The 65,628-nt window shown below is 34.8% G+C and overlaps 14 protein-coding genes and 1 long non-coding RNA gene across 19 annotated transcripts in view; 5 read left to right on the top strand and 10 right to left on the bottom strand.

Moving 5' to 3' along the window:
* Positions 1-266, bottom strand: part of LOC8286458 (protein O-glucosyltransferase 1) — a 3,351-nt gene extending 3,085 nt beyond the window's left edge. The window contains exon 1 of the mRNA XM_002525603.4: positions 1-266. This exon is cut by the window's left edge and continues 156 nt beyond it. The gene's annotated coding sequence lies outside the window, so the exon portion shown is untranslated.
* Positions 267-408: 142 nt separating this feature from the next.
* Positions 409-3,291, bottom strand: LOC8286457 (E3 ubiquitin-protein ligase APD2). Its single transcript, XM_015723282.3, has 10 exons — positions 2,883-3,291; positions 2,681-2,787; positions 2,473-2,598; positions 2,195-2,291; positions 1,992-2,066; positions 1,825-1,907; positions 1,494-1,640; positions 1,271-1,334; positions 799-1,141; positions 409-677 (listed from the first exon to the last, which is right to left on the bottom strand). Exons 1-10 carry the CDS (start codon positions 3,274-3,276, stop codon positions 602-604), a joined length of 1,512 nt encoding a protein of 503 aa, XP_015578768.1. The 5' UTR covers positions 3,277-3,291; the 3' UTR covers positions 409-601.
* A 260-nt stretch (positions 3,292-3,551) lies between these two features.
* LOC8286456 (peptidyl-prolyl cis-trans isomerase CYP19-4) lies at positions 3,552-5,615 on the top strand. Of its 2 annotated transcripts, XM_002525601.4 has the most exons (7): positions 3,553-3,712; positions 3,891-3,969; positions 4,319-4,366; positions 4,466-4,489; positions 4,822-5,004; positions 5,121-5,196; positions 5,302-5,615. In XM_002525601.4, the coding sequence occupies exons 1-7, from the start codon at positions 3,647-3,649 to the stop codon at positions 5,438-5,440; spliced, it is 615 nt and encodes a 204-aa protein (XP_002525647.1). In that variant the 5' UTR covers positions 3,553-3,646; the 3' UTR covers positions 5,441-5,615. The 2 variants fall into 2 exon arrangements, with proteins under 2 accessions (XP_048234559.1, XP_002525647.1); XM_048378602.1 differs by lacking the exons at positions 4,319-4,366; positions 4,466-4,489 and having other exon boundaries at positions 3,552-3,712.
* Positions 5,616-5,900: 285 nt separating this feature from the next.
* On the bottom strand, positions 5,901-7,446 carry LOC8286455 (epidermis-specific secreted glycoprotein EP1). Its single transcript, XM_002525600.4, has one exon. The coding sequence runs from the start codon at positions 7,386-7,388 to the stop codon at positions 6,105-6,107; it is 1,284 nt and encodes a 427-aa protein (XP_002525646.1). The 5' UTR covers positions 7,389-7,446; the 3' UTR covers positions 5,901-6,104.
* A 3,285-nt stretch (positions 7,447-10,731) lies between these two features.
* LOC8286454 (epidermis-specific secreted glycoprotein EP1) lies at positions 10,732-12,247 on the bottom strand. The gene has a single exon (XM_002525599.4). It carries the CDS (start codon positions 12,187-12,189, stop codon positions 10,909-10,911), a length of 1,281 nt encoding a protein of 426 aa, XP_002525645.3. The 5' UTR covers positions 12,190-12,247; the 3' UTR covers positions 10,732-10,908.
* A 1,412-nt stretch (positions 12,248-13,659) lies between these two features.
* Positions 13,660-16,734, bottom strand: LOC8286453 (protein ELF4-LIKE 1). 2 transcript variants are annotated; one of them, XM_048377331.1, is made up of 3 exons: positions 16,157-16,734; positions 15,774-15,812; positions 13,660-14,658 (listed from the first exon to the last, which is right to left on the bottom strand). In XM_048377331.1, the coding sequence occupies exons 1-3, from the start codon at positions 16,442-16,444 to the stop codon at positions 14,620-14,622; spliced, it is 366 nt and encodes a 121-aa protein (XP_048233288.1). In that variant the 5' UTR covers positions 16,445-16,734; the 3' UTR covers positions 13,660-14,619. The 2 variants fall into 2 exon arrangements, with proteins under 2 accessions (XP_048233288.1, XP_002525644.1); XM_002525598.4 differs by having other exon boundaries at positions 16,081-16,728.
* Positions 16,735-19,009: 2,275 nt separating this feature from the next.
* Positions 19,010-24,777, bottom strand: LOC8286452 (SMR domain-containing protein At5g58720). Its single transcript, XM_002525597.4, has 11 exons — positions 23,889-24,777; positions 23,760-23,785; positions 23,392-23,514; positions 22,656-22,735; positions 22,059-22,288; positions 21,770-21,846; positions 21,594-21,650; positions 20,570-20,637; positions 20,360-20,466; positions 20,171-20,241; positions 19,010-19,476 (listed from the first exon to the last, which is right to left on the bottom strand). Exons 1-11 carry the CDS (start codon positions 24,415-24,417, stop codon positions 19,354-19,356), a joined length of 1,491 nt encoding a protein of 496 aa, XP_002525643.2. The 5' UTR covers positions 24,418-24,777; the 3' UTR covers positions 19,010-19,353.
* Positions 24,778-26,439: 1,662 nt separating this feature from the next.
* On the bottom strand, positions 26,440-29,563 carry LOC8286451 (inositol 3-kinase). The gene is made up of 2 exons (XM_002525596.4): positions 27,934-29,563; positions 26,440-26,834 (listed from the first exon to the last, which is right to left on the bottom strand). Exons 1-2 carry the CDS (start codon positions 28,801-28,803, stop codon positions 26,628-26,630), a joined length of 1,077 nt encoding a protein of 358 aa, XP_002525642.2. The 5' UTR covers positions 28,804-29,563; the 3' UTR covers positions 26,440-26,627.
* Positions 29,564-31,614: 2,051 nt separating this feature from the next.
* On the top strand, positions 31,615-33,421 carry LOC107261764. Of its 2 annotated transcripts, none has more exons than XR_007216640.1 (2): positions 31,615-32,693; positions 32,897-33,421. It is a non-coding gene; the product is annotated as an uncharacterized LOC107261764 (long non-coding RNA). The 2 variants fall into 2 exon arrangements; XR_001535679.3 differs by having other exon boundaries at positions 32,847-33,421.
* A 660-nt stretch (positions 33,422-34,081) lies between these two features.
* LOC8286449 (nudC domain-containing protein 2) lies at positions 34,082-36,558 on the bottom strand. Of its 2 annotated transcripts, XM_048376731.1 has the most exons (6): positions 36,371-36,558; positions 36,123-36,271; positions 35,952-36,000; positions 35,649-35,791; positions 34,920-34,960; positions 34,082-34,424 (listed from the first exon to the last, which is right to left on the bottom strand). In XM_048376731.1, the coding sequence occupies exons 1-5, from the start codon at positions 36,417-36,419 to the stop codon at positions 34,946-34,948; spliced, it is 405 nt and encodes a 134-aa protein (XP_048232688.1). In that variant the 5' UTR covers positions 36,420-36,558; the 3' UTR covers positions 34,082-34,424; positions 34,920-34,945. The 2 variants fall into 2 exon arrangements, with proteins under 2 accessions (XP_048232688.1, XP_002525640.1); XM_002525594.4 differs by lacking the exon at positions 34,920-34,960 and having other exon boundaries at positions 36,371-36,551.
* Positions 36,559-38,405: 1,847 nt separating this feature from the next.
* Positions 38,406-41,332, top strand: LOC8286448 (vacuolar cation/proton exchanger 3). Its single transcript, XM_002525593.3, has 11 exons — positions 38,406-38,914; positions 39,010-39,077; positions 39,201-39,229; positions 39,343-39,539; positions 39,647-39,859; positions 39,944-40,063; positions 40,172-40,288; positions 40,375-40,428; positions 40,532-40,648; positions 40,744-40,834; positions 40,934-41,332. The coding sequence occupies exons 1-11, from the start codon at positions 38,648-38,650 to the stop codon at positions 40,978-40,980; spliced, it is 1,320 nt and encodes a 439-aa protein (XP_002525639.1). The 5' UTR covers positions 38,406-38,647; the 3' UTR covers positions 40,981-41,332.
* Positions 41,333-42,924: 1,592 nt separating this feature from the next.
* LOC8286447 ((S)-8-oxocitronellyl enol synthase CYC2) lies at positions 42,925-44,216 on the top strand. The gene has a single exon (XM_002525592.4). The coding sequence runs from the start codon at positions 42,962-42,964 to the stop codon at positions 44,099-44,101; it is 1,140 nt and encodes a 379-aa protein (XP_002525638.1). The 5' UTR covers positions 42,925-42,961; the 3' UTR covers positions 44,102-44,216.
* A 1,205-nt stretch (positions 44,217-45,421) lies between these two features.
* Positions 45,422-55,942, bottom strand: LOC8286446 (ABC transporter G family member 31). The gene is made up of 24 exons (XM_002525591.3): positions 55,542-55,942; positions 55,185-55,305; positions 55,003-55,091; positions 54,195-54,279; positions 53,763-53,925; positions 53,489-53,565; positions 53,251-53,395; positions 52,513-52,814; positions 52,165-52,446; positions 51,299-51,615; positions 51,058-51,218; positions 50,873-50,976; positions 50,610-50,766; positions 50,329-50,522; positions 49,907-50,239; positions 49,518-49,808; positions 49,330-49,413; positions 48,223-48,356; positions 47,890-48,117; positions 47,190-47,361; positions 47,017-47,104; positions 46,761-46,927; positions 45,938-46,242; positions 45,422-45,726 (listed from the first exon to the last, which is right to left on the bottom strand). The coding sequence occupies exons 1-23, from the start codon at positions 55,880-55,882 to the stop codon at positions 45,976-45,978; spliced, it is 4,302 nt and encodes a 1,433-aa protein (XP_002525637.1). The 5' UTR covers positions 55,883-55,942; the 3' UTR covers positions 45,422-45,726; positions 45,938-45,975.
* Positions 55,943-57,475: 1,533 nt separating this feature from the next.
* Positions 57,476-63,275, bottom strand: LOC8286445 (protein DAMAGED DNA-BINDING 2). The gene is made up of 12 exons (XM_002525590.4): positions 63,132-63,275; positions 62,310-62,944; positions 62,141-62,231; positions 61,864-61,991; positions 60,884-61,006; positions 60,679-60,767; positions 60,431-60,551; positions 59,947-60,038; positions 59,172-59,301; positions 58,673-58,921; positions 58,391-58,587; positions 57,476-57,957 (listed from the first exon to the last, which is right to left on the bottom strand). The coding sequence occupies exons 2-12, from the start codon at positions 62,529-62,531 to the stop codon at positions 57,723-57,725; spliced, it is 1,677 nt and encodes a 558-aa protein (XP_002525636.2). The 5' UTR covers positions 62,532-62,944; positions 63,132-63,275; the 3' UTR covers positions 57,476-57,722.
* LOC8286444 (dehydrodolichyl diphosphate synthase 2) lies at positions 63,227-64,622 on the top strand. Its single transcript, XM_002525589.4, has 3 exons — positions 63,227-63,646; positions 63,765-63,832; positions 63,943-64,622. Exons 1-3 carry the CDS (start codon positions 63,227-63,229, stop codon positions 64,385-64,387), a joined length of 933 nt encoding a protein of 310 aa, XP_002525635.1. The 3' UTR covers positions 64,388-64,622.
* Positions 64,623-65,628: the final 1,006 nt, after the last annotated feature.

Here is a 65,628-nt window from a genome sequence, read left to right as displayed (position 1 = left end):
GCTTTCGGCGGCATTATTGGGTTTCCATTTGCCTGCTTTTTGGCTATCCCTATTTGTTGGTGCTGGTGCTGGTGTTCCCCTTCTTTTTCTGTTGTTCAATGATTACCCTTTGTTGCGAATGCTTTGACTTCTCTTTCAAATTAACTTCCTCCCACTCCCACCAATGATATCAACCAAGCAAACTTTATAAGCTTCTTTTTTTTTTTTTTTTTTTTAATAATTCCCTTTTTATAAAAGTATTACCTAGAATTGCAGTAGACTTTTCCATTTTCTTGGTGAATTATGCAAAGATCCTCGACAATATCTCTGAAGACTATATATATACTCAAACATTTACTATTTCTCATGCCTATTATTGCCCATCAAAATTAAAGAAATTATGTTAGCAATAATAACAGGCAATGCATAGAAGTCCAATCTTTGGTAACATGATTGAAAATTCCTTTTTTTTTTTTCTCAAACCTTATAATTTTCCTAACAAATACTCTCTGTACAATCCTGCATCAAACCTTAGCTTGCTACAAAAACAGGTACGCTAAAGTGTAAAGAGGGGTAAAAAAAAAAAAAAAAAAAGTTCTGAAGACAATCTACAAAATAATGCTCAAACTGTAAATATCTTCCTCACTTTCTTCATACTCCTACGACATATTGGACAAGTACCAGGCTCTTCTGCAATCCTGCAGCAGTAAAACAGAATCGGATTGATGTCTCATCATGCTTTAAAGCTAGTTAAGGAGGAAGAAATATACAGGATTATGTCTACTTCTCAATTCCTTACACCAAGAGACTGTAAAATACCTTGTTCCACAGGTAAAACAGGCTGCACAATGCCCACATGGAAGAAAGAAGCAATCCCTTGGGGCATCAAAGCAAATGACACAAAGACGATTGAGATTTTCCCCTTCTGATAATTGTTTTCCCGCTCCTGAATTCATTGCAAGCAGTTCATCCAAATCCTCATGCTCTTCCTGTGAGGTAGAACCATAAGATGAACCCCAGCTTGAGACATCATCATCTTTCGGTAACAGCAATGGGGCTCGTTCGGATCTCAAATTATCACCCTCTTGGATTCCATCTCCACTGGAAGCTTGGAACATTTTACAGTATCTCAAGGTAAACAAGATTAAAAGAGTCATGAAGCCTACATGCAAAAAAAAGAAAACAGTAGCAGATCGATATAAAGATGAGCAGCATTTTGTTTCTTTTAAATAAGTGTAATAACAATATATATATATATATATATATATATATGAATGAAAAATAAAATAACCTGAACCAATGAAGTATGTCATCCATCTTGGTCCATAAGACACTTTGACATACCAGTCATCGCCCTGAAACAGCAGCAACTTATTGGCCTTCACCAATGTAAACTAACAACTTCATAATCCATATAGAGTAATGCAACAGGGGTTTTCCCATGCTTGTTGGACATATACAAGGATTAAAAGTAATTAGTTTCTAAACAATTTATATATTCTTAGCCGTTTTACCTCTTGAGGAACCGGAGATGTTAAGACAGCAACATTTGTTCCTAAAAGAAACAGCTTTAGACTGCAAAGACGGTGACCAAGGGAGCACATATAGAATGCGTTTGTTGTGTTGTAGATGAAAGCATTCATTCTGAACTTCAATTCCACCTGTACAATCCACAACAGTTGTACATGAATCATCTCATGTTCTGTAGGTGTTAGCTTGCCTGTTTAAAATATAATGTCATACAATCTTTCTAGCTTCAAAATAACCCAATTCATCATCAAAGATCTAATAATTAAAATGTTCCTATAGCAGCAGAAAATAGAGTCAGAAGTTAAGAAGTAATACCTCCACATCCTCAGAGTTCAAATTCCCCACTGCTATATAATAATTAGAGGACTCTGAAATTTCCTGTTCGATTTTGCCACTTCCTAATAATTAAAAAAGATATTTAAACCATTACCACTAAAGAACAAAGAAGGAAACAAACAATCCCTTTTATATATAGTATTTACCAAAGATAATATTCCAAGACAGAGTTGAATTGGGATATGAGGGCTCATCTATCCACTCAACAAGGCTGTCTCTACCTGCAGGATTAACCAAAAATGTTTTGTAGTGTTAAGAGTAGAAGAGTATTATCTAAAAAAGAATAGAATGGAATAGGAAGATATAATGCTCCATGGCTAGAGAGGGTAGCAGGAGAAGAAAGAATCACCTTGAGCAATTACAAGAGACAAAGGTGACGAACTTGGGGATTTTATTGTGTAAAAGATAGCCACTTTCGACCCTTTATTTAGGAAGTATGCCCACTCCTGCAGGTGGGGTAAAATCTAATTGAAACATCAAATTATAACACAGGATCTACAACTCTACCACAAGTTAGATATATCTTTGAGTTAGCAAGTGCCAAGTAGAAATACAAGAATTGATTCTACTTAAATTGCACTGGAAAAGAAATTATAAAAACAAAGATATCGAGTGGGAAAGTATTGCCTTGTGAAAATCGATGGGGACAAGTGCCTTGTGTGTTTCAGTCCAGGTAGTTTCAACATCCATAGGTGGAGGCTTGTGAAATCCATAAAGCATAGGCCCATGTTTTGGCTCATCTACCTCCTCCACCTGTTTGATTAACCTAATGAGATTTTGCAGCACGAGCAATTAACCCAAGAAACAAAATGAAAGAGAAAAGAAGAAAGTGGACCTTGATAGATTGCACAAATAAAGGGTTGGTTTTGATAAGATAGGAGCAATTTGGACCCAATTCCAAGTTGACAGAGCCGTAGAATCCAAGAATTAGAGTCATGGAGGCTGCAAAAATGAGGAAGACCATAATCTACTGTATGAATATGTAAGAAAAGATAACTTAAAATAAAAAACACAGAGAAGAGTAGTGTGTGTAATACCAAAGAACCAAAAAGTGACAAGAACAACAAGGCATGACCAGACATCATCTGTCATCTCAGTGGGCGCCATATTGGATATGGATATGTTAACTCTGTAAGGTAGAGCGGAAGAGTAAGAATAAGAAGGATGGTTGCGTTGGTGGTGAGAATTATTCCCATTTTCAATTTGCTCATTCCTCACTTCTTCTTCTTGTACTTGAGAAGCAGAAGGTTCAGCAACAGGGACTGAAGAGGAAGAAGAAGGATGGTCAGCTTCTTCCATTAACTGTCTAAAGAAGGTGAAGGAATTGCAGAATTGAACAGCAGCATTTTGAGAAAGAAGAAACAGTGAGATAGCAATTAACTGTCTCTCACCAAGCGGTCTTTCTGTTTCTCCTCCGGAATGGTAGTTCATTCACTGCCTTCATGACAGTTAGTTTGTTAACTTGTCAGCTTCTACACCAATCAATTAGTGACATGTAATATTTAGTCTTTATTTTTTTTGGGGGAAAAACAAAGAGAATATTTATGAAGTTTTAAACAAAGAAACTGATTGTGTTATTATACTTTAACCAAATGAGGAAGCCCAAAGAATGGCCCAGTTAGTCACTCTGAGCAATTGCAGGCTTCAGTCAGGCACCTCCATTCCACGTTTATCAGACCAATGAGGTTGAGCTAAAATATCACAATTATCAACGTGTCACATTCTCATTGGATACTAATCCCGCTATATAGTCTCATCACTCTCACTCGATACCCAAAGCCCAACAGAAGTGACTGCGAAAATGGCGAGCTCCAGGTTGCTTACTCTTTCTTTGCTTGTCCTCTTTGGAACCCTAACTCTGATCCAGGTATTTCAGTTGAATTCTTCTTCTTACTATTTGATCCATTCGCAGATCTAACTTCTTAGTTACATATTGAATACTGAGCCTGATCTATCAGCTTCAGTCTTTTATTTTTGAGATTGAATAATTGATTTCAGCTTGTTTATACTTCTGCAATCTCTTTTTCTTGTTTTTTCACTCATAGGCCAAGAACCCAAAGGAAGATTTAAAAGAGATAACCCATAAAGTTTACTTTGATGTTGAGATTGCTGGAAAACCTGCTGGTATGTGCGTTTCTTAATTCTTATGTTATTTGCCCCATCAGCTTTTTTCAATTTTACTCTCATTATGTTCTGATTTTATTATCGGTGAGAAATTACCTTTGCTGTTTTTTGTTAAAAACATTTGCTTTCTTGGACGTGGATGTTCCTTTTCCACTCCCCACTGGTTATGCTTTTAAGAAATAAGTTGATCTCTCTGTTATTTCAGAGTAATCCAGTTATCACATAGGGTTTTTCAAATCTGCTTCAATTTTTTCCTCTTAATCTAAATTCTGTGTTCATTTATAGAGACTTGAGGCCATCTCAGATTTTTTCATTTTACTGATTTGTTGTCGAAGCTATTGTTATTCAGGTCGTGTTGTCATGGGTCTTTTTGGGAAGGCTGTTCCTAAAACAGCAGGTATGAATAATATATGTGGTGGATAAGACATGTTGTTTTGCTACTTGATTTATTATGTTTGTAATGAGAATAATATGTCATTTCTTTTTCTGTTTGCAGAGAATTTCCGTGCACTCTGCACCGGTAAGCTGCGAGACCCAGTACCTTTTACTTACGATTACACATGAGTATTTAGTTCACGTCTATATCAGATTGCCTTTGTGCTCTAAGTAATTGCATTTTCAGGAATATGTGATTAGAAAATGCATCCAGTAAGCTGTAATGTTCTTATAATGAAATTGAGAGAGCAACTAGAGTGAGGCTTTATGTGGTTATATTGTTTGAAGAAATCAAAGGCAATATGCATAAAATGTGTTCAACTTCTCATAGAATGACTCCTTTATACTCTCTCCAGGTCCCATTGCCAATAATTTTCTAAAGCTTGTTTAATATCACGACACTATTCTCTATTTCAGGGGAAAAAGGAGTTGGAAAGAGTGGAAAACCACTTCATTATAAGGGGAGCGCATTCCACAGGATTATACCCAGCTTTATGATCCAAGGTGGTGACTTTACACTTGGTGACGGAAGAGGTGGAGAATCAATTTATGGAGAGAAGTTTGCTGATGAGAATTTCAAGCTGAAGCATACTGGACCAGGTAAAATTGGCATCTTCTTACTTTATGAGACCAGGGGGTCTCCTGAAAACATTAAATATTGAGATAGTGAGGTTCCAAACTGTCGGCTGAATAAAGTTCTAATTGTCTGTTGACAGGGTTTTTATCAATGGCAAATGCCGGTCCAGACACAAATGGTTCACAATTTTTCATCACAACAGTGACAACTAGCTGGTAATTACAAATTCATGTTCATGATAATTGATGCAAGATGGTGCTTCATTCAATACCCTTTTCATTTTTAAGTTGTTGCCTAACTAAATGTCCAATTATATACAGGTTGGATGGCAGGCATGTCGTATTCGGAAAGGTACTTTCTGGAATGGATGTAGTTTATAAGATTGAAGCTGAAGGCAGGCAGAGTGGCACACCGAAGAGCAAGGTTACAATTGCAGACAGTGGTGAACTCCCTCTGTAATCTGCTCTTTTTTGCTTTTCTTGTAATGTAATTGTTTAAATTTCCATTTTCCCTTCCTCTGCGAACACATATTAACCTGAGGTGATGTACTGAGGTCTTTTCACTAAAATGGCTCTTTAGCTAATGCTATTGTGCGCACATCACATTTAGCAAAACAGATCCTACTTGTTAGAAACTTCAGCTTTTCTTATATTTTTCCTTAAGTGAAGCCCCAAACTGCATCCATGGACCACTACTGTATTATTGATTTCTAATAAACAATATTAAGTAGGGCATATATGAACATGTAAAATTGCACTTGCATATAGATGATTAAGCGCAACTATACAAGATTACAGGTGCAAATTCTATTTTAACTAATTTTATTTATTTCTTCCATTTACAAATTTATTATTTTAATATCGATATTATGTTGTATAGCTTTTTATTTTTTCTCTAGTTGACTAGGGAATGCATACACTTCCAAATAAATATGATTACATTTCAAATTGAGGGACTAATGAAAACAGCAAAGGAGTGCACTTACATTTCAAATTGAGAGGATTGAACTGATGCAAACACATTGAGATGGCATAAGAAGGAAACTCTGAGCAGTTCTGAACACAGAAAAGGAGGGGAAAAAAAGAAAAAGAAAAAGAAAAAAACCTTGACAGTGACTTAAGATTTACTTATTTGCTGCCTTTATATAGGCCAAATGGGTGGAGTTGGCAACTTTTGTTAGGGTCTTGAGATCATAAGCAATCCAGCACCTAAGCGACTCCATGTTGTAAAAATAGCCTAAACACTTGCAGTCATAGGTGCATTTGTTCCTGCATGTGTCGTGCTTCATGGGTCCATTTCCTTTGTTGTATTTGCTCATGAAATGATCAACTCCTTCATGTTTATAGTAGATAAAATCTTTCACTCCACATGAAGATACCTTGGGTAGCTTGCAATCCTTACTCCAGCCCAACAATCCTTTTGGTGATGGACAAGCTACACACTGGTTGTCTTCGCAAAGACCGAAGTTCCCACACCTTTCAGGCAATTGACACTCAGTTTCCCATGAATCTCTGTCAAAGAGAGTGTAGGTGTTTTCCCAGGCACTATAATCTGCATTATCTTCATAAGTGTAGATTCTAAGGTTACCATCTATTTCCAACCGAAGATAAGATAATGTGGTATTATACTTTGGCCTTTTAAGAGTAAGACTGCCAGCGGAGGCAGACTTTACGCCTTGAAATGTCAGTGTGAAGTCTGACTCAAATTTTACACTCTCCAAAGGACCATCCGTTACACTAAATAATTCAGAAAATGAGAAGTAGAGAAATGGGTTTGGGGAATATGGACTTTTATAGTACATAGCAAGAGTGTGCTCCTCCAGCACCAAACTATATGGACCATTCACGTTTTGCTTTTCACTAGCCCGGCTCACCAGCTTGGTTGCAGCCCCAAGCTTTAGAGACTGACCTACTAAAAGGGTATCAGTTGGATGATCAAAACTTTGCCAAATAAACTTGCCCTTTGAGTCATGAAGAACCATGTTACCATTTGAGAGTAACTTGAAACCAACTACACCTTTATTGGCAGTGTTAGTCTGCCAAGCAATCCGGCCGTCCGCATCGGCCAAGACAAGATTCCCATCAGTACCAAATGTAAGGGTGGCATTTTCGCGGACTGGGTTGCCACGATTGGCTTCCCAAACCCAACGCATCAGCGATTCAGACCTCACGGTGCCCATACGAAGAGCAAGAGTGAAGGCATTAGGAGTGGTGTTGTAAAAGCAGAGTTGGAAGGGCTGAGCAAAAGGGTCCAGGACACGGTAATTCGCATCATACTCTACAATGTACTCACCGAATTCTCCTTCGTTGACGTATTTGAAAGTTGCAGAGGGAGGAACAGAAGCATGAGCAATGAAGGAGAAGATTGAAAAGATTAAGGAGAGAGAGAGCAATGGAAGGGAAGACATTTTTGGTTGATTTTGCCGAGTGTTGAGTTACTTGAGTTTAGGCAACGTTCCCTTTTATAGCAGACGCAGATGTGTATTGGGGTTTTATAACCAAGTCATCAGATTCACTTTAATTGCATCATTCTGCATGAGTCATCGAAACGTGGGTTGCTTAAAAAATGTGTAAATAAAATTAAAAGAATGAGCATTTTATTATAAACAAAGACCAAGAATACAGGTGATAATAATAAAGAAAGAAACTAAGGATGGAAGAACGGACACACGCTTAATGCAAATTCTCATGTTACAGGCAGATTTATAATTTAAATTATCAAATTTTAGATGCCGATTTAAGCTTCTAATTTACATCATTAAGAATTTTAACTCGTGTGACCAACAGGTTTGTGGAAATCCTAAACTGATACATCAATTAATTAGACAGAAAAAGAAAAAAAAGGAAGAGATCAAATGACAAGTTTTGCAAATCTGCAATGTTAATCAATTGGGTATAATCCTCCAAGACTCTGTAATTTGGCAGAAAACAGAGTAATATGTTTTCTTGCCTTTTGGTTGGCTCCAAGAGTTAATCAATGAAGGGACCCAGTTTTTTCTTTTGATGCAATTAAATTATATCTTAGGCAAATGAAATATTTTCTTTAATAAAAAAAGGAATACATAAAGTATATTCCTCCACGCACAGCAGAAAACCTGGAAGGATTGTAATAATTACGTATAAAGCATCTTTAAGTGGTATAAGGAAAAAAGAAAACAGGTTTATAATTAAAGAGTGCTTAAAGTATATAAAAGATGAAGTTAATTAAGCCAATTTATTAGGCAATTATAGAAAAAGAAGTCCACCACAAGATGAGAACTATCGATAATGTTTATTATATTTAAAGAACATCTTCAATCTAACTCACATTATAGCTCATATTTGATTACGTCTCAGTTGGCTTGCATTCAGAAAGAAAGAAGTAAATTACATCAAATATTGCCGATTTAATAGAAAAGGCAGATATAGATTTTGAATTCAAATGGTTGGTCTGTGTTAGTAACATGTAATTAACATAACCACCAAATTTATATTATAATTAAGGTGTATTAGTGTAACTTAAACTGTAATTTCTTCAAATGGATAAGATGGTACAAATTGAGAGAATTAAGTAATAAGAATAAGTCTTTTAAAAACGAGTATGGGACTCTATTCCATGAGCAGCTGGCTGCATACATAGAACCCATTATTGGTGCCACAGAATTGTGGGTGGCTTCTACTTATGTCCAATACTACAATAATATAGTCTCTTTTGACGACTTTGAACTTTGAACAATAATATAAATGGGTTCTGACCCAAGAGAAATAAAAAAAAAAAAAAAAATTAGTGCATGCAGACATGGTATTTGTTATTCATAATTTCTATTTTTGTGCAGATGGCTTTGTGGGGAAGGCAACTCATATGGAGAAATTAAAGTGTGTGCCCCTGAAGATATATGAGGTGTTTTTAGAAAATAATAATTACTGCTATTTTTCTAGTTAAACAAGCTTAATATTAATTTAACAATAATAATATTAAGAGGATATTCGTCATAAAATTGGTTATTCTTCATGCATCGGAGTGGAAGAGGTATTGAATTTAAGGATATTTTAGAGTTTTAATGATATATTTTTATATATAAAATTATAAAAATGTATGATTTTATCTCACTTAAGTTTAATTGTCTATTTTCAAAAATATTAGTAAAAAGAAGAAAATATGGAGCTAAAACGGAACATGTTCGTGTCAAGACCTAAGATTAAGATGTATGAACTGCTAATTACAAGATCCAAATGATATTTTAGTCATTTTGTATAATTATTAGGATTTGTATTAAGAGTTATTTATGAGATAGTATTTAGTGAAGATTAAGATACTTAAAGTATTATCTATTAGATAGAATTATATTAGGTACACATCTCTAGTGAGATTTATTTAGAGAATGACACTTCTATATATATATATATATATATATATATATCTATAAAAACCTAATTAAGGGAGGGAGAGTTTTCTCCTATCTGCTCTCTATACTTGTCCGTCATTATTATCTTCATAATTCTCTACAGTTCTTCATAAACATTTAGTTTTAGTTTTTATGGTTCTTTTAAGATCTAAAAAGTTTTTCAAGAAGTGGAGAGTGATGACCAATCTTCTTCCTACTTGAAGAAATTCTTGATATAGAGGAAGTTTTTAATTTCTTATTCTTTTTGTCTTTCTATTTAATACCATGATCATTGGATTAAATATGTTAAACTAGTATTTATAAGTGTTTAGTTTATCATTTTTATTTTTATATGAATCTTGTTATTTATTTATTTAATGAATGATTTCTTAATCTTTATATCTTTATTAATTTCAATTATTATTGTTAGTTAACCATCATATTATTTAGCAATAGTAATTATTATGAAAATTTTTAGATTAAAAGTATTAAAAATATTATTTTTATTTTAATTTATGTTGGTATAAGAAATTTAGGTTGCATTATTAGCTTGAGTGATTTAGGGAAAAAGACACATCACATCTCATTCATTAGATCTAGGCTTAAAGTAAAATAAGGAGATTACTAAATAAATGGCTAGACTAAATACTCTTTTTAGCATATAGTTTTAGATTATAAGCATTTACATTTGCATTGCATATTTATTTATTGTTTAATTACTTTATTTTATAAATATTATTCTCTCAAAATACTTATTTAGAGTGTTTAGATTTACTTTTATTGTTTTGTGTTGATAATTAGTCTTTATAATAAGTAGTCTCTCATAGTTCTTTGAGAGATCGATCTCGTGGTGAACTTACTTTTACTATAAGAACGGTTCGTGCACTTGTGAGTCCTAAAAAAGACACGTCATATAATTTTAGAAATCAAATCAATTTGATTTCTTTAGACTTTTTAGTAGAAAATCTAATGAATTGGACAATTCTCTTGAGAGCGATTTCTGCATGTACTTATTTGTTGTCTTGAGTAATGTAATGAAGAACTAAAGACAAGAGTAAACAATTTGATTACTTTTATTGTTTTGTGTTGATAATTAGTCTTTATAATAAGTGGTCTCTCATAGTTCTTTGAGAGATCGATCTCGTGGTGAACTTACTTTTACTATAAGAACGGTTCGTGCACTTGTGAGTCCTAAAAAAGACACGTCATATAATTTTAGAAATCAAATCAATTTGATTTCTTTAGACTTTTTAGTAGAAAATCTAATGAAGTGGACAACTCTCTTGAGAGCGATTTCTGCATGTACTTATTTGTTGTCTTGAGTAATGTAATGAAGAACTAAAGACAAGAGATCATATTTCTCCAATAGTAAATCCATCAAAAACCATTGAAAACGAAGTCTAATTTATTGCTTAAGAATAACATACTTGGTGAAACCAGAAAGAAGCAGAGAGTAATTACTAAATTACCCCTCTTTCTGTAATACATACACTCTCTTTATTATTGCTGATATATGAAGAGTTTAATAAGAAAAAAAAAACCCAAACTCTAGTTATCTAATTTCTTATTTTGGTAATTTTATATAGGCCAAATGAGTGGAGTTGGCAACTTTTGTGAGTGTCATGAGATCATAGGCAACCCAACACCTGGATGACTGCGTGTGGTAGAAATATCCCAAACACTTGCAATCCTTGGTACATTTGTCGCTACAAGCACCCTGCTTCATGGGTCCTTCTCCGACAGTGTACTTGGAACTGAAATGGTCAGCACCTTCGAGTTTATAGTAGACAAAATCTTTCACCCCGCATGAAGATACTTTTGCTGGTTGGCAATTGTTACTCCAACCCAACAATCCTTTTGGCGATGGACAAGCTACACATTGATCGCTCTCGCAGAGACCAAAGTTTCCACACCTTTCAGGCAATTGGCATTCGGTTTCCCATGAGTCTCTTGAGAAAAGAGTGTAGGTCACTTCCCAAGCACTAATATCTGCATTATCTTCGTAGGTGTGGATTCTGAAGTTCCCATCTATCTCCAATCGAAGGTAGGATAATGTGGTGTTATATTTCGGCCTTCTCAAAGTAAGACTGCCCCCTTCAAATGCTAGCGTTAAGCCTGACTCAAATGTTATATGGTCCAAACGACCATTCGCTACAGAAAACAAATCGGAAAATGAAAAGTAAAGCAATGGTTTTGGGGTATTCGGGCTCTTATAATACATAGCAAGAGTGTTCTCCTCCATCACCAAACTATATGGACCATTCACGTTTTGCTTTGCACTAGCTCGGCTCACAAGCTTGGTTGCAGCCCCAAGCTTAAGAGACTGACCTACTAGAAGGGTATCAGTTGGATAATCAAAACTTTGCCAAATGAACTTGCCCTTTGAATCATGAAGGACCATGTTGCCATTTGAGAGTAACTTGAAACCAACTACACCTTTATTGGCGGTGTTGGTTTGCCAAGCAATCCGGCCATCGGCATCGGCCAAGACAAGATTTCCATCAGTTCCAAAAGTGAGGGTGGCATTTTCGCGAACTGGGTTGCCACGGTTGGCTTCCCAAACCCAGCGCATGCGTGATGTAGACCTCACAGTACCCATACGGAGAGCAAGAGTAAAGGCATTAGGAGTAGTATTGTAAAAGCAAAGTTGGAATGGCTGTGCAAAGGGGTCCAGGACACGGTAATTCGCATCATACTCTACAATGTACTCGCCAAATTCTCCTTCATTGATGTATTTGAAAGTTGCAGAGGGAGGAACAGAAGCTTGAGCAATGAAGGAGAAGATGGAAAAGATCAAGCAAAGAGAGAGGAAGGAGTGATGGATAGGAGGGGAAAACATAAACATATTTGGTGGTTGCAGGCTGCTCAATGAATTGGTTTTTGGTTTTGGCGAATAACTAAACGAAGACAGGGCTCCTTTTATAGCAAATAATGAAGGGGCATTTTAGAAAAATTATAGTATTTCTGAGAAATTGTCAGGCATACTCGTGTTCGTAATTACAGTGTGATATATGATTTTATTATTAATTATTACATTTTTATTAGTTAGTATTATATATCAACAAATGAAAATATTATAATTAATAAATAAAATTATATGTCACATTGTAATTCGTAATATACTGAATCTATTTAAAATAATTTCAATTTTGAATTGCATGATGCTAAATAAACGTAAGTTCCATATGTAAATAATTTTGAATTGCATTAATGCTGTTACTAAAAAAACATATAAATAAAATGGTAATAATGTATTATAATTTAATTAAGGTTTGAAGTTTGAGCAACTGCATTCAAAACTTTTGATGTAATGATTGAGTATATTAGCTGTTGAGCATATATTTGAATATATTGGTTGATAGTTTTAGTTGAAAAGAAGGAGGCTCATTTTGATCCAATGACTTTTAATGTACTGATGCACTTAGCCAACTTGCCAAAAAAAGGATAAGTAGTGGATAAGATCATTATTTATTAGTTGCCAATTGCATCTGTCACTAATATCATTTAAAAGATAAAATGAACCCAAATAATAATAATAATAAAACATTAGGAATTATTTATTAGTTGCCATAGAATTAAATAAACAGAATGAAAAGCTCAACTAGAAACTAGAAAGATTGTCGACAGATTTGGTCAAACAGTGAGGACGTTCCACATTGACGACTTTGAAAATTTGGAAAAAAATGGATAGCTTTTACCAAAAAAGAAAGAAATATAAAAATAGAAAAAGAAAGCTTATAGATATGGCAGTGACTCCCATGAAATGATTAAAAATAAAAAGAAAAAAAAGATGGTAAAAGCAATTTTTTTATTATGATTTTGATGTCTAATTTAAGTAATTTCAAATTTAGAAATAATATACAATTAAGAACCAATTTGGTTGTGATGGAATGTTTGATTATATTAGAAATAAGTCCCATTGTTTAAACAGTTTTATTAGTGTCTTCAAGTATTTCCTGATTTCTGATTTAATTTGAAGAATTTTAAAATAAAGATAAATAAGAAACCCAGCAAAGTAGAAGGCATGAAAACAATGTACGGTGTTGTTGGGTGGTTATGCAAAGAGTGATGGTGAAAGAATGAATGAGTCCCAGTTGTAGATGAAGCACAGTGCTCTGGCTGCAAGTGCAGACTGATAACAAGCCAAAAGCCACTCTTTCTCTCTATTCTTTTCTCTTTGGTTAATCTCTAGCGACACTCTTCTGTGCAAACTCTTCTCTTTTTTTTTTCTTCTTTTCTTTTTAACATCAAGTCAAAATACAATAATTGCCCAAAAAAAGGAAACCCAGGAGCATTAGAAATAATAATAAAACAGTTGATTTGAAATTGAGTTTTGTTATTCTCAAATGTTTCGGCAATGAAAATTTAAAGCAAGATCAAATTTTGAGGCTTATTCCTAAATCACTTCCATTCAACAAAACAGCAGAAATCTACTGCAGTCCTAAATTCTCCCAGGCTGCCCATTACGGGGAGGCAATTTCAATGTCCCTTGAGAACGTCCGTATAGAATCAGATACTCTGCAGTTATCAGCAGTATCTCCTAAAAGGGTTGTTACCACCTTTCCTTTTTCCACAAGTTCCTTCATTTTCTTTTACATTTTCTATAAATAAGAAAATGAGGGCTTCCATGTCCAAAATACCTCGGAAAAACATGAGATTAGAATTGAGACAGGTTCTTCACGTCTTTCTATTTAATCCTATCATTTTATAAACTAAATTCACTTCACAAATTATGCTGATACTGAAAACATAAAAGGGGATGATATCATTTGCCTATGTTGCCCGTTAAATGATATCATCCTTCCTGCAAATTTTTACCCTCAAGTACTTCATATTTGATTTCATGAGGATTTACTATTACAAAAGATAAAATAACTAGATATTTTTTTGAAGGATAAGATCTCAGCTCTCAGCTGCCCTAAATATCTACCCATTGCCAAGGTGTTCTTTAAGTTGATAGAACAGACCCTCCAAAAATCAGGACCAATCTTCAAGTTGAGAAATATTCTTGCCATGCTAAAGAGGGAAATAGCTCGGACCACCAACTAAGGCCCCCAAATGACCCCTCGTTGATAAATGAGGTAGGGATGCAGAGACAGCCAGGAGGTTTACCACCCTTTACCGCCATTTCCATCACATTAACTCAATCTCCAGCACAAACACAACCATCAGAATGACTAATCTAACCATTAACCTTCTTTTCTTCTCATATAGATGTGTTATGACAATTAGTTTCCATACTCCATTCTTCCCCAGATACTACTGCCTTGAAGGACTAATTAGCTTTCACCATTATCTTTCCCTGCTTTCCCAGCTGAGCTCAACACAAACAGCAACAGATAGCAAGTAAATTCCCTATTCCTAATGATACTACAACTTCTTGCACCTAGAAATATGTTATATCGCATGTGTTTCATTATCAAACAATGAGCACCAACCGAGTCATCATGTGGCCTTTGTCAACTTGCCAAATAAAGAGAATGCACGGGTATGATCAGGAATCAAGACCAAGGGCAATATTATTAAATAATTAAACATGTCAGAGGAAAAGAATGTATAGAGTAGCATGAAATAGAGGAGTTTTTCCTATACTTCTTTTAGTACAACAACCTTCATGGCATTCTAGTATAATGATAAAGTTTAAAGGCTGTGATCAAATTAACATGTTTCTATCTGTTAAAATGAATCATATTTGATATTGACAAAACTTTGAACTAAGAATTAATTGGGTTTACAAGAATCAGTTTGTGCATTAAATTTTCTTAGGAAGAAAAAAAAGACAGTGGATTATATTTGATCAATAGAACTTTGAACTAAGAAATGATTGAGTTAACTAGAATCATTTCATCCATGATTTTTCTCAGAAAAAGAGAATACATCTTGCACTGTTATCTTCACTCTATCACAATGACCTCTAAATGACTGCTTCCAAGTTTTATAATAATAATCTAAGTTTATTAAAACATGCAAAAAAAAAAAAAAAACATGTCACCAATACAAAAAGGTCAGATAATGGCACATACTCTAGTACTTCATTTGGTAAAAAAGATAATAATCCCTTCAATTCAGACACTAACCTAAAGTGAAGACCAGATTCAACAGACTACACAAATACAAAAGTTAAAATATTTGATGGTTCTCCTAATTCCAGTTCATGTATATATAATATATACATATATAAAAGCAATGGATAAAGAAATGAGAAATACTGCATAACTTTCGAGTCATATATATAATTCATTCCCTCTGTCGATGGCATTAAAAACATACACTAACAATATAGACCTATATGTGAAACTTATGTTGAAATATTTGCAAGTAAACATCATATTCCCAAAATGAAAGCACCAGCATATAACATGATAAATGAACAAACAAAGAAATAAAGTAACAGAAAACTAAAGACAAGACCAAATATAACATAAATACCTTAATAGTTGTAAGCAGTCCCACAACCAAGAAATTGTCCTTACAAAACAAATAACAATAAACACCATATTAAGCATATTTCACCATTAGTTCTACTATCTCCACCGTCAATCACCTTCACCACACACTATAACAAAAGACTCATTAACTCGTTACAACACACTATAACAAAAGACCGATTAATTCACTGCAACAAACACCTCGATTTCTAATTTGAAACCATCACATATAGTGCTTATTACTATTATTTTAGATGACTAGTAATTAAGACAAATAAAACTTAAAATAAAAAAGTGGTCGAGATTACTTCAAATTTTGGTGCGGCGCCGTTGATGCACAATATTTGAGAAACGGAGAGATAAGTCAGAGTAAATAGAGATAACCTTAGATATATTTCCGTTGATCTCGCGAATCAAGGATATATTCTTAGTGAGATTATCCGGAACCTTCGACTGGTGATTCTCGTTCACTTGGTTAATCAGGTCTCGATTCTGATCAAGTACGGCCTGTACCTGCCTGAAACTCCTGCTCAGCGTATCCCACACCTCCACGTCACACTCTTCCTCATCTTCATTCTCATAACCATCTCTCTTCTTCGTATTCATTTTAGAGACAGAGTTGAGCGCTGTAGCACAAGAACTGGTGGTGGTGGTGGTGGTATCCTCCGTCATGATCGACTCCTCCACCAGACACGATCACTCACGCCTTCTCATTCATAATCCAAGTCTTTGGTTAGTGGTCTGATATTTTTCTTCTTTTTAATAGTCCCTCTGTTTTCTATTCTGTTTTGACGCTGAAAAATGGCGTTGGCTTTAGGAATTTTATATCTTGTGGTGATAGAGAGAGAAATGGAGTGGAGCTGCGGGTCGCAGACCAACCGACTCCCCATGGCGGTCTGAGGTGATGGGCTGTCATTCGACCAATCTCACTACCCACTCATATGCAGGTTTGGACACTTTTCATTGGCCGGTCTGTGAAACTAATGAACCTCTTGTCACCAATAAATGATTATTATTTATTAGATTAATATTCTAAAAGAATTAAAAAAAATAATTATTATTATTCGAACATATAAATTATTTTCTAAAGATTACCATATTCACAGCTAATAAAGAATCTGAAATTATCGTATGCTAGTAAATTCATAAATCCGATGAATGTTGTCAAATTCTTTAATAATTATTATTTAAATTAAATACTATTTAATCCTAAAATTTAGTCTACTATATGAGTCAATTTTTATATTTTTTATTACATTAATATTTCTTTCAATTTTGATAAAACTAAGTATTATTAACTTTGTGTTAATTTAAGAACTAAACTAATAATTTAAGATTATAATCTGATCTTTAAATTTATTAATAAGTATCAAATTCATTCAAAATTAATTTTATTATTAAATTAGAGTGAAATCTTATTTTTAGCATAAGATAATTTTAGTATTTAATTAAAATAATAAATTTAATATTTTTTTTTGCTCTATTTTCTTATTTTTAGTACAATTTAATTCATATAAATTTAAACTATTTATATTTACAATATATTATTAATTTACTATATAATTTCATTTTAGTTATCAATATAAAATAAATATTTTTAATTAATTTATATTATATTTTTATTGTATATTATAGTTAAATTATATAAAAAATAAAAATTAAATTAAATAATCATATTTTAATTTAGTAAAATAATCTAGACACCAAATTGATAAATTCATCTCAATGAAAAAGACCACGAAAATCTTATATGTTAAAATGAAACATTTTATTAACCATCTAAATGAGATTAATACTAATAAAATTTTTATTTTTAATATATTTAATTTTAATGTCTATAAAATAATGAGTTTGAATATTTATTTTATTTAAACACTTAAAATTAAACTACATAGCAATCTAATAGTATTAGACAAAAAATAAATATTTTTAATGTCTAAATTCTTTTAGAATTAAATTATGCTAAAAATAAAAGACCCAAACAAGTAAAATAATATTAAATTTATTATTTTAATTAGACACTAAAATTAATAAATATTAAAAATAAAATTTTATTCTAATTTAATAATAAAATTAATTTTAAAATTAAATTTAAAAATTAAATTGTAAGATTAAATTATCAGTTTAATCCTTATACTAGTACAAAATGAGATAGCAGATAGTTTTATTAAAACTGAAAAGAATTTTAATATAATAAAAAAATACAGAAACAAAATCATATATTAAATCAAATTTCAGAAAATAAATAGTATTTAATTTTTTATTATTTTAATATAAAAGTATAACTTTTTACTATTCAATTAATATCAAAATTTAAAATGAGTAAATAAAGACATTGAACAAGGGGCTTTCCTGCGGAGATATTTTTGAAGTTGATACACTATTGGATAACACATTTTAAAATAAAATAATAAATATCTCGCACCGAATCCGGAGCTCCGCGTTGACTATGGAAATGCCGATCATGAATAAAAAAAACGACGGCGTTGCAACTCTGAAATTGTCGAAAGTTCATGTCACATTGTTTTTTTAAAAAAGAAAAAATACTGTGAGTAGTGGTACCGAGTGCTGTTGTGAATGATAAGGGGGAGGAAATGTTAATTTGGTGGACAGTCCCTGACGGTCTCAGTTAAGTACCCTAAATATGTTTACTGGAAATCTTTCATATTAATGAGGGCTGTCTTTGCCCAGCCCTGCCCAAGGCATACAGAGAAAGGGCATTGGCTTTGTCATAATAAGTAATTCATATTGACAGAAGGGCTACTGTATTGAGAAAAGGGAGTTTCCCCTGTGTTTTGTGGAAGCAACATTACTTCCACAGAAGCTTCTACCACCCCACCCATCCATGTAATTCATGGGAAAATCAAAGCTATCTTTTTATTCCATTACAAAATATCTCAGGCCCTAAGGATTACAACAGAACATCATTACCCATAAACAAGATTTTTTATTATTATTTTTTTTTAAAAGAACAACATAAAGTACAACTATTAGAACATCCTGCTCACATCTAACCCAATCCCCTTGAATTGTCACCCAACCAAATGCTAGATCTACTCCCACTGAGCTTGGAAGTGATGAAAAAATAACCCAACAACTGTTTGTTTCATTTATAACCCTCAAAGCCACCTGGTTTTACTGAGTTATCTTTCTCATTTTCACCAGGCTAACTAATCATCCAAAGGTCCAAGCAGCATCCCAAAAGCACTTACCAGTTCAATTAATTTACAAGCAAAGTTAACAAATCAACAGCACTTGAGTAAATTTATTTATTCAAACATCTTTTTTCTTGATACACAAAAGTAATATGGTCAGCCTATAACCTGCAGCAGATATACATCCTGAACATACATCACTTCTAAAGAATGCTGACACAGACAGGATAACAGGTAATCAATCTACCAGCTAAATCTAGGAGGAGCTATGCCTATTGCCTAGCTTTAACTTTTACTTAACTACAGAAATGAAAGGATTTTCTACATAAACATATGAACATCTGTTGACTTTTTTTAAGAAATTAAGACAACAGACATAAATACAACAAGCCTCCTGTGGACTCGAATGAATTAGTTGTGATAAAGTTACTCAGTATCGCTCTCTGAATCCAGGAAGCTATATTCTTTGAATCCATCAAGCTTAATTAGCAATGTTCCTCGATTCTCTTCACTCCATCTAATACCTTCCTTTTCCAGAAGAATTATAATCTGCAAGTAGCAAATAGCTGGATGTAGCATCAGGTTGGCAGGCAGGTAAAACTAGCTTATGCCTCTTGGACAAGCAAGGGATGAGGCTAGTGGTTTAAGTGATCATTCAAGAAGTTAATGCTGGATATATAGATGGTTCACCAGGGTACTTTACATACAAGGAACCAGATTTTGAGATCTCAATAATTTCTAAATTACATAGAAGGGTAGAACAGAAAAACAAAATCAAATTCATCTTGTGGCACGATTCCCCATGAAAATCACTATGGTGAACTTAACATTTCAAAGCCTAGGAGGATTCAGTAACCAGCATCTAAGACTATTGATTTTCAGTAGTAGCTAGTTTGCTATATTGCAGTGTTTCGAACTCTGTAAAGACATTATATGAAACTTGAACCAGGAAAGACATTAGGTGACACTTCAAATCCCTAACCGCTTTGTTCCATTAAAATTTGATATTGCACAACATAAGCTAACTAATAAATTTTATTGCCACCAAGCCAGCACCAAAACAATCTCAATAAAAAAACTCACTGTTGCTGCTACACGATTTCTGTTTTGATATACTAATATGACACCTAGACTGCCAATCAACTGGAGAATATCATCTAAAGCGGCTTGAAGTTTCTTAATTAACTGATTCTTGAAAATAATACACAAATAATTAGATGGAAGGCCAAGACATAAACCATACCGATTGTTTCAGTTTTGACTTTCCCAGACCATGATTTCCACATCCTGTGATTACTCTCAGAGTCTGAACAGCTGGAGCAGACCACAAATACTTGTTAACTTACAGGACAATAGCATATCACCATCCAGACAAATTGAGGTGCCAAACACCTGCAAAACCAGGGGGCTATTCAGGGAGGCAAACACTTACAGCGGACATATGTTCCAAATAGAAGGTGAAGTTTCAGCAGCCTCATTGCTTGTTTAACATGCTGCCCATGCAAATCAATTGTTATCACATTCTCAAAGTCCTTGTTTCTGTATAAAACCAAATGCATCTTAGTCCATGTATAAAAATATATATATAGCATTAGACAAAAAAATCCTCTTTATACTTTGTGAAACTGAGCCATGTACTGACCTAGCTTCAAATATATCCTTGCTTGCTCTTTCATCTGCCTCTCGAGCCAATTTAGTCTGTACACTCCCCTATCCAAGCATAAGATACCAACAAAATCAAAAGATAATTCACAAGCTACATGCAAGTTAAGATGATACATGCAGGAATCTCCAAGAACAAATAAAGAAAAAAAAAAAGAAAAAGAAAAAGAACTCAAACCCAAAGAGTAGCATGGGTTTATGCACTCCATGACTTTTTTATGGGGTCTCGAAGACTTAATTTAGCTGCCAACATAAAAAGACCTTTCTCCTTTCATAATAATAAGTAAGCTGACTGCAATTACATGTTGATTATGTCACAGTAAAAAATTTAAGATGATACCAATCTGTGATAAGTTCATAATGCAAGCTACCGAATTGGAGCTTGAATAATGCAACGGATATGTAAATAAACATACTGGAAGAAGTCAAAAAGCCACATATAGAACGTGGACTTCTCATACATTGATTTCCTTGGTTTTACATTTCCCGCCTGTATTTCCTACTGCCAAACAGATTGTTCAAGATATGTATGAGGGCAAGGATGAAAATGTAAATTATGGCTTTCTTCTAACTCATTTGCTTTACCTACCCAAACAAAAAATACAAATACATTTTCCTTTTATATCCTATAACCAAATAAGGGAAAGGAAGTAACACCTTTTTCTTTTTCCCACGTTGATTTTCTTTCCATTGTTATTTTCCCATGTTATCTTCCTTCTCACCCTCTTATTAATCCAAACATAGTATTAAGCTTTCAACAATGTAATAGCACTTCTAAAACAGCACTAAAAGGCAAAGAATAGTCTTTATACATTAACTTCTTGGTAAGTAAGGCAGTTCAATATCCATTACGCATCAGCTACACAGTGTGAATCACTAATCTATTGAACAGTGCATAACTTTATAGGAAACAGAGTAAATGAAGTTGTTCAAAGCAATAAGAGGATGAAATAGACATAAATGCATAAACACAAATAAAGATGTAGTTCATGAAGCAAACTCACCTGATCAGAAAGGTAAGATGCATACTGCCGGTTTCCCTTTGAGTATGCTGCTGCAGCCTGCAGAAGAATTTTCCTTCCATCATATATAGTTATAAGTGCTAAATTCTTACCACTTCTAAGAACCTGAATGTAATATCTAATACTATCATAGTAACAAAATAGTAGCAAAAACTTACTTTTTGATAGTAAGATGTCCTTGAATCCCAATGCTGATTTGCAGAATGTCTATATAGATGATACTCAGCACCCTTAGCTACAGTTTCAAGATAAGAAAACAGTAAAAAAAATTAGACACAGGGGAATGACATTATTGATGCATTGCAAGACAAGCAATTTAGTATATAGTGCCGATAGCATTTTCCAAGTAGAATTCCGTATCGTGAGGTGAAAACGGAACTGTGTTGGAAGGACGCATTTCAATTGTACAACTACAAACAAAAAGATAAAAGAATTATTGTTAAATACCAAAGCTGCCATGCTGAGGAGCTGCATCACTCAGTGGACACATGTCAATAGCAGGCACCAGCGATTGCAGTTTCCTCGCCACATTCCTCCAATTCATAGTGCCTGGTTCATGCTCAGAGCTTCTGGAGATGTTAAACAAACCTTCCAACACCTTTTGAGGGAGATCTGACACATTACTTCTTGCGATGGTTGATGGAGATTCGGAACTCATAATAACCTGAGAGTAATTCCTACAACAGAGAGACTAGCTCAGTTTCTGAATTGGGTCTAATTAGACAAAAATGATCCAAAAGAAATTAAGATTTGCTACTTCGATAAACAAATTCTCTAGCAGCACTAATCTAAGAGATCCTTCTTCTCTATTAAAGAAACAAAAATATAACCCTAAACTATAGCTTTGAACCAATAAGCAATTAGCCCATGACTTTAAGGCTTTATTAAGAAAATAGAGCCCATGGCTAATACTGAAAAATCCATATCCATTAGCCAGAAACATACACATAAATGCATGCATGTATACAGAAAAATGCAAATGTTGGCACATAGAAGACAACCAATTGAGCATCGCCAACAACAGTAATAATCAGAGTGATATACCTGCAATCATAGCCCCATATGCTCTCATGAACTTCGCTTTCAGCTGAAGTAGAAGTGCAATCGGATGCCTTATCTGTCACCTGTGGAAAAAAATCCACTCATCACCGATAAACGAAACACAGTATACATGTTTGATGATTGAGAAGAACAAAAGTAAAAAGAAAAAAAGTCTAGAAGTTAGGAGAACAAAACAAGAAAGGGCCACTAAAAGAAAATGAATAACATGAAATAACACAGCAGCAAAACAACTGAAACATGGTACATCCCTAGTTGTAACCTAACTTACCAAGCATTCCGCCCAAAATTTACCCCTTTACAGAGTTCCATATGGCCAAATTATTAATGAAAGGAAGTCACTAACACACTTGTAGCAAACGCAAAATAGACAACCACTTCCCCCATAGTGGAACTATCTATATAAAAGAGGATATAAACTTTATCTGCTTATTCGATACGAGTAATAAACTTAGAAATGGAATTACACTCTTGCTAAAGAATGCATGTTAGGGGAAGCCAAAATCTTGCTAAAGCTCACAGTATTTCTTTTTTTTTTTTTTTGAGAAAGCAGTATATATATATATATATATATATATATATATATTCTAGCTCGCAATAGCATAACAGCATAACAAAGAACATCAAATATACTGATAAATTCAAGCACAGGAGCCAAATATAATAACAAGGCAATGGCAATTAAAAAGGCAGAGCTCGGTAATGCATATATATCACTTACAATTTCATTATGGCCAACAAGGAATGCAGTGTCATCCTTATAGTTCACCATATGATTAAAATATCCATCATTCCTGGACTGCTCAAAGGAAGAAGCAGATAGAGCAAGCAGCACATCCACAGCCTGGAAATCAAAAGTGCAGTATAACCTGTTACTTAAGTAGGAAAGAGATTCATCAAATACAACAGCTACAAACTTGTATTTTAACCACTAGCTTTTGATAGTGAATTTATTCACTTATAAACTTCTCAGTGCAATTTACTTAGTAAAATTGTCCGGAAATATGAACACGAGGTAGATGGTGATGGTAACACTGACATATGTAATGACATTGACAAGAGATGATTCAACTCACAATTTCCTCATACCTTTTCAAGGTCATATCCGCATTGACCTGCATAAAGACAAAATTGTAAAGGTCAAGTATCATACAAGTGCACTTACAGATTGATTAAGATGTCTCCTACACAGCAATACAACTAAACAAATGTACTTACAGAGAACATCTCGAACAACAGCCAAGCTAAGATCACAATCATCACTAAGCATAGAGCACAAAAAATGTTCAGCATCTTCCTTAGACACAACACCACAACCAAAGTCCTTTGCTTTAGCTGAAGAATCCCTCCTGACATACTCTTTCCCAATAACCGTAGAAACCGTTCCTGTAACAGCCACGACTCTCTTCTGCTTATTTAAACCCTTCCTTTTATTAACCAAATTACTCTCCTCCGAACTCGAGCGGATACTACTAGAAGTAGAACCGGATGACCCGCTTGAAACCGAACTAGTGGAGGGATCATCCGCATTGGCTGATAAGATATCAGCAGCTATTTTAATGTCACCGTTGGCTTCATCACAAGCCGTCGATGCTTCTCGGAAAGAGATGGAATCAAACGCTTCCATTAATGCCAAAACGGTTTCGCTTTGCTGTTGTTGTTGTCCATGAAGAGCGGTATTATTATTGGTGGAGGCGAGTGAGAGACGTCGAGGGTTCTTCTTTTTCTTTTTGGTTTGGTGCTTCATGGTTTTGTAGGAAAGATTAATTCAGAAATTGAGGGGTGGATTTTTTTCGGAACCCTAAATTATTGGGGGGGGGGGGGGAGAGAGAGGACGATAATGGCAATGAAAAGAGGATGATTAAGTGAAACAATAATGTATTATGAATAATTACTGAAAATAAAAGTGGATGCGAAGTCGTAGTGGCGGAGAGGGAGAGATTCATGTTCCAAATTTGATTAAATAGAGGACGCAGAATCTCCGATCGTACGCGTTTCTTTCTCTCTTTTTTCTATTTGGATTTAGATTTTCTTTTCTGAAAAGGTTCCCTTTTGACTTCACGCTCTCACCAGGGATTTGGTTGCCCACGCTCTCTCTCCTCTCAACAACCCTCTCTCGTCCACCGCTAGCCGACTGCTTACTAATTTAATATTGATTTTTTTTTAATTGAGTCGAATTTATTAAGATTTTTCATATTTTATAAGCCTAAATAAATTTAATGCATATAAAATAAAAGTTAAAACTATCTATCAAATTATAATTAAGAAATTAGATTATATATAACATCAATAAGGATATTTACATTTTAATTAAATAAACATATTTAAATAATTTTTTATATAATATTAAATGATTTTATGTTTAAAATAAATTCATTTTACAATTACCTTATAAGCTTACATAGTTATTATCTCTAGAGCATAGTTTTGCTTGTTAAGCGAGCTTTATTAAATGAGTTCAAATAAGTATTTATAAAGAAGAATTTAAACAATTCACGAATTATTTTAATTTATTTACAGTCTCGGTAAAAATTTAACATAATTCCCATGAAATTTTACCATTTAATTCTAGTTTAATTATGTTAATACTGAATTCAATTGAAAATGTTTAATAATAATGTTGAAGAAAACAGAAAATAGCAGCACCTTTTGGTCTCAGAGGCTGCACAAGCTAGGTTGCTTGTGCATACCTTTCATCCCTGACCAAGGGAAAAAGGGAGCATCCTTTCCTGCCAGGAAAGGTCACTTCCACCTTTTCCCCAAAAAATCTCAGAAGTATCCGTTAGAAAGAAGACTGAGAATCTCAGCATGTATATATTTTCATCTCAAGTTGTAATAAACTTAGAATTCTTATAACATAAAAATTCATTATTGTTCTATAAAAATTTACAAATAATTAATGTCTTAAATGCTAATCTTTACAAAAAAAAAAGAAAAGGAATTGTGTTTATAATACGGTAAAATGCAAAAATCTCATAAAAGATAAGAAATAGAAAGTTAGAGTGAAAATAAGATAAAATAGTAATATTAAAAATATAATTTAATTTTATCAATTATTATAATATATAATTAAAAAAAATTATACTAACTTTCATTTTATACAAATATATAAATTTTATAATTGTAAATAAAATTTTATAAAATTTATTCCAAATAACAATGGAAAACTCAATCCATCAAATCCAATAAAAAATTATTCAATATTTACAAAAATGTTTTTCCAATTTCAATATTCTTACTTTATTTTAGCCCTGAAAAGATTTTTGATAATCTAAAAACAGTAACTCATTTCCATTCCCACCTTATTTCTTCATAAACCAATCCACCTGAATAAAATTTCATTATAATATAATACCGTTTATGAGAGATTTGAACCACAAATTAAAAGTTTTAATGTAATTAAAACAAAAAGCTGATATTGAGGTGAAAAGGACTGTAAAAAAAATAGTTCAGTGGCAGATAGACCCTTTCAACTCATATTAGGGCAATAACATTTTCTTAATATTAAATGGGCAGTGAGAAACAGCCCACACAAGGATTTCGATTTGAGAAACTTGGGATCTCCACAACTTAAAATCCAATCACTTCCTCATCCTCATCCTCATCCTCAATGTTCAAAAGGGTGCTTTTAACTTTGCAGACACCTGACATTAAAGTTAGCTCGGTTTGGTTTTACCCTTCTGATCCAAACCAAAAACAGTCTATGTCCTGCCAGTGCCCACATGCCTTTTGTGCTACTGAAGTGAAACGTGCAAATGACAAAAGGAAATTTAAACTACGAACTCCCACATTTTCTTTAGGCAGGCTTGAATGCATTAACAACTTTATAATTAGAATTGATTCCTGAATCTGAGACAGGGCGCTTGCCAATTTATTTGATACAAGAAAAGAACAGGGTCGTGTAGCTGCTTTCCTCGGCTCTTGGCATTGATTCATCATAAACTGGAGGATTAACTGCTAATTTAAGTTGCCATTACAAGCTGGCAAGATATCCTCCTCCATATCTCTTGATTCTTGAATGGAATCAGGGCTTATTAATTTTGCTGCATCAATGGAAGAATGGAACTGTTCATGCCCTTCTGGCTTCAAGAACTCTAGCTCCCCATCGCTTCTTTCATGATTCAAACACTGCAATTTCCTCTTCTCAACTTCATCCTTCACCCTCTACAATAACAAAACAAAAGGAGGTGAATATCTTCGCTCTATCATAAATTAGATTACCCCACAATGGTGTTAAAAACTGACTATGAAAGTATGGTTTTTTTGGCCCTAGTTTTACTTTTCCTCAGAAGTAGAGAGGCGTCTTAGTGTGTAACATGAAACAGCAAATAAAGTTAGAATGTCAAAAACTATCAGAATTCACTCAATTAGTTTCATCAAAGGTTTTAAAATTATTCCTAAAATATCCCATAGATCTTCCTATCCAGGCTTGAGAAAATTCATGAATCATTCATTCCCTACAATCTATCATATTTACTAGTTTCATAGCTTAAGTGATAAGCAACAAATTAAAAGGACCAGACTAACCATACCCTAGATAGCTGTGAGGAATTGATCAATGACTCTCACAAGCATACAACACCATTGTCACATAAAACTTTGATCATTGATAATCATACGGAGTGCAGAGATATTCTTCAAAAATGATATTATTCTTCTGGCCCAACCAGAAATAAAGACTACCGTGAAACGTGCCTCATATATGCCTGGAACGAAGTAATTAAAGGAAAACTATTGAAATCGTGAATTTCTTTATTCAGAAGTCCCTTAAAGTGAAAAGTTTTTGGCACCATTTTTTGGAATCTTGCACATGCTTCATTAAACAAGCTGAAACTAGGACTTTCTAAGCATAATTAGATAGCAATGCTATCCTTGAATTGAAACCCAATGATCTCTTGAAGTTAAACAAGAATGTGAAACAAGCATCTAATTCTAGAACTCCTGCATCTGCCATACTCTGGTTTACTTCGCTAGAAACAAGCATCAAACAGAGGCCAATGATCATTTCCTTTTCTTCTTTTTTCTAACTTTGAACTGGCTCATTTCCAAGTATTCATAAGCTTGATTATGTTTCATACTTCAACGTTAATTTATCCCACTCAATTTATGAAGTTAAAAAGTGAGTTTGTTTCCTTGTCGATTAAAACCATGGCACACAACTTCCAAGAGCTATAAATTACACAACAGAAGTATCATGTAGTACCAAGAACATGACAATAAAACTGGTGGCATAAAAGAATGTATAAAATGTTAAGAAACAAACCTGCAGCAGCCTGGAATCAAACTTGGGCAACCCAATTTGTTCAACAGTGAGGGAACCAAAGAAATTTCCAAGCAAGGCAGCATCAGGAACAGCCAAACCTTGAACCAAGCCAGCAACAAAGCCACCTAAGAAACTATCCCCAGCACCAGTAGGATCTTGTTGATTAGCCAAAAAAGGCAAAATTCCCATCTCACCATCTCTCCAGTAAACCTTACACCCATCTTCCCCATTAGTCACAACCACACAACAGCACTTCCTCACCTCTTCCACATCCATAAACATAGCCTCCTCAGATGACACCTTCAAAACCCCAATTCTAGGCAATAAAGAATAAAATCTAGTTTTGCTCAACTCGACAAGCTTAACAGTACCATCAACATGATCAAAATCCCTAATCAAAGCTTGAATATCAACAAGAACAGCATCGCATATCTCAATCATTCTTTCAAGCGTTTCAGATAGTATCTCTCCACCAACTCCAACTGCCATTCCAAAATTAAACTTCCCATCAGGGAGATCCCTTGGTGTAATAGGGTCAGAAGCACATACCCGTTTCAAGACCCGATCTTGGTTTCCATTTTCATGTACAACACCAGGGGAATCAAAATAGGCATGAAAGGTAGTTGTTTTAGAAGAGGAAATAACAATTGGGGTGTGACTAACTTGATATTTAAAATCATTACCAACTTTGGAGATCAAATTACAAGGAACAGACAACCCATTGAGAACAGCGGCTATGAAGGAGGATGCGCCGCCTAGAGATTCACCTAGAACGATGTCGTCCTGGATCAAGACATCGTGACAGTAATTGCCCACAATTAAAACGCGGGAAGCTGGAGAATGATGGGTTCGGTGATTTGTGGTGACCATTGTGAAGCTGGCCGTTGGAAGGGGATGAGTTTGGAGATCATAAGTGAGCAGAGAATTGGGGATGAGAGAAAGACATAAATAAACAACAGAAATGACAAAAGATAAACACAGATTTTAAGGAAACGACGAAGAAGAGAAGAGTGTGTATGCTCTGTTAATGCTGTGAAAATGGACAAAGAAAAAAAAAGAAAAATTAGGAAATAGCGTTATTTGAATGACGAGTAGGTGTCGAGAAATACAGAGGACGCGCTATTGAGATATTTGTTATTGTTTGGGTTTATTTATAGAAAGCAAGCAGAGACACAGCGTAGCTGCTGCCTACTGGTAAATAAGATGGCTGACGGCTGATGGTCCTCCGCCCTTTTCCCTTGCTTTGAAATTTGAACCGCTCAAGTCCAGAAACACATGCAAGAAATTCTGAAGGCAACATTTTGTTTCCCTTTTTCTTTTTTCTTTTTTCTTTTTTTTACAGTTGCTCTCAATTTGCAGAAGTAAAAGAAAATCTACCCACCAAATGAAATACTTTTGTCTACGGGCCGACCATTTCGAAGGAATCCATTAAATTCAGTCATCTCATCTTCTATTTACCTTCTAATTTATATTTCATGCAAATCACATAATAATGACACCTCCACTCAGAAGAAGAATAGAATAACCATCGCCATCGCCATAGCCATCGTTTTCTTTTTTTTCTTTTAAATAACAGATGTTTATCACTAACACGGGAATATGATTCTGGTTGCTGTCCGAATCGGATCCTTCCTTTCTTTCTTTTTGTTGTTGCTATTTCATTTTCAGGTCAAAGTTTACTGCTTTTCACGCCATAGAGAGTGAGTGAGGGAGGAAGCCATTGATTCACGCAACTTTAAATTGGCAATAGTGTTATTATTATGACTCCCCATACATATGTCTATTAACGGCTGAAGAACAACATTACTATTAAAGAGGCACAGTGAAGTCGCATTGCTGACACAGAGCCAGACCAGACCTGCAATTCTTATCACCAATCACCAATCTGCAATCCCTTATCCTTCTTGTTATTGGTACCCGCTGCCCCTAGCCCCTAGGTAGATTTCTTCTGCTAAATAAACCTCCCCATCCAGCATGGGGTAATAATAGGACCACCCTTCAATAAGGAAATAGGGGGAAAGAATGCACTACTTTCTTCCATCCACCTGGAAGAATCTAAATGCTTACATTTAGTAATTCTAGTTTTATAATGCATCAACTGAATGCGCCCTTGATAATTACCAGACCACATAAACACCATATGACAAATAGTTTCGCTGCATCATTCTCAATATGCTGGATGTAAAATTTCAAAATCCATTAACAAATACTTGCCTTGATTGCCTAAACATTTAACTACGACAACTTCCTCAATCAATGTCGTATAAAGAATTCAGTCGTTCGAACTCCAGTAAACCTGGTTTGACTTTCTGATTTCACTTAGACTGACTTTAGCCAGTCATGCCCAAAAACCTAGGACAGGGGACTCTCAACAAATCACACTTAGTTGCGCAATGAGAGAAAACTGAGGCACAACATATCTTTTAGATATCAAACTAATCATTAACTGTCTAGCACTACCAGGTACTCGATAATTTCAAATACTTTTATAGCATCATAATTTAAAATATTTGAATTAAATAGGATTCCATTTATTTACTTTTGGATGTTTTTCATCCTGCTTACTCCAAATGACGCGACTTGTTAAACTGAAAGCCAGCTGCCTCACGTAAACAGAGAGCAAACTACATTGCTCATATGATAAACCATCTGAACACCTCACTTTATCTACTCACCTACTAGCATCCCGTGCTAAAACTATTAGTCCTGTAAATGCTTCACAAATTGAAGGACCCGAATGACAAATGACATAATCAATGCCCAGAACCATGTAAACACTAGGATCCTTCTCTGAGTACAATACATTGCTCTTAGCAGCTTAATCTAGTAGCCAAGGAGTTGCAGGAGAGAAAAAGGTCCACTTATCTCTAAATTAGGAAAAGCTCAAACAAGCAAAAAAGATAACTTAAAATTCAAAAGACACTGAACATTTGCCTTGTCATTAGCCTTTCAACCTCTTTGCGTGATACCAATGGCCCTTTCCACTGCTTTACAAACTAAATTAGACATGCTTAAATGTTTGAATTCAATCAAACATGCATTCATGATAGTATTTCATAAGAATACCACATAAAAACAACCATCCAATAAGGTCTGGGTGCGCTTCGCCGCACGATGGTGCTTGGCATCAAACAAACTCTATACAACCACAGTTGCAGCAGCACCTTATCTTACAGCCATTTTCACAAATACATTTTGATTGGCACCCGAATGGGGTAACCTTAATATGAACAAATAAGCATGTAAATGAATTAATCATCATTGGCAAAACTAAGCGAGCATAACGCTAAAATCATAGAATCTGATCATCCCAGCATTACACTAAGAAAAGCAGTAGTTATTCACCTCTTCATGAAATCTCCATAGCATGAGATCCTTGTGTTCAAGATCAGTGGTGTGGAGTAAGGATCCAACTGACCTTGACCCAATATTGGAGAAGACCATGTCAAACCCTTGTCCTTTCTTTGCAGTGCCATGTGCACATTATATCATCCTCTGCCAGCACAAACACCCAACTTTAACATGCAATGAAATCCAAAAAGTTTTATCTGCTCTCCAATTCGTATATCCGCACAAATTGCAACTAAACTGCAAAACAATCAGCAATCTTAAAGTAACCATATTTACTTTAACAAAGATAATTAAAAGAATATAAATATAAAGCCCAAAAAGAAGAATCATTATTGCACTGGTCAGGAGAGGTCATGCCGAAAAACAAAATTCATACAAGAAAGAAACTAGAAACAGACTTTTTCTTTTTTTCCTTCTTTTTTTGAAAACAATAAAATTGGAAAGTAAAACAGAAAGAGACCGATAATGAGAAAAGGAAGGTTGCTTTTGATACCAACTTCAAGATGTTTGGATTAAATCTTGCAGTAGAATTGCTTTGGGTGAACATTTGGAGGTAAATTTACGTACATATTTACCTCTTCCAGAGTTTGATCCCATTGAAACAGTGTTTGCCCTACATCACACAGAAACAACAAAATTAATTATCATTTCTAGAAAGTACAATAAAGTGAAACTATCAAACAAAAGAACAAAATAGACATCGTCATGCACGAAAGAACGACGCTCTCTGAGCCAATTTCTCAGCCATTTTGAATCTCTTCTCCTCTCTTAATCGTGCTTAGCGTGGTTAGTTGTATTTGCTTTCGCAACACTAAACTTGAAGAATTAATGGCCACTGACTGCGAATTACAACTCGTTATACGCACAGAAGAATAGGGATTAGCGAGGGTCAGTAATTAAACAAATACTTACTTTATTTTCTATCAAGTTTACATTAATGGTGTTGGACGGATCCAGTCCAAGAAGTGGTATTGGATTCTTACCTTATAAACTGGGAGTCTGGGTCCATGTCTGTTTCTCTTTGCCTATAAAAAGGCAGTACTAAATCTACTTGCTCTGCCAATCCCCAGATAGAAAGATGAGACCTATCTCTAGTTTGTGTGTGAATCTAATTCAGGCCATCCATGTCAGGGCCCTACTAATCCTATCCCATGGTGTTAGATTCACGCACAAACTCGTGATCTTTCTCCTCTATAGACACTTTACTTGTATTTCTAATTTTACGAAATTAGAACAGAGACGAAAGATGAGATGGCTAATATCGGAACTGGAGAGGCATCAACACAGTACGACGACGGCGATAGATGATTACTACACGTTGATTTCTACGACTGATGAGAAAGCTGCACCAGAGATTCTTCTTCACTATGAACTGAAGCTTCTTTGGTTCAGATAAGATAGAATTGGAGGTATTGACTTTTCCTAAACTCTTTTTGACTTTCTGTTTGCGTTTGATTTCATTATCATCTCTTATGCTACAAATTTTAATTCCAAATTGATGCATCTTTAATAAATATGTTTTGTCAAGTTTCATTGAGCTATGAAGCAAGTTTTAATTGCAGATTAAGGACTGACTATGTATTGTACGTTAATGATGGAATCCGGCTTTCAGAACAGGAGCCAGCGCCTGCATGCTTATAGGTGGGAAGATGCCACATTAGCGAAAACCACTCAAAGAATTCATAACGGGTGAAGAGCATGACATGGGTAATGTTCAACCTTCTGCTGTCACTTATGTGTGTAAAGGGTTTTAGCATTGACAGCTGTACTGAGTGAGGCTAATGCGTGATGATGATCCAGTCAGACCAATGCCTGAAATAAGCTTGTTAAGCCAATCCTAGGATAGGAGTCCCGCTTCTGTGTATAATGATGATTCCATAGATACACAAGCCAATCAAATTGTGGACTATGATAAACTATTCAGGACCCTAGTAGGAAGAATTTTGTGTTTCATTCGATTTGAATGCTTTGAAATACATTGCGCCTTAGTAGCTAGCTATCATCTGAGTTTAGTATGATCTGCCACGAATTTGGGATATTCATCTTCAAGAGATTGTCTTTCTGGGCCAACTTTATTGTAACTGTAAATTTCAATTTCTTATGAAAAGGGAAGGAGCTTGAGCATATTCGACCTTTACTTTACATTGTTAGAGTAAACACCTAATAACTTTTTTGTGAGCTTATCCTGTGACGACAATTCCAATCTAGCCAGAGTGAACTCTTGAACCGAGCTTGTTAAAGCCAATCCGAGGAAATTTACAATTGCAGATGCACTTTGTTCAGTGAAAATGTGGAATAACTAATCAACTTAAGGCACTTCATTTCTTTTTTTTTTTTTTTTTTCTTTTTTTCCGTGAAGCTGTCATCACTCCAGCTGTATATGATGTGGGATCTTAAGTCTCATCTATCATGGAAAGACATCTAAAATAAATTATTTTTCCATGTTAAAGGCGTTTCTGTGTCTGTCATTTTTATTCTTGCAACTATATTCTTGATAAAGCTGCATCGAATTGTATTTGTCTGTTACCAGTTCATAAAGAAGCCTTTGGAGAAGTGGGGGAAATAGACTTGGTGTAAGCATTTGTAAGTAAGAGCTTACAAATGGCATTTGATCTTTCCTTGAAAAGAAAATATCTCATCATGTTACAGTACAATTGGTTAAGCACTTATGAACAGTACGGCTTCTTTCCTGTAAACGCAGTTTCAATGTTTCCAAACATTGATTTAATGATTTGCGAGTCGGAAGGCATAGTAACACTGACTAGGGTAGGGGGCTATTCTATCTGGCAGCATTGAGTGGGTATGCAAATTGCAGTTACTTAATAATTATGAAAGGATCACTGGAATGATTTTTACAAATTATAAACAAGGAATAGTAATTAGAACCAAATGGCCACACCTTATTCTGCTTATTACAGATATATGCCATACGATTGGTTAACAAGCTAATGTAACCATGAAGATAAAGTGAGCAGAGAAGCAGATTGTTTTATTTACTAAACATTGCTCAGAATTTAATTGACATGCTCATCCAACAAGGAATATCGTGGCTGTCAACCAGTGCGGATCCCACCCAGGAAAGTTCTAGGATCAGGACAGTTTCCAGTAAACTGAGCCTGTGAGAAGTCAAAACCAGGGTTCTGCATAAACAAATACTACCACTATTAAACCACGTTGTCAAAGGGCAAAAGCAAAATAGCACAGGAAACATTTCATTTATAAACAGTTATAGATTTCAGTAGCACATGGATAAGCAAATTAATTGCTTATAATATAGTAAGATAACAAAGCAAATCTGTTTCTTTCTATGGCCAAAAATGCACGTGCATATATTGAATTTTAAATCAGAATTCATTCAGCATGCCGAAAACAAACTCCCCACTGCATTTCCTCTAACTCAATACTTTACACAAGAAAATCAGGTAAAATACTAGTAGCAATGCCATGAGTAAATCAAAGATAGGCCAACAACAATACATCATTAGAACCAGTACTCAAATATATCACAATGCCAGCAGCAAAATGAAACTGTGAATGTCAATTAGATCTCAAACTGATGATTGACTGGCTAACACTATCAGCTATAGCATCATATTCAAAAAACACTTAAATTGAGTAGAATTTCATTTACTTACTTTTGGAAGTTTTTCATTCTACATACCTAAACTAAAAGCAGCTGCGCAACATAAACAGCAAACAATAAACTTTTCTCAGATGATAAGCCAGCTGAACCCCACACTTTATCTAGTCACCTACTATTATCCCAAGCTAAAACTAAATTCTTGACCAAATGAAGGCCCCTAATGGAAATGATGAGATAATTGGTGCTCAGGACCATGTAACACACTGGGCTAATTCTCTGAGTGGAATACATGGTTCTTAGCAGCTTAATCTAGTAGCAATGTAGTTGCTCAAGATAAAAAGGTAGAATAGCTCTAAGTTCGACCAATTTCAAATAAGCCAAAAATGAATATTAAATTCAAAAGACGCTGAAATATTTGCCTTCCCATCAAGGGCAGAGTTTCTTGGAGACATAGGGTGGCCATGGCACCCCCCTAAGTCTCCAGGCTGCTTTAAAAACTACATTATTAGACATGTAATAATACCAGACAAATACTACCCTCCACTAAGTCTTAGGCGCACTGCACCATGGTGCTTGGCAAGTTGGCATCAGCAGCTTATCTTACACTACCACAGTTTGCAGCAGCACCTTATCTTATAGCTGTTTTCACAAATGAACTGGACAGGGTAACCTCAAGTATAAACAATAAGCATTCACTGGCAAACTAAGCGAGCATAATGAATTTAAATCACGGAATTTAAAGATCTCAGCAATATTACTAAGGGAAGCAGTAGTCATTCACCTCTTCCTGAAATCTCTGAAGCATGAGACGCTTCTGTTCAAGATCAGTGGAGTAAGGATCCAACTGACCTTGACCGAATACTGGAGAAGACCATGTCAATCCCTTGTCCCTTTTTTGCAGTGTTATGTGCATTATACCATCCTCTGCGAGCACAAAAGCCCCAGTTTAACATGCAATGCAATCCAAAGAGTTTAATCTGATATTCAGTTCATAAAACCAAACAAATTGCACTTAAAATGCAAAACAATCAGCAATCTTAAAGTAACCACCTTTCCTTCAACAGAGAGATAAAAGAAAATATACCTAGAGTCCAAAAAGACGAATCGGTCTTTACTGGGCAGGAGAGGTCATGCTGAGAAGCAAAAAGCAAAGATACACAATCATATCAATCAAGAAATTAAGAATGGAAACTTAAAACATAAACTTGGAAATAAATAAATTAAAAAAGAGAAAAAGTGAGAGAAAGGGACAGACATTAAGATAAGGAGGGTTGCCTTTGATGCCAACTTCAAGATGTTTGGATTGAATCTTGCAGTAGAATTGCTTTGAGTGAACATTTGGGGGTAAGTTTATGTACATATTTACCTCATCTAGGGTTTGATCCCATTCAAACACTGTTTGCCCTGAATCACACAAAAACAACTCGATCAATTATCAATTTCTCAAAAGTACCATACATAGAAGTTACCAAATAAAAAAAAAAAAAGACCAAAAAATGACACCGTTGTGCACGAAAGAATGACGTTTCTCTGGAGCTAATTTCTCAGCCATTTGAATCTAATCTAGGGTTTCTTTGTTATTTCTCTCTCAGTTCCTTCGCGCGAATCTTTGCTTATTTCGTCTTCTCAGACTCGACTCAACTCTCGTGAAACTTCTATTCCCAATTTTTTCTTTTTCTAAATATTTCTCTACAGCCCCTCCTACTTTTCAAATTTCACCATTTCCACCTCCTAAGTTAGCTGCAGTTACATTACATGCACAAGCTAGTGTTGGATTAATCACAGTAATTTAGAATGTTCCCAATAGTTATATGGCTTCTACAATTTGTTAATTCAACTTTTCTAATTAAAGACATGTAAATTGATTACATTTTCTCCTTTATTCATTATAATCTTCCTTAATTCTGGATTCTAATTTAATGGCCATTGATGTCATATAAACAACTCTTTACATTTTTCTCCCATTAATACGTATTCTAATTTTGTTTGATTTTCATAGTCTTTTATTGAATAAAAAAGATTCATAGTCTTTTATTTATTCGAATATCTATTTTTTATATCATTATTGATTGTAAATCTAGATAAGTTATATATATATATTTATAATTTTTATTTCAATCATCGTACGGTTTATATTATTAATTATTATGAATTTTCTGTATGTTCTAAATTTCCCATTTTAGTTAATCAAAAGGTATCGATTTACCTTGAGATAATAAAATCTTAAATAACTAAAAATTAAAAAATTATATATACTAAATACATATTTAGACATCTGAATTTAATAATTTAATCACTTTAATATATTAATTTTTTATTTAACTTAGTAGACATCTTAATTTATATTATTTGTGATATTTAAACACTTTTTCATTTATAATTTCATCTAACACTTTACTATTATGCATAGATATTTTAATATTATTATAAAATAAAATTTAAATTTTTGTTAAGTTAAATAAAAAATTAAAAGTATTTAGGAGATTATAAAAATAGAATTTAAGTATTAATGGCAGTGCCTTGGTGGGTGTAGGAAACAGAAAAAGAAAAAGAAACATTGTTTTTGGAAGATTGAGTCCCAAGGGATATGAGGTTTTTGTGGAAATTTCCTCTAAAATTTGTGTACTTCAGAGAGAAACATAGCAATCAAATGGCAGTTAATGATTGTACATCTCCTTCATTTTCAGTACACACATAGACAACAACAAAAGGAATGACAGCCGTTTGATTCTGCTACCAAGGAACTTGAAAATTCCAGGAAAGTTCAACTTTTCTTAGTTACTAATGTACCTGCATAATTAACCACTTGATCTTGTCCTTAATTGTAATTCATGGTTTTTCCATTTTGTTTATGGCAGTTGAAACAACAAGACTGTCGGACTAGCTTCTTCGAAGCAGAAAAGGATAGTTTTCTTGATAAAATTATCACCCAATTAATAAACCCTAACCCTAAACAGGCGTTACATTAAATGATTAATTAGTTATGTGCTAATTACCCTCAGTTAGCTAGTTTAATGGCATATAGTTAATTCAGTAAAAATATATCCAGCCAGGGATAAGTGGCCAATTATAATGTCTAAACTCATAGTTAAGTATATTATCATAGTAATTTGATTACCTCGTATTGAAATATTCTTTACAAATAGCATGCACATGCCAGAAGCATCCACATATATAGACAATGATATAGCCCTAATCTCAGATATTTTTGTAGTCAATTTGTTTGATTCAAAGATATGAAAGCTAATTTTTTTTTAAGAGGACCAACGTGCTATGATCATCCCTTTACATTTTGTCATAAATACGAAAAATTCATTTAGTGTTAAAGAAATGGCTCGAAATTTAACATTTTTACTTTTAAGAGCAAATATGTTTGCGATTTGAGTGAGGCCTCAAATGTAATTTAAGTATAATTTTTTATGGCAAATTAATTAGCTAACAATTGGAATAATGGTCATGATTAATTATATGGGCAATGGGTAGTTTTTATCAAGAGTGCAATAGCTATACAATTTGATGAGCAGCAGGTACGTGGAGTTGCATGCAAGAATATATAGAAACAAACAAGCAGGGAAAATTCCAGGAAGCTTCAATTATTTAACATGAAACCTTATCTTGGATTGTGTTCTCTAATAAGGTTTTGTCTTATAAATATTCAAATGATCAACCTAATTAAGTACTCATGCCTTGTGTGTTTCCTTAGTGTACTTTTCTTTTTCTTTTTCTTTTTTCATACGTAGCTATTACTATAGCTACGATCAACACAATATTTAATTAATTATGGATCGCTACTCACTGCATGAGGAAGTCTCGAGCATGGAAAATGGACATGCCAGTAAGAAGGAGATGAATGGTAAAACTCCGCAGAATGTATCTTCTCCAATCATGCGTAAAGAATCAGACCCAGTTCTTGTTTCAAGTGTTCGATTCCAAATGCTCGGAAGTTTCTTGGCCAACTTGCAAGAAGTTGTTCTTGGTACTAAGCTTGCTGTCCTCTTCCCTGCCATTCCCCTTGCAATTGTTGCTGATTTTTATAGCTTTGGCAGAGTAAGTTTCTTTCTTTCTTTTTCTTTCTGTTTAAATATTATGTTTCTTCTCCAACATAATAGTGTATATATATTTGTTTCTGCCACCAAACGTAGCCATGGCTGTTTGCTTTGAGCTTGCTCGGACTCACTCCACTTGCCGAACGTGTCAGCTTCCTCACTGAGTAAGCGCCAAAGAAAAAAGAAAGTGAAAATTTTTGCTGATAAAATTTGTTTACCTTTTTATTTACCTGGTTGTTCTAACATGATTCCTTCCAATTTTGTGCCATTTTTTTTATGAACTTCAGACAAATTGCCTATTATACCGGTCCAACAGGTAATCCGAATATCATCCATGATGACTGATAATCATCCGAGTATTATTGATCATCAAACTATTAATTCTAAATTATTCATTGATATTTGTTAATTGTGAGTTGAGAATTGCAGTTGGAGGGCTCCTTAACGCAACATGTGGTAATGCAACCGAGCTTATAATAGCACTGTTTGCTCTTTACCAAAACAAAATACTTGTTTTGAAGTACTCCTTACTGGGTTCAATTTTGTCGAATCTCCTTCTTGTTCTTGGGAGTTCTCTCCTCTTTGGAGGCTTGGCTAATCTGAGAAAGGAACAAAGATACGATAGAGTGAGAAAACACTAATCAGAATTCTGAAACAAACCCAATTATACTTATAACTTGAAAATCTAATTATTCTTTTTTCCTTTTTCTTTTTTGTTTGGGTGGATTAACAGAAACAGGCTGATGTGAACGCGCTACTTCTGTTATTGGGTCTGCTGTGCCACCTATTGCCACTAATGTTCAGATATGCTTTGGGGGAAGGCATAGCTACTGCCCACTACACTCTTCAGCTGTCTAGAGCTAGCAGCATCGTTATGCTTATAGCTTATATTGCATATATTGTCTTCCAGCTTAAAACTCATAGGCAACTATTTGAATCTCAAGAGGTGATCTCACCTTCAAATTTTCTTCTTTCCATCCCCCTACTATGTATCGTTCACTTTAATATATAGGAACTGGTGGAATTATAGGAAGTAGACGAAGAAGAGGAAGAAAAAGCAGTGATAGGATTTTGGAGTGCATTTTCTTGGTTGGTTGGCATGACACTGATCATTGCATTATTATCTGAGTATGTTGTGGGCACAATTGAGGTACACTTCTCACTGAACTCAATTTTAAATTCTTCAGTTTAGCATTGGGATTGTTTTTCATTCTATTTCGTGCAATTAGTTAACAGATTATGAATGTCTGTAAATCAGGCTGCATCAGATTCTTGGGGCATTTCTGTCAGCTTCATTAGCATAATTCTGTTGCCAATCGTTGGGAATGCAGCAGAACATGCAGGATCAATTATATTCGCTTTCAAGAACAAGTTGGTATGATATCTTCTCATTTTTCTTTTTACCTCAAGTTTTGATGTATATGGTTACAGAAGGTCTGAAATTGTATGGTTATTCTGCAGGATATTTCTCTCGGAGTAGCTCTGGGATCTGCCACTCAGATTTCAATGTTTGTGGTGAGATACATAAGTAACCAAGAAAAATGAATTCATTTATAGAAGTGATCTTGATAAGAAATACTGACAAGTACATATATATATATATATATATTTTTTCAAGGTCCCTTTATGTGTTGTTGTTGGGTGGATAATGCATGTCCATATGGACCTTGATTTCAGTCTTCTAGAAACTGGTTCTCTTGCTTTCGCAATCATTATCACAGCCTTCACTTTACAGGTCCACCGATCTTTCTTTTTGTTGCTTTCCTTATTTTTTTCCTTTTCAGAATTTTATCAGCATCGTGTGATAAAATCATCTTGCTTTTTGAACAGGATGGAACTTCACACTATATGAAAGGGGTGGTTCTTTTCCTATGCTACATTGTTATAGCAGCATGCTTCTTTGTTCACAAAATACCCCAGAGTAAGTATTTCTAATTAGCTCAATATTACTGAAGAATTTTAAGTATATTCCCCATGCTTCCACTACTCACGACTGTCATTTTTCCTTCTTAATAATTAGGTCAACTTACTATTGGCAAACCATTCACTGGAGTCTTTGCTGCTTAGTTGGGTCAAGAATGAGGTGCACCACAGCGTTTTGGATCCTACAGAAAATGAGAGGTTATGTGAACGGGGAGAGCTATACAAATTTGAGGATGGTAGCTCCGGAATTAGTGGGAATTCCATCGAAGAAGAAGAAGAAGAAAAAAAAAAAAAGAGAGAGAGAGCTTGTGATGGTACATGTTTGTATATAGCTCTTTCTTCTAATCTATGTCCTTCTGTAATAAGTTTTCTCTTTTTGTTACTGAAATTAAGTCTAAATCAGTGGCAAAAAGAGTATTGTTTTTCCTATATGGCTGCAATTTAGTTTTTCAGTAAAATAACACTAAATTTCAATCTACTATTATTATTATTATTATTCAAAAGATTTGTTCCAATGTAATATTAATCAAGAAAATTTTTTGTTTAGACTTGATATATATCATTTATGTATGATTAACATTTATTTTTTAATTTTAAATAATAAAGTACGTGCCATTATTTAATATTAAAATATAACACTTATATATACATATACCATTTTTTTATAAATTGTAATGTATACACTTAAGTTAATAAATCAATTCTGCATTGTCTGACTTTGTCTCTAATTCTAGAACAAACATTTTTTTTTATTAATTAAGGACCAGCATCAAGTGGATACAGTTCTTCTATGGGCACTTTAGTTTGTATACATAAATATGAACAATGACATTAGTGGATCAATTTAATTAAGGTCATGATTCATGCATCCTTGGGAATATATATATATCCCAATTTTGCTAAAGTAAAATATATGTGGATTCTCGTAGATGTTGACTGAAATACTAAGTATCAATTGGCACCATTCATTTCTTTAATGTATTTAGACCTCAAACTGCATAAACAATATTAAATTAAACAACAGTTTTCTAGCCGCTGAAAGCAAGCATCAGATCCATGGTAACATTGCATCTAATTGTGATTCAAACTTCATGGAAGCATTGGAAGTTGCCTATGTCACAGTCGCTTAGGACAGACGAATGGTCCTAAATTTTATGAGGAGGATGCAGTCCGGTTCAAACCCGATCAGAAACCAGATTACAACTGAGATTATAGACCAGTTTGGATGTCGGTCTTGAACCCTAACGTTTTTTTAAGTGTTGAGAGGCTCTTTTAAGTGTTCTTTTCGGTAGGTTCGGGTTGTTTAGGATTTGGCCCGGGCTAATATTAGTAGAAATAGGGTAGATAGATGTCTACATTTTTATATATTCTTTGATTTTGAGTTGTAATTACTGGAGTTAGGTTTACATTTAATAACAAATTACCTAATTAACTAAACAATCCATAAAGTCTTTATGGTAAATTTGTGGGTTCATCTTTCTTTCTACTTCTATATATATATATTTTAAAGACCAACGTAAAAGCGAATTAAACCAGAACGATTTTGGTTATCTAACTGTCTATGGTCCAGAATCACCGGTCCTGTTCTGGTTTTGAACCGGGGTTAGGTCTAGGATGGTGAGTGGGTAATAGTGCATTGAAACTCAAGTTCTCTCTGAGTCTGAGAGATTACTGTTAAAGATAGTTGATTTAACAGTTACGTTGCAGTTATCAAGGAACATTTAGTCCTGAAAACATTCAGGTAGCTATAGCTTAGACTTATTCATTGAACTAAATAGGTATATAATATAAAAATCTAAAGTGCAAGCACTGTACCAGCATATTATCGGCCAACGTCACAATCTGCCGGCGAGAAAGCCATTCTGACTTACCATGTGCTTATTCTTTAATTCTGATCATAAAGTAATACTTTTTATATCAAAAGCAAACTCTTGAAATTATTGATGTTGCTCGTCTTAATTAATTATGTATATATTGTGATCCATTTATTAACACTTTAAAAGAATAGGACAAGTTGCTGGAGTTAGATTAGGTGTTAGACTCTTCTAATACACTGTTTATAGTGTCATTAACATTCTTTATATATACTTGCTGCAATGTTCTGTTTTAACCATCCAATCCAAGGATGTCTTTATCTGCGGCGGTTAGAGATTCCAATGGAGAAACAGAAGCTGTTGCTGTCATATTTGGGGCAACTGGGCTTGTTGGAAGAGAGCTTGTCAGAAGGCTAATCTCAAAATCCAAATGGAAAAAGGTTTATGGTGTAGCTAGAAGATTCGAGAGCTTTCCTATCCAAAACCCAAATTATCACTTCATCTCATGTGACTTGCTAATTCCTCAAGAGACACAAAAGAAGCTCTCTGTTATACAAGATGCGACTCACATGTTTTGGGTCACTTGGGCAGGTCAATTTCCTCTAGATAGCAAAGAATGCTGTGATCAGAATATGGCCATGATGTCCAATGCCTTGAATGCTATCCTCCAACAGACTAATGCTTTGCAGCACGTTTCACTCCAGACGGGAATGAAGCATTATGTGTCACTACAGCAAGGCCACAATGCAAACCGAGTTTGCTTCTATGGTGAGGATTGCCCAAGGGCGAGTGGTGGCTGTAACTTTTACTATGTTCTTGAGGATTTTCTCAAGGAAAGACTAGCAGGTAAGGTGGCCTGGTCTGTGCTGAGGCCTGGCTTGTTGATGGGCAGTTCCAATAGGACTATGTACAATGTAATGGGTAGTTTGTGCGTCTATGGTGCTATTTGCAAATATTTACATCTGGCTTTTGTGTTTGGCGGGACAATGGAGTGCTGGGAGGAGGCATGCATTGACGGCTCCGATGCTCGTCTAGTTGCTGAGCAGCACATTTGGGCAGCCACCAATGGTGAAATATCTTCCACAAGTGGTCAGGCATTCAATGCAATCAATGGCCCAAGTTTCACTTGGAAGGAGATATGGCCGATTCTTGGAAAGAAACTTGAAGTTGAAATGCCTCAAGACATGTTCCTGGAGGACTTTTGGTTTTCCAAGGCAGTGAGTAACAAGAAGGATGTATGGAAAGAGATTGTAGAGAAGGAAGGACTGTTGCAGACAGAAATGGAAGATTTGGCAAATTGGGAATTCTTGGATGCCTTGTTCCGCTGTCCATCAAAAATGCTAGGGAGCAGAGAAAAATCTGACAGGTTGGGTTTTACGATGAGATGCAAGACAATGGATTCAATGTTGTATTGGATTGATTCAATGAGAGATGATAAGTTAATTCCTTAATCCTTGAAGCACTGAAAGAAAATGGCGCACCATATAGTTTCTTTTCGTTCTTTAGATGTTTGTATTTCCTCATTTCATATGAATCCCAATAACACAGTAGAGATGGATATGCAAATGAGTAAATTGAACAAGCAGGTTCTTAAATTTCCAGCTAAGCGCCCTGTTGTTGCCTTGGGAGAGAGGGTTCAGTTCATTTTTTAAATGTTTGTGTCCAAATCTTAGTCTTAAGGAGGAAGCAAAGCAATGGAGCTGCGCTGGCTTCTCCATGTTTTGAGTAAATTTATTATTGGCCTTGAGCATTTTCTTCTTATGGAGACGATAATCATGTCTCCCTCTGTAGATGCATGTTCATTTGTGCCACCTACATCTTATACTTCTCTTTAGCTGTCCTTTTGAGGATAAATGAATTACTAACAATAATAGAGATAGAAATAAAATAAAATAAATAAATTTGAATAAGTGAACTGGGTTCAATATTTATTTAAATAAAAATAGTTTTATGATACATGATTCAATCTTATTTATATATGTATTCTGTATTATTGAGGTAAATATGAAGTGGTTTCATTAAAAGCTAAATCATATTCTACATCAACTAATATATGTATCATTTTCTTCTTTTCTAGAACTTCTTTTGTGCTACAGTAGTTGGGTCTTATTCCTAGGCTACTACAAGCTTGCTCTATCAAATCATGTGTTGCTGCAGCTGAATGATATCAGTTTGGAAAGCTTGCAAGACATGGATTATATCAGCTGAATAACACAATTTCCCTAATACACCACATTTGTTTACTCATTAAACTTGTTTACACTGCACTTTAATTGTTGCGTACTTCACTTGACGCCTCATCGAGGTGATATTTATTTATTTGTGGCACAAGATGGCTTGGTCTCCATGGCTAGTAAAGCTCCACGATTTCACCTCGATTGCCAAGTGAGATGCTTGTTTGTGAATTACGTAACTCATACATAAATAAATATATAATTTTATTTTTATTAGTCAAGATAATAACTTATAGGCTTTAATTACTGATAATATTCTTTTATTTGCATCCATAAAATTCCGAGCTACTTATTATTTTCCAGCTCACTCTGTGGCGAGAGGTTCCTTCCTTGTATAACTCCCTTTTCATCTATTCCAACTATCTTTGCCAATAATAATAATGATAGAATTTAAGAGCTACTAATTGATTCTTTGTTTTTGGATTGGTTCTGTGTATTGAGGTGATGTCGGCAATCACAAGAACTCCGTTCAGGTATATGATAAAGTAATGAGTTAAAATCTATATTTTTACTTAGTCTTATGTAACCAAAAGAAAGAAAAGGAAAATCTATGTTTTTACTGTAAATCAAATGGTTTTTAGCATTTTTATGAATTGTATCAGAGTTTTTCAGATTAGGCCGCACAATGTGCAGGCTAAAAAGTGGTTTAAAACCTGGCTGCAATTCAAACTAAGGAATTAGTAGCAATCTGAATTCTAACCGTTTATATTGTGACCGGAATAGAAACTACAAATCTGAGTTCAGTACCACCAGAGCCTCGCCAATCGCCCATCTCTGTGCAATTGCAGACCCTTTCGGCTCAGCCCATATTTCAACTAGCACCCAAGGCCTCAATAAAAACTCTGCGTCGCAAAATCGAACATTTTATGCTGTTAGCATGAATAGTTCTCTAGATATGTTTCTCATGGCAGAATTCGGTTTATACTTCAATATATAGCAGTATTTAGTATATGATAAAACATATATAAATTAATAAATAAATAGAGTAACATATAAAGCAAGGACAATTAAGAAAAAGAAATCAAGCAATGTTATTACATAAACTCATTCTACCTTGATCTCAGCTTCCAGTATTTCAATAAAATCACTGCTCATCTTCTCTGGAAGTTAAGGACTTTCGCAGAGAATGCAAAGACAGAAAAGAAGAGAAAACAGAAGGCAAAGAGTACTGCAACAGATACTCCTATCATATTGGATTCAAACCCAAAATTAACTTTCAAATACTCTTTCACAGTGCCTTTAAATCCTGGTCCCACAATTATGTCCTCAACATCACCAAGCTGGGAACTAATAACGCCTCGCAGAGTCCAAGCAATGGGGCAGATGTAATAGAACCAGATCCACCATCCTGGGATTTTCTGAAAAAAAATCAAATTATGTTAATTGCTTGGTTAGAAGCAAAGATAAAATTTCTAAAATTGGCCCCGGAAAGGAAACATATTTCTAGCTTCGTAATACGTGTTGACACAATCACAAATTTAAGAACCTTGCAAAAAGTAAGGCTATATAAATCACATATTTCTCTAATAATTTATGTTCCCATAGAGTTATGATAATTTTTTACTAGTTCAGAATACGCTTTAACTAAGGATAGAGATCAAACAGAGTTTCAGAGACTGAGACACACCAAAAGTTCATAGAAAAACACTTCATATGGCTAAATAAATATCCGCACAAATAACCATGTATAGCTGTGAGTGATAGCAGATAAGAGAAGATGGTGAGAAACTGGAATAAGCATTTCAGTTTAACGGAAAATTTGTTTCTAGTCATAAAGAAATAAACTTGAAGGAGATCTCTCAACTGAATGAACTGGTTCACAGATGGTGGTTTGAAGCTGGAATTTTGTAACCGCTAGGTAAAATAAATTACTTACCGACATTGGAATAAGAAAACCTGACAGGAGATTCCATAAAGAATAAAATGCAGACGAGATAACAGCAGCCATGTGCTGAGAAGGCGTTAGACCAACAGCCATCATCCCATAAAATGTGAAGTAGGTGAAAGTAAGGAACATGAACAACAAATAGAGGAAAAATTTGCCTGCAGCATAACAGAAAAATATCAATGTAAGTAATTGTTTTCTGCAGTTTCACTTTTCAATTAATTTGCTATGAGAACTTGGATCATACCAGCCGTTTTTTCAAAACCAATCATGAAATATGTGATGAGGCCATATAAAATTGTTTGCAAAATAATGTACGGAACCTCCACAAGACCCTGCCAGCAACAATATTGAAGCATTTGTCACCAATTCTTTTTGTAAGACCTCTGCACCAGAATATCATTATGCATCGCCTCTTACCTGAGCTGCTGCATAGGCTAGTGGCGAGTACATTCCAGCTGCTTTTTCTCTATAGAATACAGTCCTCTCAATGGAAACTATTGGCTGTACTGAGGAAGCATTATTAACTCCAAGAAACATGCAGGCAGAGTAAAGAGCTCCCATAACCACAAACAAATCTTGAGTCGTGTCCCTACCAACCATTAGTATATAAAATCGTTTAAACCTTTTACATACAGTTTCACTAGAATAATTTTAACAAGACATTATTCTAAGATCATTCATAATGAAACAGAACACGCACAAATAAAAACCACCATCTGATGTTAGAAAGAGGCAGAATAAGAGGTAAATAACCATTTGTCCCTTTGTCACTTTTCTTGGCCTTTACTTTTCTTCACTTGATGTTGAGATAGAAAATGGATTATGGAAATTGTCTGGAATTGCAACCAAGGTTTTTTCTCAGAACAAAAGGCAAAAGTAATTGCCAGATGTTGAATTTTGTCGCGCAAAAGAATAAAGAATTGCTCTAGTATACAGAAAATTAAGAACTAGCCTATGATATCTATATGCTCCAAGTGAGTAAAACAATCCTTGGTAATTTTACCAACTTCCAAATTAGAGACCAAGGAGAAAAAACTTAGATGCAAAAAGGGAAGAGCCTTTTTGAAGACTTTTCGACATATGTTCTCAACGAAAGTAGATAGTAATGAGAGTTTACCTTTTGGAGCCGATTTTCCAAAATACTGAGCCTAATATAAATGCAGCTAATACCGTAAAAAATATCCTCACGGCATTGTATCGTGGACTTCTCCAATATACAAGATTTTCTTTCTTAAGGCAGATTTGAAACTGAGACAGCAGATCTTGTGCGTAGGTGGAAGAAAACTTTAATGGTTCTGAGCCAACAGGGGGAGTACTGAAATGCATAATTGAAGCTTCCACTTCCCTGAAGCAAGGACAAAAAAGGATTCATTCTAACATACAAACTATATAGATAAATAAGGAACACTTGCACAAGACATTTCCTACATTTTGACAAGGCATAACTTACCGGTATTGCTCAGATTTGCTATATATCTCGGCAAAGTCGTCGCCAATCTTCTCTTCAATAAAAGCTGTAGTAACCTCAAGCATCCATGTTGCTGGGTTGTAGCCTTCAGAAATAGGAGGGACTCCTTTTATTCTCTAGACAAGAAAAGGCAATATGTGAGGACTATGCATTCATTCCATTGAACATAGGAATGTTATTATACATTTAGTGTTTTAACTTTTCATTTGTATTTAGTTTTTGATGTACATTTTTTCTAAATCAAGTATTTAATTTATGTATAATATGATGTGTTTTTTTGCAGATTTTACAGGTAAAAGTAATAATTTAATTCGTTTTTACACATAAATGATTTAAACATCTTTACTTTTTATTACTACAATATTTTCTATTTATTTTTTATTTTTTATCTTTTTTATTCTTTTAAATCTTTTTTACTACTAAAAATTCCAAAAATATTACCTTCTTTTCTCTTATTATTTTGAAGTGAAAAAATATATTTTTTATTTTTATTTTTAAAGATAAATACAAGAAATAAAAATTACAGAAAATAGCATTCAATTTTAAAAGAATGCTAAGAATTAATAGAAAAAAAGAAAGAAAGAGAATATAAAATTATTTTAAATGAGAGTATTAAATTAATTTATTATTTAAAATAAGATACATAAGGACTTTAACTTGAAAAATGGGTTAAATACACAATTTTAAATAATTTTAGCAAGTTAAATATTTAATTGAACAAAAAATAGTTTAGACATCAAAATAAAAAAAAATTAAAATACCAAATATATAATTTATTTCTTGAACATATGATAATGAGAAAAAAATTATCATTTCTCCTATTAATATGATGCTGTAAAATGTCAAACGAGGATTATCTTTTCTTTGAGGACTGGGGTATCTATTAACACCAGTATAACAGGCGCATATCCTAAATACAAGACTGGACATAGAAACATGATGAAATTGGAAAAGGCTGAGAGTGCTCTAGCTGGGTAAGAAGAACGATTGCTGATTTTAGGTTTTAGAAAGCTCTATACTAGCAACTTTGATTTGAGTTATAATTATTGTACTTTCTTTTAGTAGTCATTTTAGAGAATGCAATTTGACCTGAAAATAGTCTATCATAATCTGGGAGTGGCCGCCAAGCTTCCCTCCGTATATAACCTGGCCCCCTCGTTTCATGAGAAGTAACTGTACATCAAAAACCCAAATATCATACAGGTTAAAGGAACTAATACAGAACGCTTATAGTTTTCAAATTACTTTTTCATCAGAAAACAAAAATATAAACCAACCTCATCAAATGCCTCAAAAATGTCGATACTCGGTTGATGGATGGTGCAAACCAATGTTCTGCCAGTATCAACAGTATTTCGAACAGTTCGCATCACAATGGCGGCTGCTCGTGCATCAAGTCCAGACGTAGGTTCATCCATAAAAATAATGGAAGGATTTGCAACAAGTTCAACTGCAATTGTTAATCGCTTTCGTTGTTCTGTTGATAAGCCGCTGCTGCCTGGAAAACCAACCAAAGCTTGACGTAGAGTGTCAAGCTCCACCAATCTCATTACCTCTTCAACGAATTCCTGCAATGCATGGCAGTAAAATTCTCAAGATAAGGATTACAACAAGTAAACCAGTGTGTTGTTTACCGTGCACATATCCAAATTATAATACAGCTTACATGTCTTTGTTCTTTGGTAACATCTTTTGGAAGGCGAAGACTGGAAGAAAACCAGAGAGACTCCTCTACCGTAACTTGAGGAGAATGTATGTCATTTTGCTCAACATAGCCTGAGATTCTAGAAAAAGTGCCTTGCTCTTTTGGGTAACCCGATATCTTGATATCCCCTTCTATATATCCCCCAGTTTTCCTTCCGGCAAGCACATCCATCAGAGTAGTCTTTCCTGCACCACTTGCCCCGACCAATGCAGTCAGAACACCCGGTGAGAATACTCCACTCACATTTGACAAGAGCTGCAACTTCTTTTCTGGTACACCCTGCTTGCTCATTTCCTGAGAACATGAAGTAAAAGTCGCTACACACGATGAGCTAAATATGTAAAGAAATCGAGGAATAAAAAACTGCTTCGAAGGCACAACACCTTTGGCATGTCAACAAAATAGTTGACATTATGGAAAGTCATTGTCAATGGTTGAAATGGAAGAATCATTCCCTTTCTCCTGTTGCTCTCCAAAGAAGATATTTGATTCAACTCAAGCCCCTCATCACTATTCCCAGCAGACACATTTTCTGTGGAGTCAACTGGATCAGCCACCGTTTTGGCCTTCTGAAGAGCTATGATGACCCAGCAAGAGCAAAAAGAGTTAGCTTATAAAGAGAAAGTGGAATATGTAAGAACCTAAGAGATTTATTCAGACTTACGATTAAGGTAGGTCAAGGCCAATGTCACAATGATGTTGAAAACCAACGCATAAAGCCATAGCATACCAACGCCAATCCAATACCAATTATCACTTGTGGGTAAACTATGTCCATGGAGAACATTGTATCCAATTGTATTATTTCCAATAGTAGATATCTGGAAAATGTTCGTTTCTTTTTTAGGTTATGGATATGTACATAGAAAAAGAACAAAAAGAAAAAGGAAGGCAGTTGACAAGTTTAGTTTCTCCGCAAGAGTGCACCTTCCTCCATCTTTCTGCACCAAATTCATTGACAGATAATGCTCGTTGTCCATATGTTAATGGTGACACCCAGTAAGCCCAAATCCACCAGGGTTTAATCGATTCTGATACAAAGAAACAACTAGTCATTCCTGATTCCTAAGTGAAATGAATTTTGAATCATCAAATGGAGATATATTACCCACCTTTAGGAATAATAAAACCACCCAATAAGAAGACAACTAACAAAGCAGCTGATCCAAATGTATTGGCAATAACCATATCTCGCGCTATTGAAGCCATTGTCCGAAACAGACCCAAGGCCATCTGATGCACAGTAAATAATAAAAACATGAAACGGAAGAACCTGCAACAGAAGTAAATGAGTGAGAAAAAAAGAAAAGAGTGAAAATGCCAAGCAAGTAAACTATTACAGTCTGGACTTACCTGCTAATTTCCGGAGTAAAATCAACACTATAGTATACAACACAAGACCACACAAAAGCTTCAACAGCAGAGTAGGGTATGCGGAGAATAAAGCTGACTATAGACCATGCCCAACCCGGATGAAACAGATTATCACGTTGCTTGAAGAAAACTGGGAGTCTAAATATCAGAAGGGATAACTCAGAAAATCCATTAAACATCATGTGCACCAGCCCAAAAAATAGACAAGAGAGATAGAGATTCCCATTTATCTCATCTGTGGGATGCAACCTTGTTCGTAAGAAAATTGTGCTAGTTATGCATCCAACAAAAAAGACCTGTAACATATACAGAGTAAATAAAACATTAAAAAAGCGATGAAAAATACTTCAAACCAGATATTGCTAGCTTCAGGACATATGGGACGATAATTTCCTCCCGCAAAGTCTCCTACATACGTGGCTTTTATACAATGCTGCCACTTACAAGGAGGAGCAGCATTAGAAAGCCCATTTGCTTTATCTTTTTAACCACATTACAAATATTATTTTAGGCACCCTTTTTTTAATTTATTCCTTTTCATTGATGATATCCTTCTTTTTTTTTTCTCTTAATCATAGTTCTAATACACAGTACTTAACACATATTGGCAAACAGCAAACTGTTAACTTTCTGTTTTAAAAGAAAATCTCCAAAATGGGACAGCCAAGTGTAATCAGGACGAACGATCTCACAAAAAATATAAAGATAACTCTTTTCGCATTTTTTTTTTCTTTTGCAGAAGATGCTCTCCCAAATAAAATATTCAAGTACACATCATCCCCAAGTCGTAATCTACAAGTAAAAAAAGACGGTGAGAATCATAAATGAAAAGAGACAACGAATACCTGCAATGTCCTGAAAATATAAAGAAACCAATGCCGACGGATGAGCAAGACCTCTCGTGCAAAACATGCTTTTAAGAGCTCCCATCTTGGTACAGCAAATTCCGTTTTCGCCAAAGCTGAAGGAGAATCCTTTGTTTTGTCAAATGGGACAGAAACCATGGATTCCACAGACCTTCCCCACCTAGAACTTTTAAATGCTTTTGCAATTTCTGGAACTGGAATGTATGCATATGGTTTTAAATGATCATCCCAATACTGTGCTTGATCCTTTTTAGAGGTGACCTGGAAAATATCGTGTTAGAAAAAACTGATGATAACAACAAAATCTAAAGCATCTCAAGAAAATACCTCCTGAAGAAAATCTGCTACCCCCTTTCGAGGTGGTAATCGAAATCCTAGTGACTCAAAGAACTCTAGAACTTCTGCTCGTGGGCCTTGGTACACCATGTAGCCTTCTGATAATAGCACCAAATCATCAAACAGATCAAATGTCTCAGGAGGAGGCTGAAGAAGAGCCATTAGTACGGTTCCGTCCATTTGATGAACAAAGTTTCCTATACATTTCACTATTTGATATGTTGTGGAACTATCAAGGCCAGTGGATATTTCGTCCATTAGTAAGGTTTTTCTTGGCCCAACAATCATTTCTCCTGCAAACAGATTAAATGCTGACCATTCACTTGACAGAAGAATTTATAAGAATTTAACACTTGGGAGTCCAAATCTTAAAAAACATTCCCACGGTAATAGAAATAGGGTGAAGTCTAGTGCTCAAGTCTAGCGTGGAGACAAAAATGAATACAACGGCAGCATTGACACTTGAGCCGCATTCCCTTGGACGTTTGGACAACGTCCAATAACAACAGTCAGTGCTCCTTGCAGAAAATGAAAAGCTTTACTGTGGAGTCTAACGTCATTGTGCATACCCGAGAAAAGGCAAACGAAGAAAAACAACATAAAAGTATAGGTGACGTGTAGGGTAGGGAGTAATTCCTAATTAATTTGGAACATCCCAGGGATTTTCCTCTGGTAAAGTCTAGGGGGAAAAGTAAGGAAACACATACAGACTGGAAGAGAGAGAGAGACCAGTAGTAACCCTTTTCCTTTGACCGCCTGAGACGCCTCTCAACATATCACTACCTACAACTGTCTCTGCGCACACATCAAGACCAAGCACCTTTAAGACGTAGTCTGTGGAAACACTATGCTTTTTACCAGCTACAGAAGATGCCTGTACATGACCATTTGCACATAAAATCAGAATATAACCAAGTGCATGCAGAAAATTCATAGGTAGAATTATTGAATTTAAAATGATAATAACCTTCATGAAAGCATCAATCTCTGGACTGGGTCGTATGTCCTGTTCCTTCTCTAAACGTATTAGATCTTTCATGTAGGCTGGAAATATAAACGCAAGTAAAACAGAAGCATCAGTTTTTTGCCCATTTTAGGGCAGTCTGTAAATGCTTAGATTAATCCATCACTTTGTGAAATGAATTATCCCCATCGTTACTTTGCATTTTATTTTAAGTAGGCTAAAAATAATTCAATTTGTTTTAAAAAATTATGAATCTAACAATTCTAAAATATCGAACCTGCAAAGCCTTCACTTGCACCTTGACAGCTAGCAGCAAAATCTAAAGTCTCTCGTACTGTAAGCTCCGCAATATGATTATCTATTTGGCTGATGTATGCAGAAGTCCTTCTAACATAAAAATGATCAAGCTTGTGGCCATTGTATGTAATACTTCCAGTTCTCTGAAAATATTATACTGTAAATAAGGTTTATACTAACAGAAGTTCAACAGAAGGCAAGTTAGGGAGAGAAAAAGACTGAGAACTGAAAGCTCCATGATGATTGAGCCACTACAGTTTTTTCTTTTTCTCAATTCTTTTTTTGGTTACAAACACTGCTTGACCATTAGCATGCCAGCAACTAATTAATTAATGGTCATTCATCACTTAAAAGTCATGGAGGGGATACCCGTGTTGGGCTCCTGGAGATAGTTGCACCAAGCACTACCAACCTTTAAATTCTTGTCAAGTTTCCCGGCAAGAGCTAAAAGCAATGTTGATTTGCCAGAACCTGGTGGTCCTAAGAGCAAAGTCATCCTACAAAAGCCCAAAACAGTAAATGAAATCCATACAGTGCTGATCTCTAGGGTCTTAAATAACACAGGAAACCAACAAATAATCCAACGGCACAGCAAGCAAATAATTAGTGGTAGTAATGACTAAACTTAGAATGGTTAAATTTACAACCAGAGAGACATTGGAAAAATAAACTAATTTCAGCTATAAGATCATCAACTCCTGCCACATATCCGACGAGAAATTAGAATAGCAAATAGTAGTTTTTATATTTCTGTCTGAGAAAGGCAAAGTGTACTGATGGTTCATTTTACTGATGTTGGACGCCTTTTCTTTTTTCTGATGAAAGAAATATACATTAACAAGGAAACTCTTGTACAACCGCATCCCATATATATATAAAAATATGAGTAGGGACGTCTTCAAGCACAATAACTTCCCTATCAAGCCGATTAGCGAACTGTGCAGCTTTGTGAGCAGCACTATTAGAAACACGAGTAATTAATATAAACAAAAAAAAGAAGCGATTATTATGACTCATTTAATTATAATAACACCATTTATTCTAACAGTATTATCTTGCTTCTTATATCAACAAATTGAGCAAAATTTAATCAATATTATTCCACGTTAATTAACTGAGGATAATATTAATATTGAAACGGAGACAAACATTCATAACAGATATCTTGAATACAATAATCTATCACTCACTACTTTCATGATGAAAATGCCATTAAGTACCTTCCTGGTTTTATTGCACCACTTATGTCATTCAGAATAGTTAGAGAATGTTTCTTAAGTCGAAATATTCTCAAACCGGTCAGTATATCCTGCATTGAAGCCAATATTGGAACATAGATATATATATCAGAAATAAAATAAAAAGTAAAAAAATAAAATTAGAAAAGGAGATGATATATCACCTCAAAGGTGTCTCGCACGACATTAATCAAAGTAGGCAAAGCTCTTGAGCCAGTTCTCACGTTGCCCACCACATTCAATCGCTCAAACCTTACTTCGATTTTCGGCACCTCCAAGCCAACTCTACATATATATACATATAAATGTTTCTCAAAATATTATTCACAATTAAGAAGCTAAATATAGAACTTACTGTTAACATCTCGTCAGAATATTAATCAAACCTGCTTAATGTATGAAACTAGATTGATAAAAAGAAAAAAATCTAACAGATCCATTTCAAACGGTAAATCCAAAAGTAAACCGCATCATAAAACTACTGAATAAATAAATAAATAAATAAATAAAGCATTTTCTACCTATCGAGACGCTCTTTGATACCAGAAAGGAGTCTGTGATTATCTTGAGCATTAGTAGCTAAAGCTTTTTTAACAACAAGTTCTCGATTAGCACGATCGAGTCTAGTAACATCGATCGTCTCCGTTCGTTTACCTGAACCATCCTCTGCGTACTCGGACGCAGACCGTCTCAACAAGGCGAAATTACCTCGGCGTTGAGACGGTAGCCTTGAAATCGCTTCCCAAAGTAACTCATCTTCGTCTTCTTGCACAGATTCAGCATTCGACGCACGTGCAAATGATTCTCTAAAATGATCTATTTGGAGTTCTAAATACTCCGTTCCGTCCATTGCTGCTGCCATGCCTCTTAACTGGTTTGCAGCGTGGTTTCAGAGTATTACGTTTTGAATACCAAAAGATGATATGTCGCTTCTTTGGGAGTCTATATACACACACGGTCAGATAGGTGGAGACCCCGGCAATATTTGAAGGAAGACTAAATTTCCGAAATTAACCTTCGTGTTTTATAATGCACGAAGTAAAGTGCGGGGAGGGGCAGAAGGTAATTTCGACGGTCGGTTAGTTAGGGAAATTGGGATCTAGAAAGGTTAATTCAAACGTGGTTAGCATAGGCCCTGTCTAAGATTTATAATATAAAGATTTAGAATAAAAATTAATATAAAAAGATAGAGGCCGGAAATTATATTAATTTATTATTTTTCCTTTTTTATACATACTTTTGGTTGCTTATATTACGAAATAGGTACAAAATTAAGTATGGTTTTACAATTACATGTCTGTCTTATTCCTCTTCTAACATTTAAGGCTATGAGTGTAGCCATGGAGCCTAAAGATGTGCCTGTACTCTCCTGTCCAATTAAGAAGATAGTTCCAGTAACCAGGAACTTTAATGTGAAAGTTGTTAAGGAGGATCTAAGGAAGGCTTGAAAAACCTCAGGCAATAGTGAGTTATTAGCTAGAGTTTCTTATGCATGTAGTTGGGCTTTATTCGGTTAGATGAAATATAAATCATGGGCATTATATGTCATATTCTAGGTATCAAACCTTTCATCTTCTCTCCCAAAATTTACCATTTAAATCTTATCTACTGGTTACCTTTTAACATTTAAAATTTTTTTTTTTTTATTTCATAATTTTATATGAAAATTTATTTTCATCTATTAGAAAAAATTTTAATTAAATTTAATTTTATATTATTTGTCTCTTGATTTTTTATATAATACCTTCTATAAAAATTAAATTAATTCTTAACATTTTTATTAAACTCACAATTCTTCTATAACAAAATTAATAATAAAAATAATATCTATTTTATTTCAACAATTTAAAATTTAAATTATATATTTTTTAAATATTTTAATCAATATAAATACTTTTAAAATATTCAGATTTTACTATGACTTAATTATACTAAAAATTAAAATAACTATTCTTTATAAACACTAAAATTAGTTGATATAAAAATTAAACAAAAAAAATTTTAGTATAATAAATAAAGAGTAAATAATATAAAACTAAACTGAATTAACAGTTATTTAACAAAATAATTTTTAAATATGAAATTAAAAAATAGAATAATGAAAAAAGTATATTTTTAAATATTAAAAAATTAATCAGTCTATTATAAAAAAAATACAGTAATTATCCCCTTAAATCTTTTACATTCTTCTAATTTTCTGTAATAATGAAATTTGTATTTCAGATTAAACTGTGATAAAAAGAAAATTTAACTTAGAGCCTAAAACATAATAAAAATTTCAAATTTTTACAACTCTAAAATCTCAATTAGTATTGTTGAAATTTGAAAAATAGTATTAGGAGACTCGGGACTCGCTGTTCATATACTAAATACTAATGGCAATTCAAGGGAGCTCCCCCCGTATCAGCTTTAGCCTGTAGGCTAGAAACCTTGGACATGGCATCATGCACAGTGATTGTGGTAAATGGGTAACTAGGAAGATACAACAATTAACAGAAACTAGTTCACTCTTACACAGCTTTTCTGATGACTGATTCCAGAGAGACTAACCACAGCGACTACCTCTATCTAACCTAAACTAATGCGCATGTCCGCAAAAAGATTGCTGTACAAGGTTAGTTGGAGAATAACTACTATCAAAATTGAAGACACAGTTTCTTCCAGAGCCAATGAGCGATATAGATACCCCGAGATTTCTTAGCCTAGTGTTTAACCTTGCGATGATAAGGAGCGGATTTTGATTTTGAGTCTGACTTCTTTAACTTAAAATTCTTGCCTTTGGATTTAAATAAATCATCATTATCAGAATCATCATCACTTTCGCCCCCAAACTTCCTTTTGGACTTCTTCTCATCGCCTCGACAAATAACAATCTTCTTCTCATCCTTCTCTTCTACAGCTTCAGACTTCTCCTTCGGCTTCCAGATAAAGAGAGACCTGAAAGAGTATCTTAATTAGACAACAAAAGACAGCAGCCGTAAAAAGAACACAACACAATAGAAGAAAAAGAAAAGGAAGGAAGTGACAGTGACATCATAGATGCTCTCCAAAATGGATTTTCAACTTCCTTCAGACATGTTTAATCTATTGGTTATCAATAAAACTCACCAATCATTTATTTTCTCAAGAATCTAAGCACACGAGAACAAGACAACCTTTAATATTTAGCATGACACTGCAGAAAAGAGTTTATCATCCCACCAAGCAGTATGGACTCGAGAATAACTAAAGTGACTACAAAGTTTTATTACAAACTGCAAATTTTGATTTAAATGCTCCAATTAAGATGTGGCGCTGGCGTATCCTACAGAAACCCATATTAAACAGTATAGTCAAATGACATGAAGTCTTTGAGAGAACAGATTGGAACCTTGAACTGCCAGACGCCAAAATATCATCCCGAGGGTGTAGCTTGTTCACAGGACTAATAGTTGTGATATTTGGATCCATAACTTCAGCGACTAGTTGCCCAGTGCTGACATCTACGAAATCAATAGGATGCAAAGCAGTACCATTGTAATTTTCACTTATATAACGACCAATAACTGCAAGGGACTCTGAGGGGTCCTGCAACAGAAAATAGTTTTGGTATTGCAAAGATGATAAGGGAAAAACATAAAAGACACTCAATACAAATATTAAAGTCTATCACCTTAGGATCCCATTCAGCTCGAAAAGGAGTAAGATGTCTGTTGAAATCATGACTGTGTACAATCTCTCGACTTGGGGAATCCAAATTCCCAAAGATAGAATCCCATACACGAAGTCGGTTATCCTGTGAAGTGGTAAGAATTTTGCTGCCAGACAGTGGAGAGAAATATGCACAATTAACAACTCGTTTGTGCTCAAGGTCACAAAGAGAAGATCCAGCTTCAAGTTGACGCAAGTCCCATATACGAGCCTGAGGTAAGATATTACTCCATTTTAGAGCTACAATGAACAGAACTATAAATGATACCATATAGAAAGATATGTTTACACAATAAGTGGAGAATTAAGCAAGTTTCACACGAGAAATTTCTAATTATGCAAGCCGGAACAATAGAATACCAGATTACAGATATCAGGGTACACATATCAAAATTCAACCAAATGAGAGGAAACCAGACTACCACGTAAAGAATTCAGTCAACTAATGGAGTAAAACTTACAAAATGATCATTTCCACAGCTCAACAAAAGCTCTGGATGAACTGGATTGCAATGAAGGCCAACTACTTTGCTGCCTTTCTTGTGGATTAAGATTTCCTTCCCAATTTTATTGTTCAAGCGCATATCCAGCCTGATTACGGCAGGTGCACACAAATAAAAAGGAGAAATAAAATAAAAATTGAGAAAGCTAGAGGGTGCAGTAGAAGAAAGAAAAAAAAATGACCACCAAGTAAAAGCATAATATTTTTCTTCATAAGACATGAGGTGATCAACACCAACTCATTTCCATTTTCCTAGTTCCTAATTTGCTTTGTTCTTTCCTACTTTCCTGTTTCTGTTACTTAAACTATAATAAAATAAACAAGGAACGAACTGACAGTTTTAAATTAATACAATTTCTTATCAACTCAAAAATTGAAAAATTCTTTTATAAAATCCCAAGCAAGTACCTATATGCGGAATTATAAATGCTAGCTTCATATACAAGGCTTGTGCAGTAGAAAACCATAGTGCTACTGCTTTAAGGCGCTGAACATGAGCACAATTATATACCCCTCTTTAATGTGGCCCACCATCAATTAGCTAATAAAAAAGAACCAGTGATCTCTATTCACTACAGCAATGAACCACCCATATTTATAATTCTCTTGATAACAGCAAGAGCTAAAGACCCACTATTAGTAAAAGGGTGTTCTTTGCTTCTATCTCTTTTACATTGCCATCATACATCTAAAGATTCGCATGCAGGAAAAAAGTAAGAAGAAAATATACTTACATATAGAGAAAGCCAAAGTTGTCAGCAACAACCACAACACCTTTCTCTGTGTTGATATCCATACCATAAAGCATTCTCCAGTTTCTTGGTCCCTGCAGAAGAGCCATATTCATAGCATGCTTCATTATAAGGTATCAGAATCAATTAATAAATATACTTTTCTAATCTCTCACTCTTCTCTGCTTCTGCCCCAACTGTTCGCTAATATTACAGTGCAGGGACGGTTTAGAACTTCATATTTTTCTTTTTGAAAAATATCCAACTGGAGAGGTAAAGAAGCCATACACACATAGATACATAATCTACTACATTGTATTACCAAATTATCAAGGGAAAGCTACATTGCATGTTCAAAGCTTGAAACAAAAAATCACAAGCGAATGAGCGAGAGAAAGAACCTCCAAGTGGATACAATAAAGAACTCCAAAAGTCAATTGTTACTAGTTGATTACAAGCCTCAACATGAGTCGCATAAGCTAATTACCTGCCACCCGTCAGGGTTAAGGTTCATCAGAGATGATGAGATTCCAGTCTCCATGTCAGTACAACTGATTGTTCCATCTGAGGATGCAGCATACATCATACCATCATTTGAAGGGTTAAATCTACAAAAATTTAGATTTCAAGTTTCCATCTGACAAAAGAAAGCATACAAATGCTGCACAAACAATTTTATATACACAAGAACAAGATAGAGAAAAAAATGTTATGACCTCGTAAAAGGTCACTTACCTCATGTTATTGACAATACATGTGTGTATATTTCCATAAATCATTTTCTCATGCACTTTGTCAAAATCCCAGACTCCAACTTGTCCTTTCTTTTTTGTAGACAAAAAAGATTAAAAGAAGGGATAGGTCAATTATGATGAAACTTTCACAACTTTACACAAAGTAAACTTATCTCAAAGCTAAGAACGTATTAAATGAGACTCACCTTATCCCCGGATAAAAGAATGTTATTTTTTGTTGGGTGGAATTCCAAACATGTCACCCGCCTGCTGTGGTACCTGATAACTGCACAGCACACTTGGTCCGGTATGACATATGTTGGCTTTATCTATTGAGAAGAACAAAACGAAGACAAGTAAATCCATTGTTGAATGTTGCCATCACCTTACAGCTTCAGGCATGGTATAAGTGGGACTCGCCAATCTGTGGGGCCCGCTAGTTTGAAAGAAGGAAAAAAGAAAAGACAGAAGTAGAATACTTTTGCTCCTGCATGTTGAATTCTCCAAGTCTCCAATGCTTTATTAGCACAGGATGGAGTAGACCTCTGCCTATAAAAAGGCAGTGTGAGAAAGGTCTTTTGTAGAGCTAGAGAGAGCTCCAAGAGGGATTTAGAGCTAGTTGACAGTTCTAAATATTTGGCGAAGGTTTAACAATTTTTGGATTGTCCTACATTTCACTAATTCCAGTTAGCCGGAGAGAGGGTATACCTGGTTATTAATTGAACTGTGAGATAGGTTTACAGTTTTCTCCATTAAAAAAAATGTACTTGTATAAAGAGTTATAGTGAATTATGCCTAGTGGATCGTGGAAGTAGGTCTATTGAGAAACCAAACCACATTAAATATTGAGTTTTTGTTTTTCAGTGAGCATTAGAGATGTAATCACAAAAATATGATTGATTTAGTTAGAATATCACACACATTAAATAACTAGGCTCTAAGCATCTAACTTGAAACATACTAATTTCTAAACCACCAGCTGCATAGCATACAAAACACAACTTCTAAGAAAACTGAGTCTTCCATATAAAATAAAGAAAATAATTGGTAGTAACAACTAGTTAAATTATGTTGTTGAAAACAGAGAGCTGAGCATCATTGCGTTGTAAGGTTCCAACAGTTTGAAAAATTACACAAATAGAATCTAGCATCTTACAACTCAATTAAAGAAAAAACAAAAGTTTACTTGAGGGATGCTAGGCCTAAGCTGGCGCTGGAAAACATATTGCAATGTATTGTGAGTATTTCTTTGCGGTGCAGAGATGATCCCATATTCAATAGCCACTCTATGCGGGCATGAAATTGTAGTGTGGCCTGGCGTTCACAAAATTCACATAGCCAAATACCAATTAGCAGGGAAAAACAAGTGGGAGGGGGGCAATCATCATTGTATTAGTACAAATACAATCACCAAGCAAATTATGAAGCAAAAAGAGCTAGTAACTTTAACAAGCGGTACACACCGGGCATTTTGCAGAGAAAGCAAGGTTTCATAGGGCAATCAATGTAAGTAGCTCCCTTAAAACCAGCTTCATGACCAGGTTTCTTGCAAACCTAGAACAACACCAAAGTTATTATTATAGAAGAAAGCAAGAAAAATGAAATTAAAGCAAAAGAAGAAATGGCGCATACTTTGCAGACTTTCTTGAGACTAATCGTAATGGGTGCTTTCCATTTCTTGTTGGAATCCAAATCCTCTTCATTTTTTGTTGCTGTTACTTGTTCATCTGATTCCGATTGACCTTCATTTTCATTATCATCTTCATCATTCGAGGATGATGAGCTTTGCTCAGAGTCCGTGTCCCTCTCAATCACCACTTTCGGAAATCCCATTCCTCTCGTTTGCGGTGCCATTTTCTTCCCACTAACGACAGACAGCACGAAACAATAACAAACGACAACGATACGATGAAACTGGAAATACTTTGAACAGGCAGCAGCGGAGAGGAACCGACTTGCACCCACTTTCCTTCTTTAATTACTAAAGTGCCCCCGGCTTCTGCGGTCACAGCGAGAGATATTTTGGGTATTTCTGGGCACTGGAAAGAAAGCTGTAAGGCGGGAATCGACGTGGCCTATTGTCTACCACTACGGATATTCCAGACGTGGAGGTCAGGGGTGTAATCTAATACGGACGACGCTCTGATTTGACTCTGATTTTCTTTTGCAAGTTTCCACGTTCTTTTAGCTGAATGTTCTACACTGTACCCCAGACAAACGGCATCGTTTCAACGGGACTAATTATCCGCTGTATTGTGAATTGTGATCTGCAGACACTCAACAGTCTCGGTCTCAAAAGAAAAACGAAAGGAAACACAAGAAAACAGAATCTCTCCCTCACTGTCTGACCACAAATTTTCTTTTATTTAATCATCACTCATTGAGTGTGTACAAATGTAGAAATGAAGATTAAAACGGGTCTCCGTCTCACCACAAATTCAAGATTGGCCGTACCTGATAAATACAAGAAGAAGAAGAAGAAGAAGAAGAAGAAGAAGAACACCACCACCAGCTGAAAGAAGAGAGAAAACAAGCAATCTTAGACAAGAATGCAAGCTCTGCAACTGAACTTGCCTTTATCCATTTACAATAATACTCTCACAACTCCACAAACTCCTAAAACCTTCCCCTCCAGAAACCAATCGCGCCCACTGCATGGCCGCTTCGCTCCACTTCTTGCAACTAACACAGATGTAGCTGTAATAAAACAAGCAGATATTGCTACTACCAGTACCTCCGATGACCCTGAGCCTTTGCCGGATGGGCTCCTTTTAGAGTTGATGCCACGTCATGTGGCGGTTATTATGGATGGAAACGGAAGGTGGGCCAAGCAGCAAGGGTGGCCACCGTCCAAAGGCCATGAGGCTGGCGTACGCTCATTGATGGAGATTATGAACCTTTGTGGTCACTGGGGGATTAAAGTTCTTACAGTTTTTGCCTTTTCTTGTGAGAATTGGACTAGGCCTAAGGTCAGTGCTTCTCTCTTCCTTTTTCCTTAAAAAGATTTAATAGTTTCTTATTAATATTTGAAAAGACAGGAAATTAGAAGATGTTTTCTAATTGGAATCATGGTTATAATTAGTGCAGGTGGAGATCGACTTCTTGATGAGTTTGTTTGAAAGAGTGTTAAAGTCTGAATTAGAAAATCTTTTGAGGTAACCATTATTCCTACTTCTGTTCTGCTAACACGGTGGTTGGCCATTAGTGTTTTTTGTGACTAATCCCTTTCCGTGCCTTAATTGCTCTTATCTATGTATGTTTACAGGGAAGGTATCCGGGTGTCCATTATTGGAGACGTATCGAAGCTCCCAGAGTCCCTGCAGAGATTGATTAGAGAAGTAGAGGACACAACTAAAGACTACTCGAAACTTCACCTTCTGGTGGCAGTTAGCTACAGTGGGAAATATGATGTTGTAAAAGCATGTAGAAACATTGCTGGCCGAGTAAAGGAAGGTGCTATCGAACCGGAAGACATTAGCGAAGACCTAATCGAACAAGAGCTGGAAACAAACTGCTCTGAGCATCCCTCGCCTGACCTATTAATCCGAACCAGTGGGGAACTTAGAATCAGTAACTTCTTGCTGTGGCAGTTGGCCTACACTGAACTTTACTTTGCAGAAGAACTGTGGCCTGATTTTGGGAAAGATGGTTTTGTAGAGGCCTTAACTTCATTCCAACAAAGGCAGAGACGCTACGGCCAACGAAAATGATAATACAATATTATGCCCAGCAGCAGCAGTAATGTATACGAAGAGGTCGTGGGTGATTTTAACTCGAGCTCTGTTCATGATTTATTGTGCTTCAAACTCCATGAAGTCATTGCTAAGCTAGCTAGTAGAATAATGCGCCTACCGGAGTCATGACAGGTGCTTGATGTATATATGTAATAAAAAACGACAGTATTATACTTATATAATAATATACAAACTTTTCGTTTCATTGAAACCTAGAATTTTTCTTGTTTCCATATATCTTCTTTTGAAAATAGCCTACTGTCATCGATCTAGAGGGTCAGCTGGTATCGGGACACAAGCAATATATAGCTAATTTGCAGGCTACTGTCGTCATTGCCCACACCCTTATCCCTCATTAAAGCTGCAATACCTGCTGACCCTCCAGATTATATAAACGTTGCATCACAAAGTTATCTTACACCAGCCTTGCTCTAGGAGGGATCCAAGTTGTGGGGGGGACTGACTATAGATAAGGTAGAATACAAGGAGGGAAGTGATGAGTTAAGATTTAGTCATTCCTGGCTTTGCAAATGTCCCAAAAGCAAAAAAGAAAAAAAAAAAAAGAAAAAACAGAGTTGTTGCATGATGTTACTACTGATTACAATGTCAGCTTCATATGCATGCAGAGAGAGCCACCATATATAAGAGCTGAAACCAACCCGATTCGGAGTATATGTCAGGCTACTAGGAAATAACTAATGATGCTTTAGCATAATGGTTTTTATATGTTCCACGGTTGTGTCTGATCACTCAGACCATTAGTTAATTGAGGAAAAAGTATGATTTTAAAGATTGAACGTATTGCTTCCCTTTGAGATATCTGCTATATTAGTCATGACTCTCACGTTCTAATTTATATACTATATAATAAAACTATTACCGGATCAACAGTAAATTTAAAATTAATTTTACCAAATTAAATTATTAGTATACATATATTACGGTTTTTATGGATATTGATCTTTTACTTTTCTAAATCTTTTCTTTACTAAATGCAACCTTTTAATTAATCAGTTATCAAAAAATAAATAATTTTAGTCCATTTATTTTGTTATTAACAGTCTTTCACCTATTATGGAAAATTACTCATACTCTATTAACCAAAACCAACTACAATAGTTCAAACTCTATCATTCAATTAAATAGACTATATGAAGTAGCACAAATGTCATTGAAGAGCTCTATATGGCAGGGAGATCAACGATAGGAACCTCCAA

This window comes from Ricinus communis, chromosome 1, assembly GCF_019578655.1.
Source record: "Ricinus communis isolate WT05 ecotype wild-type chromosome 1, ASM1957865v1, whole genome shotgun sequence".
In the NCBI taxonomy this organism is placed as follows: domain Eukaryota; kingdom Viridiplantae; phylum Streptophyta; class Magnoliopsida; order Malpighiales; family Euphorbiaceae; genus Ricinus; species Ricinus communis.
The sequence above is the reverse complement of the archived record's forward strand: the minus strand, read 5'-3'. Positions and strand labels throughout refer to the sequence as shown.

Excerpts from the sequence above, each read along its gene's own strand:
- LOC8286457 (XM_015723282.3), bottom strand. The coding sequence starts at position 3,276 with ATGAACTACCATTCCGGAGGAGAAACAGAAAGACCGCTTGGTGAGAGA. Across the intron at positions 2,599-2,680 it reads TATTTGTGCAATCTATCAAG|GTGGAGGAGGTAGATGAGCC; the intron begins GTCCACTTTCTT and ends TTAATCAAACAG. Across the intron at positions 1,908-1,991 it reads GTCTTGGAATATTATCTTTG|GAAGTGGCAAAATCGAACAG; the intron begins GTAAATACTATA and ends TTTAATTATTAG.
- LOC8286456 (XM_002525601.4), top strand. The coding sequence starts at position 3,647 with ATGGCGAGCTCCAGGTTGCTTACTCTTTCTTTGCTTGTCCTCTTTGGA. Across the intron at positions 3,970-4,318 it reads GATTGCTGGAAAACCTGCTG|GTCGTGTTGTCATGGGTCTT; the intron begins GTATGTGCGTTT and ends ATTGTTATTCAG. Across the intron at positions 5,197-5,301 it reads ACAACAGTGACAACTAGCTG|GTTGGATGGCAGGCATGTCG; the intron begins GTAATTACAAAT and ends AATTATATACAG.
- LOC8286455 (XM_002525600.4), bottom strand. The coding sequence starts at position 7,388 with ATGTCTTCCCTTCCATTGCTCTCTCTCTCCTTAATCTTTTCAATCTTC.
- LOC8286454 (XM_002525599.4), bottom strand. The coding sequence starts at position 12,189 with ATGTTTATGTTTTCCCCTCCTATCCATCACTCCTTCCTCTCTCTTTGC.
- LOC8286453 (XM_048377331.1), bottom strand. The coding sequence starts at position 16,444 with ATGACGGAGGATACCACCACCACCACCACCAGTTCTTGTGCTACAGCG. Across the intron at positions 15,813-16,156 it reads TCAACGGAAATATATCTAAG|GACAATTTCTTGGTTGTGGG; the intron begins GTTATCTCTATT and ends TTGTTTTGTAAG. Across the intron at positions 14,659-15,773 it reads GACTGCTTACAACTATTAAG|CTGGGAAAGCAGGGAAAGAT; the intron begins GTATTTATGTTA and ends TGTTGAGCTCAG.
- LOC8286452 (XM_002525597.4), bottom strand. The coding sequence starts at position 24,417 with ATGAAGCACCAAACCAAAAAGAAAAAGAAGAACCCTCGACGTCTCTCA. Across the intron at positions 20,242-20,359 it reads ATTTGGAACATATGTCCGCT|CTGTTCAGACTCTGAGAGTA; the intron begins GTAAGTGTTTGC and ends GGTCTGCTCCAG. Across the intron at positions 19,477-20,170 it reads AGTCAAAACTGAAACAATCG|ATTATAATTCTTCTGGAAAA; the intron begins GTATGGTTTATG and ends TGCTACTTGCAG.
- LOC8286451 (XM_002525596.4), bottom strand. The coding sequence starts at position 28,803 with ATGGTCACCACAAATCACCGAACCCATCATTCTCCAGCTTCCCGCGTT. Across the intron at positions 26,835-27,933 it reads TTGATTCCAGGCTGCTGCAG|AGGGTGAAGGATGAAGTTGA; the intron begins GTTTGTTTCTTA and ends TTGTTATTGTAG.
- LOC8286449 (XM_002525594.4), bottom strand. The coding sequence starts at position 36,419 with ATGGCTGAGAAATTAGCTCCAGAGAAACGTCATTCTTTCGTGCACAAC. Across the intron at positions 36,272-36,370 it reads TCATTCTTTCGTGCACAACG|GGCAAACAGTGTTTGAATGG; the intron begins GTGTCATTTTTT and ends TGTGTGATTCAG. Across the intron at positions 36,001-36,122 it reads GCAACCCTCCTTATCTTAAT|CATGACCTCTCCTGCCCAGT; the intron begins GTCTGTCCCTTT and ends TTTGCTTCTCAG.
- LOC8286448 (XM_002525593.3), top strand. The coding sequence starts at position 38,648 with ATGGATCGCTACTCACTGCATGAGGAAGTCTCGAGCATGGAAAATGGA. Across the intron at positions 40,289-40,374 it reads TCGCTTTCAAGAACAAGTTG|GATATTTCTCTCGGAGTAGC; the intron begins GTATGATATCTT and ends GTTATTCTGCAG. Across the intron at positions 40,649-40,743 it reads TCACAGCCTTCACTTTACAG|GATGGAACTTCACACTATAT; the intron begins GTCCACCGATCT and ends CTTTTTGAACAG.
- LOC8286447 (XM_002525592.4), top strand. The coding sequence starts at position 42,962 with ATGTCTTTATCTGCGGCGGTTAGAGATTCCAATGGAGAAACAGAAGCT.
- LOC8286446 (XM_002525591.3), bottom strand. The coding sequence starts at position 55,882 with ATGGCAGCAGCAATGGACGGAACGGAGTATTTAGAACTCCAAATAGAT. Across the intron at positions 51,219-51,298 it reads TTTACTCCGGAAATTAGCAG|GTTCTTCCGTTTCATGTTTT; the intron begins GTAAGTCCAGAC and ends CTTCTGTTGCAG. Across the intron at positions 48,118-48,222 it reads AGCAAATCTGAGCAATACCG|GGAAGTGGAAGCTTCAATTA; the intron begins GTAAGTTATGCC and ends TCCTTGCTTCAG.
- LOC8286445 (XM_002525590.4), bottom strand. The coding sequence starts at position 62,531 with ATGGCACCGCAAACGAGAGGAATGGGATTTCCGAAAGTGGTGATTGAG. Across the intron at positions 61,992-62,140 it reads CTTTCTCTGCAAAATGCCCG|GCCACACTACAATTTCATGC; the intron begins GTGTGTACCGCT and ends TGTGAACGCCAG. Across the intron at positions 58,922-59,171 it reads GCTGTGGAAATGATCATTTT|GCTCGTATATGGGACTTGCG; the intron begins GTAAGTTTTACT and ends ATCTTACCTCAG.
- LOC8286444 (XM_002525589.4), top strand. The coding sequence starts at position 63,227 with ATGCAAGCTCTGCAACTGAACTTGCCTTTATCCATTTACAATAATACT. Across the intron at positions 63,647-63,764 it reads AGAATTGGACTAGGCCTAAG|GTGGAGATCGACTTCTTGAT; the intron begins GTCAGTGCTTCT and ends TAATTAGTGCAG. Across the intron at positions 63,833-63,942 it reads GAATTAGAAAATCTTTTGAG|GGAAGGTATCCGGGTGTCCA; the intron begins GTAACCATTATT and ends GTATGTTTACAG.